The 60,141-nt window shown below is 43.7% G+C and overlaps 4 protein-coding genes across 9 annotated transcripts in view; 3 read left to right on the top strand and 1 right to left on the bottom strand.

The window, feature by feature from the left end:
- cfap96 (cilia and flagella associated protein 96) overlaps positions 1–964 on the bottom strand; it is a gene marked incomplete at both ends in the record, with an annotated part of 8,059 nt that extends 7,095 nt beyond the window's left edge. The window contains 2 exon segments of the mRNA XM_083786355.1: positions 189–408; positions 874–964. Coding sequence (XP_083642481.1) covers positions 189–408; positions 874–964 — 311 coding nt within the window.
- A 14,179-nt stretch (positions 965–15,143) lies between these two features.
- Positions 15,144–19,853, top strand: LOC310873803 (caspase-3-like; the record flags this gene model as incomplete). Its single annotated transcript, XM_083786354.1, has 5 exons — positions 15,144–15,240; positions 16,018–16,146; positions 16,879–17,054; positions 18,311–18,446; positions 19,594–19,853. Exons 1-5 carry the CDS (start codon positions 15,177–15,179, stop codon positions 19,851–19,853), a joined length of 765 nt encoding a protein of 254 aa, XP_083642480.1. The 5' UTR covers positions 15,144–15,176.
- Positions 19,854–25,261: 5,408 nt separating this feature from the next.
- On the top strand, positions 25,262–33,639 carry LOC310873968 (caspase-3-like). Its single transcript, XM_083786588.1, has 7 exons — positions 25,262–25,312; positions 27,387–27,491; positions 28,523–28,755; positions 29,492–29,620; positions 30,042–30,217; positions 30,643–30,778; positions 32,308–33,639. Exons 2-7 carry the CDS (start codon positions 27,412–27,414, stop codon positions 32,538–32,540), a joined length of 987 nt encoding a protein of 328 aa, XP_083642714.1. The 5' UTR covers positions 25,262–25,312; positions 27,387–27,411; the 3' UTR covers positions 32,541–33,639.
- A 1,392-nt stretch (positions 33,640–35,031) lies between these two features.
- Positions 35,032–42,989, top strand: slbp (stem-loop histone mRNA binding protein). Of its 6 annotated transcripts, none has more exons than XM_083785126.1 (10): positions 35,032–35,205; positions 37,429–37,550; positions 37,587–37,635; positions 37,960–38,010; positions 38,509–38,661; positions 38,986–39,048; positions 39,158–39,295; positions 40,151–40,321; positions 41,539–41,629; positions 42,525–42,989. In XM_083785126.1, exons 1-10 carry the CDS (start codon positions 35,141–35,143, stop codon positions 42,582–42,584), a joined length of 963 nt encoding a protein of 320 aa, XP_083641252.1. In that variant the 5' UTR covers positions 35,032–35,140; the 3' UTR covers positions 42,585–42,989. The 6 variants fall into 6 exon arrangements, with proteins under 6 accessions (XP_083641252.1, XP_083641253.1, XP_083641256.1 ...); XM_083785127.1 differs by having other exon boundaries at positions 37,429–37,570; positions 37,607–37,635; XM_083785130.1 differs by lacking the exon at positions 37,960–38,010.
- Positions 42,990–60,141: the final 17,152 nt, after the last annotated feature.

The raw sequence follows: 60,141 nt of genomic DNA, 5'->3' as shown, positions 1-60,141 counted from the left end.
GCGTGCGTGCGTGCGTGTGTGTGTGGGTGCGTACGTGGTTGCGTGCATGTGTGCGTGCATGTGTGCGTGTGACCCCGGCCTCACGGTCTCTTGTCGCTGATGCGGTGTGTGTGTGTGCGTGCATGCGTGCGTGTTCATGCATGTTCATGTATGTATGTGTGCGTGCGTGCGTGTGACCCCGGCCTCACGGTCTCTTGGCTGCGCTGCAGGGCAGGAAGGCCTTGCTGAGTATCTTCTTGCCCTGTGTGAGGCGCTCCAGGCGGGCCCGTCTCACGGGGTCCGTCAGCGCCTCGCGCTCAAAGATCCGCCGGTACTCCGTTTGGAAGTAGCCGCTCTGCAGCGCGCACGCCCCCCTGGACACGCCCCCCTGCATCTGGCGGTTTTTATAGGCCGCCTCGTTGAACGGACCTGGCGGGCGGGGGACAACAACCAAGTGTTGATTTTGACGCCACACAGTTTTAGTCATTGTCTTTAGAATATAGAATTGTTCAGAACCAATGTTTGGTTCTCACAAGCTGGTCCAGCCGGCTTCATTCACTGACATGTATATTGAACTTCCGGTGGGAGATTTGCCTCCCATGACAGTGTCCATGAAAGTGTCAGTCACGTGACCATGACCTTTCCTTCTCTAAGCTTCCTTGCCCAGAAGCATGGATAGTTGTTTCTAAAATGGCTGCTGTGCATGTGTAGCAGAGTGGCTCAGAGCCTCGCCTGATGGCCTCAAAAGTCTAATATCTCCCCCAGTCCAGAGGGCTATCCCTTTGGTCCAGTGGTTAAGATGTTGGACTTTCACGCCGGAGGCCCGAGTTTGAATCCCGGGCGTTACACATGCATAGATAGAGCCTATTTGGTTTAGATGAAAGTGTAACTCACGATAAGTTGACGAGACGTACTTGTCCCCGATGGACACGTATCCCATCTCCTTGAACACCCCCAGGCGCTCCATGTCACTCTTGTTACTCATCTTAACGCAGGACGTCCCAAAGCTGTCCACTGCAGGGACCCAAAGGTAAAAACATTATAAATGTAACCACTTTTTAATTTTTTTTAATTGTGAAAGTAGACGATCTACATTCTCACAAACATGTGGCATTGGCAATTTTTCACTCATTGTCATTCATTGATTGAATACTTTTTCCCATTGTGGTCATAATTATGTATTCCAAGTCATCAAGACATATAAAGACATTCGACAGTCACACTATACAAGAAGAAATTATCAATGGCAATACATTTACAAAAAAACATCCGTGGTTGAGCACCATGGAAAAGGGTCTAAAAACGCACGCACGCATACACGAGCAGCAGCAGTGGACGACAGAGTGGAGAACCAACTTTATGACTGAAAGGTCACTGGATGGAGTCTCTGCACGTAATTCAATCCATTCACCCTTAAATTAGCCCCCCTGAAGATATTAGTATTCAATCCATTCACCCTTAAATTAGCCCCCCTGAAGATATTAGTATTCAATCCATTCACCCTTAAATTAGCCCCCCTGAAGATATTAGTATTCAATCCATTCACCCTTAAATTAGCCCCCCTGAAGATATTAGTATTCAATCCATTCACCCTTAAATTAGCCCCCCTGAAGATATTAGTATTCAATCCATTCACCCTTAAATTAGCCCCCCTGAAGATATTAGTATTCAATCCATTCACCCTTAAATTAGCCCCCCTGAAGATATTAGTATTAAATTAGCCCCCCTGAAGATATTAGTATTAAATTAGCCCCCCTGAAGATATTAGTATTAAATTAGCTCCCCTGAAGATATTAGTATTAAATTAGCCCCCCTGAAGATATTAGTATTAAATTAGCCCCCCTGAAGATATTAGTATTAAATTAGCCCCCCTGAAGATATTAGTATTCATAGGAAATGTGACTTAAGACGATCTGCCAGCTTAGCACTCTGAAATGAATATGCCAGATAGATGCCTGTCAAATGCCTGTCTATCAATAACCGGTCTGTCAATCATTCAATCAATCAATCAATCAATCAATCAATCAAAAACCTACCTTTTTAGGAATGTGTTTTCTTAGTTGTATCTTTTATTTCATATGCCTTGATTTGACTTAGTTTAGCTTCTTACCCCAGTAGGGTCTTGTGGTGCCATCTATCTGCATGTATAGGCTATAGATACAGTACAGTATGTCCCTGATCTATCTGCATGTATAGGCTATAGATACAGTACAGTATGTCCCTGATCTATCTGCATGTATAGGCTATAGATACAGTACAGTATGTCCCTGATCTATCTGCATGTATAGGCTATAGATACAGTACAGTATGTCCCTGATCTATCTGCATGTATAGGCTATAGATACAGTAGGCCTACAGTATGTCCCTGATCTATCTGCATGTAGGCTATAGAAGTATAGATACAGTATAGATGTCCCTGAGGGAGATGTTTGTGTACAGTGGTAACCTAGGCGACACAAGTAGAGGAAGTAGAGAGGTGAGTGGATGGAAGCAGCCAGTCACAACACGCACACACGCACGCACGCACGCACGCATGCACGCACGTATACATTACATCATAAATAAATTAGCCTGGTACACACATTACTATAGGCCTGTCACAATTATCACATAATTGCCTAATCACAATAATTAGGAGATAATCGCAATAATTATTTGCATAATCACCATAATCATTTCCCTGTAGCAAGAAGCTTGCAGATCTGCAAGCTCAAAACAAATCACAATATGATGTTTTTTTACTTTTAAAGTTATTAAATTGTGTAAGTTATTAAAGTGTAATTAATATAAGTAAAAATGTGAGCAACAATGTGTGTGTGTGTGTGTGTGTGTTTGTGTGTGTGTGTGTGTGTGTGTGTGTGTGTGTGTGTGTGTGTGTGTGTGTGTGTGTGTGTGTGTGTGTGTGTGTGTGTGTGTGTGTGTGTGTGTGTGTGTATTGTGGCGTCTCGGGAGAGGTGTAAAATTCCCAGCAGCAGACCTTCTACTGGGGTCAACGGTCAAAAAAGTGCAGTTTCCAGACCAGAGTGGACACTGGACAAAAGACGGCTCCACGAGGCAACTATTGGGACATATGCACGCGTTCAAGGAGATGTCCTCTACCACACCCCACTCTCCGCTAAGCGGGAGAGGTGTAAAATTCCCAGCAGCAGACCTTCTACTGGGGTCAGACGTTCCTTTGTTATCTGCCATGGCTTTGAGCAACTGGTGGGCAGTGTCAACAAAGTGCCGCTTTTCTGGATGTAGAGTTTGTTTGACTAGGACTCTTTGATTGTACGTGGGTTTGTGCGTTGAGGAGTGAGGACAGAGGAACGCACACTCACTGAACACATTTTGCACGTGCAATATAACATATTAATATTATTATTATTATGCTGTCTGACTGGCAGCCTCTGGTGGACAAAACCATGCACAACTCCCCTTCCATCACCACAACTGCACCAATCACCCACAGGTGTCTGCCATCAGCACTCTGGGCTGATTGCCATTGTCAGCTCAGGTGTGCTCCCCTACAAACACTCACACTCACCCCTGACCCCACACACAGTTCACTCACACAGCTCTCCACTCCAGACCCAAGCCATGCGTCAATGACAAAATGTAAGCTCCTGTTTACTGTATTTGTTTTCTATACTATGCTCTGAGTTGCTTTGATGTATGCTTTGATGGTTTTGAGTTAATTGATTATTGCATTTGTCTGATCTACACTGCTAAATGCCAAATATTGTCTTTTTCATGTCAGAACCATGGTTTCTGGAATGATGGAGAAATAAATACAAGTCACAAGTCAATGTCAATTGTCTTTAATTTGAACATTTTGGGTGGTGACAGCAATGTCACCTGAACAACAAACTTTTAAATACTCAGCATGCAGCATTTCCAGGAAGAGAAAGTCTGTAGTTTCTATTTCCACAGCCCACCAATGAGACACAGAAGTGGGCTCTGCTTACAACTTGATCTCAGAGGAGAAATATGTTGTTGTTAAAGCAGTGATGCACCAGAATGAACCTGTGATAACTGTACAAAATATGACAAAGAATGTAATGTGCTGGGCTTTATTCATAGTTTACTATGCATGTGTAGAAGATGTATGGTATACATGGGTGGGTGACGTGACATGGTGTCCCTGGCTGTCCTTAGTGTCACTCATGTATAAATAAGAAATATATTTGTCAAAAACCTTCTGAATATTGTGCAGGACATTATGGTCCATGTGAACATACTCAAGATTAAAACATTTCATTCCTCATTTCTTCAGAATTGTCAACCAAACACAGCAAAACTCATATGGTGCGACTGTCCTGGCCTTGTTTCTCAAAGTAGGAACTTAAATAAAACTAAGGAAAAAAATGCTAAAATTCTTTTAAAAAATCCATAAATATAATATAGATGTCTATTTGTGAGCCTAATCTTTTCAAAGTCCAAGCATAATGTTTTCAGTCATTTCTGATCAAACATATTTTGTCCCCCAAACCAAAATCATATTGTGTGACACCATTTTGGGAAATTTCAACAGGCAATTGTTTACACACCCATTGGGATGGAGAGGTACTTCTTCAGTAAGGCTGTTCAGCACTTGCATTACAATAGCATGAAAGGTGTCTGTGGTGAATTATCATTTTAACATTTTCATAAAATACGATCTTGTTGGAACGCTGACAAATGCGACTCTTCCAAGTGTCTGTGGGTGTGACACCTTTTTAATTAAAAAAGCTTAAGGTATTAGATTTTTTGGTCATAATTACATGTAAATCTCTGTTGCTTTGTTATAGCTAGCATGTTGTTAGCATGCTAATGTGTAGCTAGTAGCCTCAAGGTTATGTTAAGTGCAGAAAACGGAATATGGTGTGACACTTTATCATAATGGTGTGACTGTTTTTCTGTCATGCCATATGACTTTTGTCACACCATATGATACAAACTGTAATTTCCTACAGATATAGCAATAAATAACAAAGTCCCATGTTTCTTTTGTCCATTTAAACATTTGTTTTAAACATTTTCACCTAAAATCTGCAACTATCCACAATAAATTGTGTTTAATTTCGTTTTATTCAGTCATTGCCATGTTATTCAATGTTAAAGCAATTTTCATGTTGCTGTTTTTCCTGAGTAATTGTTTAATCAATCTGTAAAGTTCAGTACTCACTAATAAGTAGGTTAAAACACAGTTTGCTTTGAAAAATGAAGATATGATCATACGGTGTGACACTAAATAATTTGGTGTGACGTTCCAAATAGTGAAAAAATCATACCTTTATTAATGATGAAACCATTAATGTTTATGGATTACATAGCAAATAGTCTAAGGAAGAGTCACAAATATTTGTGTAATTTTAGAGAAAGTTTTGTCACAATAAATGCAAAATATATTGAAAGACCGATAACATGGGCCCCACATTGAGTGTTGATTACGAAAATAATATACAGATTTAATACATTTTCACAAAACTATAGTGGATCACAGGTTAGTTATGATAAAGGACTTTGATAAAGTGAGCAACTTAAGAAAGTTGTAGGCTACTCCATTTTCATTTTATAAACAATTATTGTCATGTCACACCATATGACGATTTTAGGCACAAGTACAACAAAATGCTGAATAAATTCTGATTCCAATAAAATATCTAAAAACAAAATATGTTTCCATAAAGATGAGAGTGAGTAGAACAAAAGTAAATCATTTTTATTCCTGTTATTTAAAGGTTTTAAAAAAACACTTTTTTGGGGGTGTCACGTCACTGACCCACATACAGAAAGTTATCAGTGTATTTTGTGTTGCAGAGCTGGAAACAGATGGTTCACGCTAAACCGATACAACCTCAAGTACTTCAAAGATAAAATGGTAGGTTTGGAAACGTTTTGGAAATGTCATTCCCAAATTAGTGAGTTTCATGGGTTGTTGTTTGTGAATGAACTTCATAGGAAAAGGAATAGCATTTTGAGTATTCCAAAGTATGTAGGCCTACACCGTCTGTCTGTCTGTCGCCAGTCCCATCAGACATACATGTACTGTACCTGTACATGTAATGCAGACAGTCAAACTCTGATAGTTTCAGTTTGTTCACTGGTGGTGTTAAAAAGACAGTTCTGGGTTTTTAGGGTTAGCAGAACCCCAGAACCCCAGATCTGAAACACACACACACAGCCATGAGGTACACAGCCACGGTACACAGAACCCCAGATCTGAAACACACACACAGCCATGAGGTACACAGCCACGGTACACAGAACCCCAGATCTGAAACACACACACAAGGACACAGCCATGAGGTACACAGCCATGGTACGCAGAACCCCAGATCTGAAACACTACACAGCCATGGTACGCAGAACCCCAGATCTGAAACACACACACAAGGACAGCCACACTCTCAGAAAGAATGTGTCAAATCCTTACGCATCTTTTGTGTTAAAATATTAACATTTGTTATGTTACATTTACCAATCTTGTGTTAAAATCCCAGACACACTCATTGTGTTAATAGACACACTCATTGTGTTAATACTACTTTAACACATTATGAGTTATCATCACGTGACTTTAACATAACATGTGTTAGCCACTGTGTGACGCCCCCCTGTTCTGCTCACTGACGTCACTGCATTTTGGGCGCGCAAGCCACAAACCAAACCACAAAGTTGCAGGCAGGCACTCGGTCAGACGGACAGTCGGACGGACACGGGAGAAGCTGCGGTAATATTCCCAAACACGGTAAGCACTATGAAAACGTTTTTATTATTTATTTATTATTATTATTTATTATTGTGTATTGACAGCCCTAGTTTTGTCCCCGTTGAGCCACCGTCGTGTTACTTTGCCGGCAGACCTGTAGTACAGGCTAGCTGAGCAAACTAATGGTGAAGCTAACTAATGGTGAAAATGGTGAAGCTAGCTACAATGGCAATACTAGTCTTTCGTCTCTTTATTATTATCCCAACAAAACTGATAACCAGGTGAGTGCATTCTCACGTTGTTTGTTTTCCGTGGACCGTGGCCGAGTCAGTGTTTGACCAACCGCTGTTTTGCACAGTAGGCTTATTATGGTGCACTGAGGGCAGTCCGTCCCGGTTGACAGTCGCGTCGGTGGCGAGGGGCCCCGTGCGCCGGCCAACGCACGGCCGCAGAGATAAGGCCTATTCATAGTCTGGATTTTCGGTGGTAAGGTGACCACCGCTCCGGTGGTGAGCTGACCACCGGAGCTGAAATAACGTTGAGCGGTGGTGAGTAAAAACAGAGAGAAGGGCTGGAGCGGTGGCGGTGGTTTGCTCTTCACCGCGGCTCGTGACGTCATGTTGTAGTTCGGTGGTCACCCCACCACCGTAAATCCAGACTATGTATGAGCCTATACACGATTCCACGGCCCTGGGAAACGGCGAGGTCGGGGGGTTGGAACCGTGCGTGTTGTGAACTTGTGGGTATATTAAATACTTGTGTATTGTGACAGTTTTGTTTGGTTTGTATGTTTTAATTCGCTGTACATTGAAAGAATAATGAACTGGTTGTGGGACTGCATGTATAAAATGAAAAATACGTTTGGCACGAGATTACCGGAAATGGAATGTGTGCGTGTATGTAGGCTATGTGTACGTAGAAAGGACCGGATACAGTAGGTGGGCTCTAGACCGGATATATATGAATCGCATTAACATTATCCACAACGCTGTAATTCTTAAATAACCTTAAATACGTTGCAAAACAGTGGTTGGTCATTTGTCCTGTTGTATACACTAATGGTATTTATGGAGGAAACCCAATGGCATAATTTGGTGTTATAGTGAAATGTGAAACTGTGAGCTTGTACAGCTATTTCTTTCAACTCTTAATTTTATTTTTTTATAGCAGATTATATCTACAGTGCTTTGTGAGATTACTATCTGTCATGGAGTGAGTGTGTAGGGCTTAAATTGTTAACTTCTGCTTTTCGTTGTGACAAATAAATGTATGTATAGAGTTGCAACATCAGCCATTGACAGCCCATACATCCAAACAGAAAAGTCCTATCTGATTGTAATAAACACCAACTTTGTAGATGTAGTGTTTGATTAAAAAAATCCACCATAGACATGTTATGAGTTACATTCTAATAACACACAATCTCTTGTGCCATCTCCCCAGTGAGACCAGCAGGATAACTGCTCCAGTTGTTGTACTGTCCAGTGACCCTCTGACTAAATACATGTTTTAGCCACAGCCAAGGTGAGTTGCAGGATATACAAAGTGATTAAAGGTACTATTTGTATGAAAAGAAGGGCATGCATTACTGTATGTTATGATTTGATTTGCCTTACTTTACATTGCACGGTCTGATGTGACTATTGCACATAGCGATGATGATGCTGACTATATTTGTGCTCTTTTCCAGCTTTGACAATGGAAGCAAGTGGGCCTACCACACTTGTAAATTGTCTCCTAGATGGCAGGGAGATCTGGAAAAGAGTATTTCGTGTCAACACCACTGCAGACATTCTGGAAACGGCCAAGCTCTCATTGACTTGCACAGCAGATTTAGATCGATTTCTTCATTTTAATACCGCCTTTGGTGACTTTGTTGACACTGACATAGGTGGCAATGTAGAACAATTGGACAAATTCTGTTCAAGTCAATGAAGCCAGACAGGGGCGGAGCTACCGGGGGTGTAGGGGGGGTGGTCACACCCCGGCCCGGACCTCCTGAGGGCCCGGGCTGTCAGATGACCGATTGACGATTTTTTAAAGTCACTCACGAGTCACGACTGATAAAACCAGCGGGCCCCCGCGAATCCCGCAATTAACCAGATACAGAACTTATATAGCCTATATAATAGCCTACACTTTAGCAAAATATCATGTCTGATGGGAATGTACTGTGCTGGACTGTACGGACTGGTGATCCAGTCGCGGTGTGCCGCGGGTTCGACTCCCGGACCCGACACGGCCTTTACCGCATGTCATCCCCCCATCTCTCTCCCGTTTCCTGTCAGCCTACTTTCTGTCCCTTAAAAAAATCAATAAAAGGCGTAAGCCGCAAAAAAATATCTTAAAAAAAAAAAGAAAAGAGAAAGACTCCCGTCAAGGGGAGGGGATACGTTTTAAAGAATTTGATTTTTGTTGTTGTTGCTTCAAGGTTCTTTATTTCAAGGTTCTTTATTATTTGTCTCCCGAGGAAGAAATTTGTCTTAGACAAAGGGCCCGCAGCCCTTATGTCCATGTCGCCGCAGTGCAGCGCCAAATACAGCAGCGCCAAATACAGAAAACAAACATTTCCTGGTCAACAAGGATAACACCATGACAGGGTGACAACACCATAATTCTACATTTAGTTTACTATCTAGGGGTGCAAAGGTTGGATTGATTGAATACTTTATTAACAGTTTGCAAAACGTACAACCATTTTAAAAGTATAACATATAACTAGATAAAGTGCCAATCGGCACAGGTCTCCACCAGGGCAGGTCAGGTTGTGGCCTCCTGGTGGCGCTATAATAGGCCAATGTGAAAAGGGTGCCATTTCTTCTTGCCTTGGATGGCAATTGGTTGATTTGAGGCTGGGGCCAATCCTGCAGACGTTGAAAGCCAATGTTAGCCAATTAGGATGGAAAATGATATATCGGACAGATCCGTCTTGAACACATGACTATAGAGATCATGTGGACCGATTTGCGTGAGATTTGGATGAAATCTGTGCGACTAACATAAGCAATGTGTTTTACAGACATCGGCCTCATGGTGGCGCTATAACCGGCAGAAGTGGAGGGATGCAGGGACAATGTTTTTCCATGGCCTCTAGGGAGTGCGCATACATAAGTTGTATACAGATCCATGCAGTTATAGCTAAAAACAGGAATTGGCCTGTTATAGCGCCACCGTGAGGCTGATTTGGGGGGGAAAATTGTGGCATGTCGTCCTCGGCCTAGTGGAAATGTGCGTGTATAATTTAAGGGAAATTGCACACTGCGTTTGTGATTTGTGGCATTTTTTCGAAACAGACCAATCGTGTGAGCTTTGGAAGCCAATCTTAGCCAATCAGGATGGAAGATGGGAAATGGTGCCGCTCCGTGTTGATCACATGACTATGGAGATAGTGTATACCGAATTATGTGATGTATGGATACAATGTGTACGAGTAATCTACAGAAATGGTTTTTGCCTAAATGGGCCTCCTGGTGGCGCTATAAAGAGCAGATGTGAAAAATTCCAGGCAAAGGTTTTTCCTTGGCCTCTAGGGAGTTGGCATACAAAGTTATCCACAGATCCGTGCAGTTAGAGGTAAAAACACTTTTCGGCCAGTTATAACGCCACCTTGAGGCTGAGTTGAAATTGTTCATGTGGCATTTCGTCCTCGGCCTAGTGGGAATGTGGGTGCACAATTTCACGGAAATCACGCGATGTGTTCATGATTTGCAGCATTTTGTTTGAACTGAGCACTCCTGTGAACTTTGGAAGCCAATCTTAACCAATCAGGATGGAGTCTGAGAAATCTGAAAGACCCGTTTCGTTGAATGGCTCTAGAGAGACTGTCTAGCAATTTGCGTGATGTTTGGACAAAATCTGTAGGTGTACTGTGCAAAAACTTGTTTTGCACAAAGCGGCCTCCTGGTGGCGCTATAACAGGCCGTTCTGGAAAGTTTGGGGCAGAGGTTCATCGTTGGCATCCAGGGAGTGTGTGTGCAAAATTTGGCATCGACCGGGTTAACGGTGGCCGAGATTAGCTGCTAACGGACGGACGGACGGACGGACACACGGACGGACGCAGTGCAAAACATACTCTCCCCCCATGCCTTCGGCCTGGTGGAGACAAAAAGCCATGTTTGTGGGCGTTTCTCACTCTTTTCAGGTAGTTTGACAGGTGCGTGGGTGCTGGTCCCTCCAGCATCCTGAAGACCAGACTCTTTTCAGGTAGTTTGACAGGTGCGTGGGTGCTGGTCCCTCCAGCATCCTGAAGACCAGACTCTTTTCAGGTAGTTTGACAGGTGCGTGGGTGCTGGTCCCTCCAGCATCCTGAAGACCAGACTCTTTTCAGGTAGTTTGACAGGTGCGTGGGTGCTGCTCCCTCCAGCATCCTGAAGACCAGGCCCATTGTCCTCTTACCCCAGTGGTCCTTGAGGGGTTTCCAGGTGGTCCCCACCCAGCTAAATGATGGAGAGTTGGTAACCAAATGGACCCTGGTAGATCTTTAACTCTTGAGAGCGTAAAATGAAACCAAATGGACCCATAAAGGGTCTATTTTGTTTCATTTTACGCTCTCAAGAGTTGAATTATTGTTAAACATCTGCATTACTTAATTTACAAGTCTACACTATTAGAGTTTTGATTGATTGATTGACCGTTTGCAGAATTAAAGTACATTTCAATCACAACTCAATACAAAAGAAATGTTGTACGACCAATAAAGCACTAGCCTTGTTTACAAGAGGGTCCACCTTGTAGAAGAATGTAGAAGAATTGTTATTTTGATCAACGTTTGCCTGTTATCTCTCGGCACCACATCAATTCAGCATGGAATTGTGGACTAAATCTATCCAACAACAATTTGGATAGATTTTAGCTGTTTTTGACAGTGGGGCGGGGGCATTCGAGCATGTGGCTAAATATGTTTTTTTTTTACAAAATGTTATAGCAATTCTTGTTTTATTATTTACTATGGTCCTACTAGATGTCTAGACCCCACGGTCTACTGGGGGGTAGCCACACTGTTGTGTGTCATAGGCTCAATGTCTGTTTGACACATTCAGTAGATTCCGTGAACTTTTGTGGCCAGATGTAATTTATTGGGGTCTAGTAGGACTATAGTAAAGAATTAAAAAAAAGAAATCGCTATACATTTTTGTAAAGAAATACATTTTTAGTCCCATGCTCGAATGACCCCGCCCCCCTGTCAAAAACAGCTAAAATCCCTAAAGCAAATGAAAGCAGCAAATGAAAAAATAATTATACTCACCTTTTACTTTCTCTATAACAACCTAAAACATGAACCTTGGTTGAAAAAAACTGAAGTTGTCCTTTAAGACTATTAGCCTATAACTTTGGTACTGTAATGCCAATAATACTTTTGTACTTTTTACTCAAAGTAAAACAGCTAGTGAACACAGGCCTTTTACCTCTTGTAACAGAGAGTATTCTTTTACACAGATTTCGCAGCTGGCGAAACCTGTAGTTTCACTCTAAATATCAATCCGAGTACTTCTCCACCCCACCTCAACTCACCCCCAACTCACCCACCCACCCCTGCCCTGTCCAAAGGTTAAGGTCACACAGGTTCCACAGGTTGATACCGGTTTAACACCCCCCCCGCCACCTCCCTGTTTCCATGATGACTTTGTTTCCAGGTATGCCAACAACTGGCCAATCACAGCTAAGATGCAAGTAGTAGTAGTCCTAGTAGTAGTCCTAGTAGTAGTCAGAGGAACTTTATTATCTCTGCTGTCCCAGTCAACAACTCGTCAACAACAACGGTAGGTTGGTTTTTCCCTCATAAGTTCTTAAAGTATTTCTAGTTAAATCAATGCCAGTTGCTGCACGACAGTAAATGTATATTTTGTAATGTTTTATTTTCTTTATACTTTGTGGATGAATGTTACCATGGACGCATGTGTGATTGCTATAACCATAACTAACTACTTCTAGGAAGTAGGAAGAGGAAAACTTCCACACTTTACGCCCTTAACACGAAAAGAGCCGATCTACAAGCTCACAACGCTTGTATATCGGCTCTTTTCAGTGCGAGCGACACCAACTCCGGTCCGGGGCGCAACAGCAATGTATAGAATATTTACAATGAGGCTGACATGGGTTTTATATCATGCTTTAAATTAATCTGTCATTGTTGTAGTGAAGTGGTGTCTTTTTTCTTTTCTTTTTTTAAGATATATTTCTTTAAAGATAACAAAAACAAATGTTTATTGAACATTACATTTCCAACATAATGGCAGTGTATAATTGTGGCTGCTTATTTAGCCAAACAAAAATAAGTTTTACTGTACCTGTACACAAGAAGTAACATGCTACAACCTTGAACCTACAACTGGAATATCAAGATCTTCTGTATACATGTGTTACATAACAAAATAAGATTGGCCTACAACTTGTAGGTATATCATCCTATTTGGTCATGTAATCAATGTAAAAGTCCCTAAAATGTCTCACAAATTTGATAATTTGTATGTAGTAATAATAATACATTTGTATTTAATATCTCAGCCATGCTAGGGCTAGATATTAGCCTAACTACACGTCATGCATGATGCATAGCCTATACAGAGGGGAGTCAGACACATGTACTGCACAGTATGTTGATATTATCTCGGTTTACTTGCACTTTCAGTTGAGCTATTCTTCAAAGTATTTGTTCAGCATGGGCTACTATAGGGTACAGTTCATTGTAGAGATGCACCAATATGGAAATTCTTGGCCGATACACCAATGTTTAAAATAACAGTTTTGCCTATAGCTGATACTGATACCGATATATAATGTTTATATCATTTTTGTTTTTATTTCCCACTTTTGTGCCACAAATACGTATATATATCTTCAATACAAGAAATTAATGTTCAGAATCTACAGCTTGGGAGGCTGCAGATAACCAACATAGCCAACGCAAAATGTCTGCTTATCAACAACAGATGAATAAGGCTCAGCCTGTCATTGTTTTAACCGCCGGCCATGTTTACATTTCCTCCACAGTTCATTGGCAGAGCGTCGTACGTAGGATCGTCATGTCGTCTGACTGTGACGCAGATACAGGAAACAACGGGGATGAAGTCGACGCCTTAGGATTCTCAAAGTGGTTTAAGAGGTACAGTGGCCATCTTGGAATCCAGGATCAATTCCTGGCTCCTCCTGGCAAAATGTCAAAGTGTCCTTGAGCAAGACTCTGTCTGAACCCCTAAGACTCTGTCTGAACCCCTAAAGACTCTGTCTGAACCCCTAAGACTCTGTCTGAACCCCTAAGCCAAATTCCAATACCCAAAATCTCGGTCACTCACACTCGATCACTCGAGCATGGCAGTGTTATGGTGTAATTGGTGACCTGCCGAAATATGTGACCATCTTGTGGCCTTCACACAACTATTCTCTTTAAATACGCGGCCTGAATACCACCAGGTTGAAGTCTGTAGTTTTAGCAGGTCACCAATTTCAGTGTGAGTGAGTAAGTGGCCAAGATTTTGGGTATTGGAATATGTCTCTTAAGCAGGTTGGTGCCTTGCCCGTCGGTGTCCTCCACCGTCGGTGTGTGGATGTGATGTATATTGTAATGTACAGCACTACACACACACACACACACACACACACACAATTACTGTATACAGGTATAGCTGTACTGGCTAGAGTAGCTAGAATATACTTACTTACTAGTATTAGTAAGAAATGTGAACAGCACGTGGTACAGTCAGTCTTTAAGGCTAAAAGGATATCAACACTGTTTCAAGATTTAACAAGAATAGTTTCTAGTTATCACTGAATAACAGATTATTCAACAATGATCACCTACTTTAGAATTTCAATGCTGCAAACAAACAATCAACAATCAATTCAACAGATGCACTTATTTGTTGAGGTTATTATTATTGTTTATTATTATTATTATCCACTACCTCAAAACCTAGATACCAGCCCTATGCTACACCAGTCATGGTGTCACACCATTGCATGTTGGTATGTTGCTAGATAGGTAGGGGGGGGAGTATGCAGGAACTGTAATTAGGCAGGTATTTTAAGTCCTGTCCTGTCTCTCTCCATTATTGAGGGTAAAACTATGCATGTGACATCTCACATCATCACCATACCCGGAAGTTAGTGCCTACTGAGTGTCACAAAACTATAAAACTTTATGGCCTTGACAGCCCATAAACAACCTTAAAGTCACTTTGAAACTGGCTTTGCCACTCACTTTATGCATGCCAATACCCTCCATTGGCAGAGAGAGACTCACTTTATGCATGCCAATACCCTCCATTGGCAGAGAGAGACGTTGTTACTTTATATCCATGGAGTACCTGAGTGACATGCCTATTGTGTCATGACACAGACATATATTAAATGTACAACTGTACATTTAATATTTAGGTCAGTCTGTGCTCTCCTACTGTATATGTGGACATGAATAAATGGTTAAAACTTGTGTCACAGGGATAAGGACCCCCAGCCACGCAAGGCCGGTACGGGCAGCAACACGACAGCTGCTGCTGCCGTGTCCTCAGAGCCGTACCGCTACAACATGGACTACCCCAGCATGGGCACCTGCATCATCATCAACAACAAGAACTTCCACAGGAACACGGGTAATAATTATGTCAACTAAATGACACAACTAAAACATTTAGTTTTAGTTTAGTTTTTAGTTTTATTTTTTGTTATTGGTTTCAAAATTGGTTGTCAGTTCTAGACTCGACACGTTACACTCTTGTATGATGACATAGGGCATCGGTTTACGGTAAACAAAACCATAAAAAGTGCCATATAAAACATATACAATATGCAGCAATATGCCCTGGCTGTCATAGTCGTGGCTGAAGGCTGAAACTAAAGGCATTTTATATGTGCGAACACACAGTCTTATTATTATTATATTATATAGTTATATACTTGGATAATGAAACAAGTCCTTTATATTAGGGATAGGCAACCTCAGGCCAACATTGGCACAGGGGAGGGTGATCACTGACACACTGGCAAGTGTGAGAGATAGTTTTCTAAACAATTTAGTAATTTACAGCCAAATTACATCCTGCACATAACTTGACATTCATTCAAACTGATAAGTGACCGGGGAGGGAGTCTGGGAGATAGGTGGGTTATTGCTCTGAGTAGTCTAATGATAATTAGGCTACAATAAGGTTATGTATAGCCGAAGCCTATGGACAGACAACATCAGTTGAAATATGTAATTTTTAAGTGTTTATAGCTCTGTCATTCTTCATTACTTCATGTCAGAATGCTTTATTGTGTGTGTGTGTGTGTGTGTGTGTGTGTGTGTGTGTGTGTGTGTGTGTGTGTGTGTGTGTGTGTGTGTGTGTGTGTGTGTGTGTGTGTGTGTCTGTGTGTCTGCATGCGTACAGGGATGATGGTCCGTAACGGCACAGAGGTTGACGCGGCCGCTGCCTTTAAGACCTTCGCTGGGCTCGGCTACAAGACCAAAGTGGCCAACGACCAGACTGTACTCCAGATGCAAGACCTCTTATACAAAAGTATGTTGTTTACTATTATTACATATTTAACAGACGGTGCAAGCTGCCCTGCCCGTAATTTGTAGGCCCATAATCACAGTTTCACAGATAAGAAACCCTCTTCCATGGGTCTTCAACAGGTGGTCCTCAGAGTTACTACAGGAGGCCTGTAGGAACTTATTCTTTCTCCTTACATCAACCACTTAAAAGCACTTGGAAACTAAAAACATTAGGGAAATTGCACACAGTCACACGTTTAAGCAATACAAGCAAAACCAGTTCTGCCATATTGTATGTGTATTGTATAGTATTGTCCCATTTTCCCACCAACTAATAGAAAAGTATAATCTTTTAGTGGTATTTAATAAAGACTTGGGGTTGATACAAATTTAGCCTAACAATCCCTAGTAAATTGTCTACCCCAAGACCAGTCTAAAATATAGCTGGAAATCAAAGGTCTGGACGTTAAAGGTATATTCAGTGATTTCACTTAATTACAAATATCACTTATTTTTTTGCTTTGTTGTGATAATCCTCTCTACTATAGAGTGTGCTGACCATATAAGGAGTTCCTCCCTGTCCCCAGTTAGCCCCTGGGGGTCAAAAAACCTTAGGTTTCGTTTTTGGCTCTCTATCCTGATTGGATGAAAGGCTTAGGTCCCAGCCAAAAACGAAACCTAAGGTTTTTTGAGTGAAATCACTGAATATACCTTTAAACAATGTCTGTGTCTCCTCCGTTCCTCTCCTCCACAGTATCCCAGGAGGACCACAGTCGCTGTGCGTCGTTTGTGTGCGTGATGCTGAGCCACGGAGAAGAGGAGAAGATCTACGGAACGGATAACTACGTAGAGCTGAAAACACTGACGGAAATGTTCAGAGGAGACCGCTGTCCGAGTCTGGTGGGGAAACCCAAGCTCTTCTTCATACAGGTCAGTCACACATATGGACGCACGCACATGTAGCAGAGTGGCTCAGAGCCTCTGCCTGATGGCCTCAAAAGTCTAATATCTCCGCCGGTCCAGAGGGATATCCCTTTGGTCTAGTGGTTAAGATGTTCACCCGGTAGGCCCGAGTTCAAATCCCGGGTTACATTGGTGCCGTGACCCGGATCGGGTTTCCCCGTGGGAGGAGGTCAAAAAGGAGGTGAGGGAAGCAGAGCCCCTCAGAGTCTAGTGGTTAAGATGTTGGACTTTCACGCGGGAGGCTCGAGTTTGAATCCCGGGTGTTACACACAGTTTTACAAACAGCATATGATGTTATTATTCCCTGAGCCAAGCTTGCGCCTAACCGCATACCTGAATGGGACTGGGTGTTACAATCCGTTTATACCATCAGAAACAAAAGGCAATGTCTACCAGTAAGTGCAGCGAATCACCGGCCCGGCACATGTGGCACCCGAGCCTGTCATTAGCGTGACAATGAACAAAGTTCATCCAAGACTCCATGACATCTCTGGGGTCCACCATACCAAACCAGCAACCCGCCGCATCCACCGGCAGGGGCATTGATTGATTGATTAACAGTTTGCAGAATTACATTACATTTCAAGCACAACTCAATACAAAAACTGTTCGAGTGGACAACACTATAGAGGGTATGCGTGTGACATCATCATCAAACCAGGAAGTTATGCAGGAACGCCTACTGAGTGGCAAAAAACTACTTCCTGGCCTCGACAGCCCATAAATCCAAACAGAAAAGTCCTGTCTGATTGAATTAAACAACGTTAAATGATGTTAAACTCACTTTGCATGTTGCTTTGCCACTCGATTTGCCACTCGATGTGCCATACACTTTAAGCATGTGCATATACCCTCTATAACGGCATTACACTTGTTTACAATAGGGCCCATCGTCCTATCGCTCAATTCATCAATACATTCAGAGACACTGAGCCAAGCCTGGTGGTGAAGCAGCTTTCTGCTTCTACGGGCCGACGGCGTGGAAAAAACTCCCACTGTAGCCTGCCTTCGACAGGCAGCCTCTGTAGACATTTTTAAAGCACAGCTCAAGACCCACTTCTACACCCTTGCTTTTAATTGATCTTTAAATTTGTTTTATGCCTTGCTTTTCTTTTCTTTCTTTCTCCATTGCTCTGTAAAGCACTTTGAGCTGCATTTCATGTCATGAAAGGTGCTATACAAATAAAGTTGTATTTATTATTTATTATATATGTCTGTACCAGGCGGAACGTGGTACAGACCTGGACCCTGGCATTGAGACAGACAGTTGCATTGAGACAGACATTGCCCCAGTCCAGTCAGAACAATGCAGGATTCCCGTGGAGGCGGACTTCCTGTACGCTTACTGTACTGCACCAGGTAAGTCATGTGACAATAGGAGGTCACCTTATCACCTAATACTGGGGTATGAATGAATAGGAGGTCACCGTATCACCTAATACTGGGATATGAATGAATAGGAGGTCACCGTATCACCTAATACTGGGGTATGAACGAATAGGAGGTCACCTTATCACCTAATACTGGGGTATGAATGAATAGGAGGTCACCGTATCACCTAATACTGGGGTATGAATGAATAGGAGGTCACCTTATCACCTAATACTGGGGTATGAATGAATAGGAGGTCACCGTATCACCTAATACTGGGGTATGAATGAATAGGAGGTCACCTTATCACCTAATACTGGGGTATGAACGAATAGGGACGTCACCTTATCACCTAATACTGGCGTATGAATGAATAGGAGGTCACCTTATCACCTAATACTGGGGTATGAACGAATAGGAGGTCACCTTATCACCTAATACTGGGGTATGAATGAATAGGAGGTCACCTTATCACCTAATACTGGGGTATGAATGAATAGGAGGTCACCTTATCACCTAATACTGGGGTATGAATGAATAGGAGGTCACCGTATCACCTAATACTGGGGTATGAACGAATAGGTCACCTTATCACCTAATACTAGGGTATGAACGAATAGGCCTTTCCTCCGTCAACCAAAAGCCACAGTGTTCTGAACAGTGTTAGATTTTAGTCATAGTCTCTTGAATAGTTTTCATTTAGTTCCAGTCACATTTTAGTCACCTGGAATGTTTAGTCTAGTTTTAGTCGACTAAATATCATAAGATTTCAGTCGACTAAATCTACAGTTGATTTAGTCGAACAAAATGTATTTTGGCAGGCCCTGATGCTGAAAATAGCTGATCTAGCGCAACGTGTTGTGATATTGTAGATCGGCTATTTTCAGCACGCAACTAATTGTAAAATGACTTACACTGGATTTCTTGTCCACTAGTCCCTTCCTAACATTTTCGTCTAGTTTTTATTTGTTGATGGAATTGTCAGTATATTTAGTCTTAGTTTTAGTCATCATAGCTTAGTTTCCATTTAGTTTCCGTCAGTGAAAAAAAGGTCGCCAAACATTTTTCATCTTAGTTTTAGTCGACGAAATCAACACTGCTTCTGAAGCCGTACACGTTTCATTCCACCCTCCAGGCTACTACTCGTGGAGGAACATGGCGTGCGGCTCGTGGTTCATGCAGGCTCTGTGCGAGATGCTCCAGCGCCACAGCAAGGAGCTGGAGCTGATGCGGATCATGATCCGGGTCAACAGCAAGGTCGCGCTGGACTTCGAGTCCAACTCCACCCTGCCGGGCTACAATGGCCAGAAGCAGATGCCGTGCATCGTCTGCATGCTGACCAAGGAGCTCTACTTTCCCTCCCAGTACCTCCAGGACCCCCAAGATCAACCCTAGTACCCCCAGGACCCCCAAGCTCAGCCCCAGGACCCCGAAGCTCAACCCCAGTACCTTCAGGACCCCCAAGCTCAACCCCAGTACCTCCAGGACCACCAAGATCAACCCCAGTACCCCCAGGACCCCTAAGCTATAACTAGATGTTTAATGTACTGCTGCTGCTCTTTTCCTTTTATTGATACGATACCTGTGTCTGACATAATGACTACCTTAATGTGTTGTGTATATGGATTGCAAATGAATTGCTCTTTGCGGAGATCAATAAAGTTGTTTGAATCTGAATAGGAGAGATGACCATGATACTGACCACGATGTGGTAATTCCACAAACATCTGTGCTGTCGACACTTTCACAAGACATCATAAGTGGATCTACAGAGAACAATGGTCACCAAGTTCAGCTATAAGAAACTTTTTTTCTTCATTTATTTACTTTTATTTAATTTACTGGAAGCCCCCATAGGTCCCATGTTAGACCCAGACCAAACCTTTGATTAAAATGTCATCTACAGGCTTAGCAGATGAGATTAAGCTTGGTTGCTAAGAGTTGCATGTTGAGCAATTTGAGTAATTAGCATAATATGTGATCAAACCATTAACAACCTATGCAAATCAAAATGTCCCTTTGACTTTGTGACTAGTGTCCACTCTCCCACAACAGCATATCTGCAAGACATTGACCATAATTATCGGTTTACCATGCGGTTAATGATACTAATGAAGGCTCTGTTCCATTCTGGTCAAACGGAGTCATTAATGATACTAATGAAGCCTCTGTTCCATTCTGGTCAAACAGAGTCATTAATGATACTAATGAAGGCTCTGTTCCATTATGGTCAAACAGAGTCATTAATGATACTAATGAAGGCTCTGTTCCATTCTGGTCAAACAGAGTCATTAATGATACTAATGAAGGCTCTGTTCCATTCTGGTCAAACAGTCATTAATGATACTAATGAAGGCTCTGTTCCATTCTGGTCAAACAGAGTCATTAATGATACTAATGAAGGCTCTGTTCCATTCTGGTCAAACAGAGTCATTAATGATACTAATGAAGGCTCTGTTCCATTCTGGTCAAACAGAGTCATTAATGATACTAATGAAGGCTCTGTTCCATTCTGGTCAAACAGAGTCATTAATGATACTAATGAAGGCTCTGTTCCATTCTGGTCAAACAGAGTCATTAATGATACTAATGAAGGCTCTGTTCCATTCTGGTCAAACAGAGTCATTAATGATACTAATGAAGGCTCTGTTCCATTCTGGTCAAACAGTCATTAATGATACTAATGAAGGCTCTGTTCCATTCTGGTCAAACAGAGTCATTAATGATACTAATGAAGGCTCTGTTCCATTCTGGTCAAACAGAGTCAGTGGCCGTGGTTACTGTACATGCAGGCTGATCATTCCGAATAAATACTTCGGAATAAAATACTTCGGAAGTAATGTTTTTTGCTGCGAGTTCCCATGGGAAATGGTCATTCTGAATGAGTGTTTACATGGACGGTGTCGTTGATAAAGTAAACGGTGCCAAATGGTACAGTACATTAAAATGGCCTGTTGGGGGCAATGGATCTCCAGAGAGACATTTCCAAATTCCATCTCTCTCCCACTTTGCAACAACACACACACACACACACACACACACACACACACACACACACACACACGCCCGACACTCATTCCTTACATGACAATCTCTTCTTGTTTCATAGTTTCAATACATACTATAGTTATACTATGCAGATGTACAGTGTTATTCTTTTTTTTTAGTTGGTCGGCATCTCAAAAGGGGGGCCTGTGGAAGGTCACAACCCGTAATATTGTTTTAAAATGATAGCTAAACATGTAAAGAAAAAAAGAAAGCTCCGGGGGGGGGGGGGGGGGGGGGGGGGGGCAGGGGCCCATAATTTCTAGATCCGCCGATGCCCTGGGACCCATCTAAAAGACCACCCCTGGGTCCCGGGGCCCATTACATTATGGAGTGCCATATTGTAATAACATTACAGATCTGCATATAGCATGTGACCATGTGGCTGGTGGCTCAGCTTTTGTTGACCTTTGACCTTGGCTGTCGATCTCTCTAGATTAGGAGACAAAGCGGAGGAGGGCAAAGGAAAACAACAGTAAACATTAAAATCATTAATAGAACATCATTTGTAAACAACGAAATATGAATATATTGAATTTGCAAATAACATAATTGAAATACCTGATTATGTACACCTGATTAATTATCCATGACAAGATTACTGATAATAATTAGCTAACATATAATTGACATATCATATTTTACAGGATGTCAAATCCATAGTGCAACAAAGAAAACAGGGATTGGACAAAAATGAACAATAAGTCACTGTTAATGTAAACCAAGTCTGCATTCTAGATTGCTTACAGCTGAAACAGAGCAGTATAATTGCATGGCAAGTTGTTTGGCTTTGCTCTTTGTCATGCCAGCTATATAATATAGGCCACTCAGTTTATGTACATGGCCCAGGCTTCCAAATAATCAGCATCAGAGTTCAAATCTGACTCCCATCTTGTTTCCTGCCTCTGGTGCAGGCCTACTACATTCCAATGTTATTTCAGTTTATCTACTATCAACTATCAACTAACTATCCATCTATCTATCTAAGTGTGTGAGTTTCTTCACCTGCTATGAAGGATGTAGAAACAGCTTGGATGAACTTCAAAAGTCGTGAACAATGTTGAATGAGATGATGGCTCCATAAGGTAAATAATAATAATAACAATAATAATAAAGCTTTATTTGTATAGCACCTTTTAAGAACCAGTCACAAAGTGCTTTAACAGAGAAACATATGTAAAGAGTAAGACATAGCAAGGAGGCACACAATAGAATAAAATACATTATTATACATATTATACATAATGCACAAAATCACAACAACAACAATCAATAAAAGATCACAGATCACATGGGTAGGGGGTTGAATGCAGCTTTGTAAAAATGAGTCTTAAGGAGTGATTTAAAACGGGGCACAGGCTCGGCAAGCCTGATCTCTGGGGCAGGGCATTCCAGAGAGACGGTCAATCAATCAATCAATCAATCAATCAATCAATCAATCAAAAACGTACCTTTTTAGGAATTTGTTTTCTTAGTTGTATCTTTTATTTCATATGCCTTGATTTGACTTAGTTTAGCTTCTTACCCCAGTAGGGTCTTGTGGTGCCATCTATCTGCATGTATAGGCTATAGATACAGTACAGTATGTCCCTGATCTATCTGCATGTATAGGCTATAGATACAGTACAGTATGTCCCTGATCTATCTGCATGTATAGGCTATAGATACAGTACAGTATGTCCCTGATCTATCTGCATGTATAGGCTATAGATACAGTACAGTATGTCCCTGATCTATCTGCATGTATAGGCTATAGATACAGTACAGTATGTCCCTGATCTATCTGCATGTATAGGCTATAGATACAGTACAGTATGTCCCTGATCTATCTGCATGTATAGGCTATAGATACAGTACAGTATGTCCCTGATCTATCTGCATGTATAGGCTATAGATACAGTACAGTATGTCCCTGATCTATCTGCATGTATAGGCTATAGATACAGTACAGTATGTCCCTGATCTATCTGCATGTATAGGCTATAGATACAGTAGGCCTACAGTATGTCCCTGATCTATCTGCATGTATAGGCTATAGATACAGTAGGCCTACAGTATGTCCCTGATCTATCTGCATGTATAGGCTATAGATACAGTACAGTATGTCCCTGATCTATCTGCATGTATAGGCTATAGATACAGTACAGTATGTCCCTGATCTATCTGCATGTATAGGCTATAGATACAGTACAGTATGTCCCTGATCTATCTGCATGTATAGGCTATAGATACAGTAGGCCTACAGTATGTCCCTGATCTATCTGCATGTATAGGCTATAGAAGTATAGATACAGTATAGATGTCCCTGAGGGAGATGTTTGTGTACAGTGGTAACCTAGGCGACACAAGTAGAGGAAGTAGAGAGGTGAGTGGATGGAAGCAGCCAGTCACAACATGCACACACGCACGCACGCAGGCACACACGCACGCAGGCACGCACGCACGCACATATACATTACATCATAAATAAATTAGCCTGGTACACACATTACTATAGGCCTGTCACAATTATCACATAATTGCCTAATCACAATAATTAGCAGATAATCGCAATAATTATTTGCATAATCACCATAATCATTTCCCTGTAGAAAGAACTTCCTATATATTTTCAAACATTTTCAAACAATATTGGAAATAGCAGATCTGATGTTTTTTTTACTTTTAAAGTTATTCAATTGTGTAAGTTATTAAAGTGTAATTAATATAAGTAAAAATGTGAGCAACAATGAATCCAAGTGATAAATTGTTATTTTGATCAACATTTGATTAACAGTCAACATTTTGATCAACAGTTATCTCTCAGCACCACATCAATTCAGCATGGAATTGTGGACATACAATTATAGTAGACCAAATGGTCTACAATAAATTAAAATGTGCATCTAACTGAAAGTAAACTAACTATTGAAAACTAAAAGTAAAAAGACTTATAGGAATACAAACTATAATTTAACATAAATAAACATCAATTATGATGGATTCATACCTGCAGTGTTCTCCACTTGTGTTCTTCTAACTTTGCAGATTTGATTATTAATGCAAGATATTAGCCTACATTAACCATGTAATGGTTAATAATGTCCTTTCCATACTTTTGGAAAACCTTTTTTGACATTTTTTAAAAACTTAAGACTACTATTAGCCTATAACTTTGGTACTGTAATGCAATACTTTTCTACTTTTTGCTCAAAGTAAAACAGTGAACACAGGCTTTTTACTTGTAAGTTGTAACAGAGAGTATTTCTTACACAGATTTCGCAGCTGGCGAAACCTGTAGTTTCACTCCTATATCAATCCGAGTACTTCTCCACCCCACCTCAACTCACCCACCCACCCCTGCCCTGTCCAAAGGTTAAGGTCAACAATGTGGACCCTGTTGTAAACAAGTGTAATGCTTAATTGGGTCGTCCACTCACAGTTGACAGTCTTTGTATTGAGTTTGTGCTTAAAATGTACTGTAAATTCTACAAACTGTTAATAAATATTTCAATCAATCAATCAAAAGTCACACAGGTTCCACAGGTTGATACCGGTTTAACACCCCCCCCCCCACACACACACACACACACACACACACACACACACACACACACACACACACACACTTCCCTGTCTCCATGACGACTGGGTGTTCCAGGTATGCCAACAACTGGCCAATCACAGCTCGTCCCTCCGGCCTATGGGATATGATATATCCTCACAATGAATCCCCCCAATGCATTTCCTTATAGTAGTAGTAGTAGTCAGAGGAACTTTATTATCTCTGCTGTCCCAGTCAACAACACGTCAACAACAACGGTAGGTTGGTTTTTCCCTCAAAAGTTCTTAAACTATTTCTAGATAAATCAATGCCAGTTGCTGCACGACAGTAAATGTATATTTTGTAATGTTTTATTTTCTGTACTTTGTGAATGAACATATGGACGCATGTGATTGCTATAACTACTTCTAGGAAGTAGGAAACGTACACACTTTACGCCCTTAACACGAAAAGAGCCGTAGGCTACAAGGCTCCAGATTTCCCAAAACAAACTGCATGGTCGGGCTCCTATACTTGGTCTCACCACTTAACCTCTGCCCACTTTGACAGGCTGGAATGGCTTTTAGGGTCGATGACAGTACAGCATCTTGCAATGATCGATCTGGTGATTCTGGTCCACAAGATTCGATACACCACCAAGATACCCATGTATACTTCCTTAATGTTAACGAAGTCCACTCCACACCCACAACAAAACCATGTGCAACCCAGATTCGACACAAACAATCAAGGGACTTGAATTATTTTCGCTCCTATGCCACCAAAATGTGGAACGCCCTACCAACAGTCATTAAGACATGCGCCGCGACGCGTTGTGAGCTTGTAGATCGGCTCTTTTCGGTGCGCGCGGCGCGACACCAACTCCGCGGTCCGGGGCGCAACAGCAATGTATAGAATATTTACAATGAGGCTGACATAGATTTTGTATCATGCTTTAAATGAATCTGTCATTGTTGTAGTGAAATGAGCAGGGCCTGGCTGTAAACAAGTTATTGAGCTTTATTTAAAGTCCATGCAGTTACCCTGGGTAAACAACTAAACATAGTAACTTTCCTTTCCTTTTAAATGGTGTCTTGTTTAAAAGAGACTACAAAAACAAATGTTTATTGAACATATTACATTTCCAACATAATGGCAGTGTTAGCCACTCTCGAGACCCCCTGGGTCAGCTCATTCTATCGTGGCCACCCATGAAATCTTAAAAATGTCAGAAACCTTACTACCATTTCTGGCTCGCGGGGCAGTGTATAATTGTGGCTGCTTGCTACTCCTGTTGTGTAGCTACAATTAAAATATACAGAAATAATAGGATATTACAGTCAGTTGTAGGTATTAAACCTCTTGCTAACTCTTTGATAGCTCTTTATTCTTTATTCTCTGCCTTTGTTTGCTGTGCTTGCTGTGTTTTTGTTATCTGTGAATGTCATGTTATCCGTACTGCTGAATTGTCTGAAGCAAGCCAAACAAAAATAGGTTTTACTGTACCTACAACAACCTTGAACCTACAACTGTAATATCAAGATCTTCTGCATACATGTGTTACATAACAAAATAAGATTGGCCTACAACTTGTAGGTATATCATCATATTTGGTCATGTAATCAATGTAAAAGTCCCTAAAATGTCTCTGATATTTCATACATTTGATAATTTGTATGTAGTAATAATAATACATTGTATTTAATATCTCAGCCATGCTAGGGCTAGAGATTAGCCTAACTACACGTCATGCATGATGTCAGACACATGTACTCACTGCAATGTATGTTGATATTATCTCGGTTTACTTTCAGTTGAGCTATTCTTCAAAGTATTTGTTCAGCATGGGCTACTATATATGTATATATATATATATGTATAGGGTACAGTTCATTGTAGAGATGCATCAATATGGAAATTCTTGGCCGATACACCAATGTTTAAAATAACAGTTTTGCCTATAGCTAAAACTGATACCGATATTATATATATATATATAATGTTTGTTTCATTTTTGTTTTTATTTCCCACTTTTGTGCCACAAATACGTGTATATATCTTCAATAGAAGAAATAAATGTTCAGAATCTACAGCTTGGGAGGCTGCAGATAACCAACATAGCCAACAAAACCGAATTCATCCTAGTGTACGACGGAGGACACTAGGATGTCCTCCGTCAATACTGTTATTGAGAGCGTTTAATTATTTTTTTGTCCCATCATTAATCTTAATCAGGAGGAATACTAGTATTGAGTAATTTGTCCAGAAATGTATTTATTCACTGTCTCCATTCTTCAAGGCTCAGCCTGTCATTGTTTTAACCGCCGGCCATGTTTACATTTCCTCCACAGTTTTTTTAGGCATAGCGTCGTACGTAGGATCGTCATGTCGTCCGACTGTGACGCCGATACAGGAAACAACGGGGATGATGTCGACGCCTTAGGATTCTCAAAGTGGTTTAAGAGGTACAGTGGCCATCTTGGAATCCAGGATCAATTCCTGGCTCCTCCTGGCAAAATGTCAAAGTGTCCTTGAGCAAGACTCTGTCTGAACCCCTAAGACCCTGTCTGAACCCCTAAAGACTCTGTCTGAACCCCTAAGCCAAGACTCTGCCTGAACCCCTAAGACCCTGTCTGAACCCCTAAAGACTCTGTCTGAACCCCTAAAGACTCTGTCTGAACCCCTAAGCCAAGACTCTGCCTGAACCCCTAAGACTCTGTCTGAACCCCTAAGACCCTGTCTGAACCCCTAAAGACTCTGTCTGAACCCCTAAGCCAAGACTCTGTCTGAACCCCTAAGACTCTGTCTGAACCCCTAAGCCAAATTCCAATACCCAAAGTCTCGGTCACTCACACTCGATCACTCCAGCATGGCAGTGTTATGGTGTAATTGGTGACCTGCCGAAATATGCGACCATCTTGTGGCCTTCACACAACTATTCTCTTTAAATACGCGGCCTGAATACCACCACTATAGTTTTAGCTGGTCACCAATTTGGAGTGAGTGAGTGAGTGAGTTAGTCAGTGGCCAAGATTTTGGGTATTGGAATTTGGCTCTAACTGCTCCAGATGAGCAGGTTGGTGCCTTGCAGGGTTTCCTCCACCGTCGTCGGTGTGTGAATGTGATGTACATTGTAATGTACAGCGTTTTGGAGAAAAGCACTTTATAAATGCAGTCCACACACACACACACACACACACACACACACACACACACACACACACACACACACACACACACACAGTTACAGTACAGTATACAGGTATAGCTGTACTGGCTAGAATATTTTTGATTGATTAAATACCTTAGTATTAGTAAGAAATGTGAACAGCACGTGGTACAGTCAGACGTTAAGGCTAAAAGGATATCAACACTGTTTGAAGATTTAACAAGCATGATGTTTTGAATGTACAACTGTACATTTAATATTTAGGGCCGTGTGTGCTCTCCTACTGTATATGTGGACATGAATAAATGGTTAAAATGTGTGTCACAGGGATAAGGACCCCCAGCCACCCAAGGACGGTACGGGCAGCAACACGACAGATGTCGATGAGGCTGCTGCTGCTACTGCTGCTACTGCTGCGGTGTCCTCAGTACCAGTACCGTCCTCAGTACCAGTACCGTCCTCAGTACCAGTACCGCTTGACCAGTACCGCTACAACATGGACTACCCCAGCATGGGCACCTGCATCATCATCAACAACAAGAACTTCCACAGGAGCACGGGTAATAATAATAATGTCAACTAAAATGACAAACTAAAACATTTAGTTTTATTTTCGTTTTTTGATTCATTATTATTCAAGGTTCAAGGGCATCGATTTACGGGAAACGAAACCAGTGCCATATAAACCATATAACAATATGCAGCAATGCCCTGGCTGTCATAGTATAAACTGACAAAGACTGAAACTAAAGACATTTTATATACCGGGTATGCGTTTTGAACAGCACAGTCTTTGAGTTATATACTTGGATAATGAAACAAGTCCTTTATATTAGGGATAGGCAACCTCAGGCCAACATTGGCACAGGGGAGGGTGATCACTGACACACTGGCAAGTGTGAGAGATAGTTTTCTAAACAATTTAGTAAATTTACAACCAAATTACATCCTGCACATAATTTTGACATTCGTTCAAACTGATAAGTGACCGGGGAGGGAGTCTGGGAGCTAGGTGGGTCTAATGATAATTAGGCTACATCCTGATGGGGAAAAAATAAAATATAAGGTTATGTATATCCTAAGCCTATGGACAGACAACATCAGTTGAAATATGTCATTTTTAAGTGTTGTCGTATTCAAACTTCATGTTGATATGGCATACTGACCATCAAGAAAATGGAAACGTCATTCTTCAGCACTTCATTTCAAAATGGTTTATTGTGTGTGTGTGTGTGTGTGTGTGTGTGTGTGTGTGTGTGTGTGTGTGTGTGTGTGTGTGTGTCTGCGTGCGTACAGGGATGAATGTCCGTAACGGCACAGATGTTGACGCGGCCGCTGCCTTTAAGACCTTCGCTGGGCTCGGCTACAAGACCAAAGTGGCCAACGACCAGACTGTACGCCAGATGCAAGACCTCTTATACAGAAGTATGTTGTTTACTATTATTACATATTTAACAGACGGTGCAAGCTGCCCTGCTCGTAATTTGCAGGCACTGATGAAATTAGGGCCCATAATCACAGATAAGAAACCCTCTTCCATGGGTCTTCAACAGGTGGTCCTCAGAGTTACTACAGGAGGCCTGTAGGAACTTATTTTTTCTCCTTACATCAACCACTTAAAATCACTTTTAAAACCATTGCATTCTGTTCAACAGTCCCACGTTTAAGCAATACAAGCAAAACCAGTCCTGCCAAGAATTTAGTATTGTCCCATTTTCCCACCAAGAAAAGCATAATCTTTAGTGGTCTTTAATAAGGACTAGTCTAAAATATTGCTGGAAATAATAATAATAATAATAAGGTCTGGACACAATGTCTTTGTCTCCTCCGTTCCTCTCCTCCACAGTATCCCAGGAGAACCACAGTCAGCGTGCGTCGTTTGTGTGCGTGATGCTGAGCCACGGAGAAGAGGGGATGATCTACGGAACGGATAACCACGTAGAGCTGAAAACACTGACGGAAATGTTCAGAGGAGACCTCTGTCGGAGTCTGGTGGGGAAACCCAAGCTCTTCTTCATACAGGTCAGTCACGCGTATGGACGCATGGACGACGCACACAATCCTCGCATGCATGGACGCACGCACAGATCTAGCTCTGGATTGATGCTAATGTTAAGAATTTGTGATGCCACTTGTCGTAATTATTTGATATGCATATTCATTATAATCATTTCCATGTTGAAAAAACGTATATTATTTTTTTCCTGAAATAGCAGATAGCTCAAAATGTTACAACTTATGTAAGTTATTTGTCATAAATATGCCCTGAGCGCCCTTTTTTTAAAGGCCAAAAGTAAACTTTTATTCACAATATTCCAATGTCCAACGACGGAAACGCAATTAATTGAATCATCAATCATAGTTATTTAAGCGATCTATGTAATGGTCAAGTTGGATTTCATAATGGTGACACTGACGGCTGTAGCATGTGCCTGTGTGTTTTCCAGGCGTGTCGTGGTACAGGCCTGGACCCTGGCATTGAGACAGACAGTTGCATTGAGACAGACAGTGTGGTGGACCAGTCAGAACAATGCAGGATTCCCGTGGAGGCGGACTTCCTGTACGCTTACTCCACTGCACCAGGTAAGTCATGACAACAGATGCTATTCAAAGATTATTATTTTTTTTGTCAAGTTTTTTAATGATTTTTCAATAAAGCATACAAAATTCACATGCATTCACACCATAGACTGTAAAAAATATGGACAAAGCGTTCGCCGGGTCTAACATGGACGTAAAATGAAGCCTGTTATTCCTGCACTGTAAGTCGCCATCTTTCTAGATCCGTTTGGTACCAGCTGGCCATTGGCTGGCTCCGTTTTGGACCAGCTGGCCATTGGCTGCCCAGACAACGAGGCGGGACTTCCCCCCTTCTTCTCCATTGGTTTTTATTTTGACTCGAGTGGGAGGGGAATCCCGATCATAGAATGTAACGGTAGCCACGCCCCTCAGAACATACGCGATGTTTTTTTTTCTTTATGGTCATTTTTTTAATTAATGGGACCATAATTTTCCAAAAAGAATATTATGACATTAGAAATGAGACTTTAAACTAGTGACTGGAAGAAGAAAGTATTCATGACCATGTTTATTAAGGTAATACAGTCTAGGTGAAGTTGGGCCAAAATACATGGGCCTCTATGGAGCTATGGGGCTTTTTGGGTCCAGTCCAGCGCCACAACAGGCCATTATATGAACTACCGATTTCAAATGAGGCTTCACGAAATATCTGGCTGACTGCCCCCCTGATTCACACACAAAAGAAAAAGACAAGAAAAAACAAACAAAAAACAAAACACAACTAGCAGTAAAAAAAAAAAGAAAACCCCTGGACAACACCCCTCCACACCCCTTGACACTTGTGATTATGTCATATGTAATGTATAAATACAAAATGTTACTGCAACAATCCTTTGATATATAAATAAAAGTAGTCTCATATCTCATGGAACTTCCCTTTGACGTTGTTCCTCCTGGCAATTGAGTATTCAAAGGATGCAGTTTCAGTCATAAGTTGGGTCCAGTCTGTGATCTCTGGCGTAGCAGAGCTCTTCCAGTTTCTCAGTATCAACCTAGCTGCAGTAGTAAGACGTGCAGTCACCAATGCATGTTGTGCCTTGGTGACCCCCTGTGGCATCACCGTGCGATCTCCCAAGAGACATAACCTTGGGCATTCTAATGATATTCAAAGATAAGATTTGCACAACTCTTCATTATTTTTTTACAAATATAGAAGATCTACAAGCTTGTATCGCTATGAGCTCGTTTTTGAATTTCCAAACTCAATCATGCTTTTTTGTTAAAAATCTAAAAATGACGCCAATGCTTTCCCGGTCTTAATGGGGTTTACAGTTTACAAAACAAGATGCTACTGCCAGTGCATTAAGGCCTATTCATACTCCAGTTTTAGGTTGATAAACTAAAAACAAATAAACTACGTCACTGAGCCGCAGTGGTCACCGCTCAACACAAGCACGTTTCTTTTTTTTACAAACCACCGTTTCGGAGGTCACCTTATCACCTAAAACTTGGGTATGAATGAATAGGCCTTTACTCCGCCAACCAAAAGCCACAGTGTTCTGAAGCCGTACTCGTTTCATTCCACCCTCCAGGCTACTACTCGTGGAGGAACATGGCGTGCGGCTCGTGGTTCATGCAGGCTCTGTGCGAGATGCTCCAGCGCTACAGCAAGGAGCTGGAGCTGATGCGGATCATGATCCGGGTCAACAGCAAGGTGGCGCTGGACTTCGAGTCCAGCAACGACATGCCGGGCTACGACGCCAAGAAGCAGATCCCGTGCATTGTCTCCATGCTGACCAAGGAGCTCTACTTTCCCTCCCACTAGATCCACCGTTCTCCCAACGGTTTCGTGCCAAGTATTTGTGAGTGACGTGCTGCGAGCTTGTCGATCTGCTATTTTTGAGTAGCCAATGTATACATGGATAAATGATTGTGATGGCATGTTAAATACTTCAACTGGGGACCTCCTGGAACCCACCCGAGGACCCCTGGGGGGTCACGTAAATTAGCCCATAATTATGGTTTTAATATCATCTTGGAATACAGTATGTGTTTTATACTATACTTTTATCCAGAGCTAGTGAGAAAGAAGATAAAAATGGAATTGAATCCCATGAGAATTGGTTTGAAATCGACAGAGCCAGTGTTGTCACTTTGCTTTTACCACTTTACTGCCAAGAAAAGAAGGGGAAAAAAACATTCCTATGATGTTCTCTGTTTTCTGAAGTTTTTATTCAGTTTTCTAATCTCAGTTTAACACTCCATGTACATGTTAAATTGTGCATTTTTATAGCGCCTTTATCCAAGGCGCTTTACATAGATTGTGTATTACATTCACCCATTCACACACACATTCATACACCAATGGCTGCGAAAACCATGCAAGGCACCAACCTGCTCATTGGGAGCAAATAGGAATTCAGCATTTTGCTCAAGGACACTTCTGGGAGAGCCTGGGATCGAACTGGGAACCATCCGCCAGTTCCCAAGCGTCCACTCTACCACTAAGCCACTGTCTGCCTATGTCCGCTGTACAACATCATTATTGAGTTTATAAGAAACACTTTGCACTTTCTGTCTGAGGACAAAAGGGAAATCTGCTGAGCCAATCAGAACATAGTTGTTGTTTTTTTTTAATTGCTAGAGGACCAAATCATTTTGTTCAGAATATTCGTAGTACATTTTTATTTTATCTTTCAAAGGTGTTGGAACATTGAAATACTAACGAGTGTCATCCGGAATCTGCAGTTTTGTCATTATATGATTCTTCTGCTTCTAAAGGAATGTTGAAATGGAGATGTATGAAATGGAATGACGCCTATTTCACATATAAGGGAAATTGTGGAGGGATCTGTATTTTGTCTTTCTAAGATGAAATTAAGTAATTGCATGCCTGCATATGAATAAAAGTCTGCTTTAATGATTATTGACTCCATTATTTTATGTAAGTACATGGTGGTGCAAACTGCAAAGAGGTTGGGTGGCAGGAGCTTTTCAATTTTATTTTTATTAACACATCATCACACTATACTAAATAATAATAATAATAACTTGTCTTTATTTATATAGCCCCTTTCTAGACATGAGCCACAAAGTGATGCACAACATGGACTGGATAATAAAAACAAAATCACAAGAAAAATAAGATGATCTATCATAATAAACAAGAAATAACCATACATTCAAGCAAAAGAAATACAACAACATAAGCAAAAAGGGGCGAATGAGGTGGATGCATTCCAGAGCTTCGGAGCTCAGATGGCGAAGGCCCGATCACCCTTCGTTTGCCGTACGGACTTTAACCCATTCTGGACAGGAACCTACGAGCTGCGAGCTTGTAGATCTGCTATTTTTGGAAAATCGTGAAAATGTGTCACGAATCATTGAATATATATTCTTTCAGAGCGAACGTTTTTAACATATTTTCAGTTTGGGGTCTGCGGCCAATTACATATATTTTTGGGGGTCCTTCTGACATTTGAGAACAGCTGACATAGAAGAAACATGGGGTTTTTCAGAAAACTGTCAGATTTTAGAAGACATTAAATGTCTTCTAAATTCTACACATTTTGTATAATCGTCCTCAGGCCTGCGGACCTCAAATTGCGAGGAGGGTCATGATTGAGGGGGCAGGAGGTCAGCGATGTAATGAGGGCCAAGAGGAGGTCACTATGGAGGGCACTACTTTTTTAAAATTTTTATATTTTGATTATTATTTTTGAATATGGCTTGATGGCTCAGTTATTTCCTCACAATAAGAAGGCTGTAGGTTGGAAGCCGCGTGGAGTTTGCATGTTCTTCTCTAGATACCCCCCTGGCACGTGCACACATCAAAGGGGGATTCAGCCCCTGCCCTTGGCTTTCACCCGTCCATCTGTAAAAACCTTTACTATGGTAAAAGAAACACACACACTTCTCGTACAGAAGATACCCAAAATAAAAGGCAAAAGGTAAACCGTCCCGACCACATGATAATTTTAAGCATTTAAAAATGCAATGCAATTGTTTAAATTGTTTAAATTGGCTATACGGTAATACATAATCCACTCCTGTTTAAACTGCACACTAGAGCTGATGTATGTTTGACAGACAGAGACTAGCATATTTATAATAGATGGGAACTATGCACTAAAAATCACCCACTTTTATTTATACTTGTAAAACTGATGTGAGTCAGTCAGACACTAGTCGGCGCCAAAGGTTCTTATACTAGGAACATAAACCTTCTCCATGGTGACAGCCACAGGAAGAAGACCGCCCCTTCCGGTCACATGGTCTTTGTTGTACAGTTTTGTTTCCAGTCAGTTGGCGCGGGTTTGAGCAGCAGAGAGAGACAGAGAGGAGCTGAGAGAAAGAGACACAGAAAGGCTGTATTTAGTTCTCTCGTCTATCATTTTAAACTGTGATCATCTTCTTCATTCGAGCATGTCTCAACACCGATACAGACGGCGAGAAGATGTACAACACGACACCAACAAGCAGGAGTACAGGTGAGAGAGAAGCTTACCTTTGCATTCCTTTTACATTTCAACTGCAAGTGCCACATACCATATACAAATGGAACCAAATGCACATACGGGTCAGTTTGATTCCATTTGTACACACAGGTTACACACAGACCTTGTGAGGGTTTCATTTGTAGTTGGAAATCAACTTTGAACTGAAGTTGATTTCAAACTACTCGTATTTCCCATTTATGCAGTGGTTTACAGATTCTCATGTCAAAATGTAAACTGCTAAAATCAACTGCATAATCAAACTACAGTGCAGTCTCATTTGAATTAAATGACTAGCTGAATGTTACTTTTGATTTAAAAAAAAAAAGGAGACTCATTTCCCGCGCCAACACAAAAGTAAAAAGTGTATAAAAGTGTAGCATAATCTGGCGCCACTCTTCTCCCGCGAAACGATCGAACCCAGTTCAGTTGGCTGACAGTCGTACATTGTAATCCAATTAAAAATCCAAATGAGCTACCAAATGTACGTTCATTTTCCTGACAAACGACGCACGGCGTCTCCTTTGATCTCTTTGAGCCATTTTTTGGACAGAATATTTGCCCCCAAAACCTGCATTTAGCCCAATTACCCGGCAAACCTGGCTAGTCTGAATGAAAACAGTGCTGCTGCTGCTGCTACGCCAGCATTGGTGACCTATCGAATTTTGTAATTTATGATTTAGATAGTAAGTGGGGAATTAAGGTTTGTTTCATTGTGGTTTTCCATTTTGTAATTACTAATGGGTTGTAATCCAAACCAGTAATTTAAGATTCTTAACCTTTAAAATAAACCATGGAGGACCTTCTGGTCGCAGAATTCGCAGGGTCACTTATTTGGGTGTAACAGCAGCTTTACATACAAAATGCTGACTAATCAACGTTAGCTTGTTGGATTGTTGTGGCTTTTTATTAGTTACGTTACTTTTGCATACACGAGGTTAACATTACATACATTACATAAACCTTAACGTTCTGTCCCTGAAATTACATGACTGACTGAATCCTCTGTTAGCCTGTTAGCTTAGCAAAAGGGAAAGGAAAGCTACTGTGTTGGTTAGCTTTGTTGCTACGAGGATAAACTTGCTCTTTCCTTGGTTAACGAGGCACTGTTTTTAATTTAACTGCGGTTTAATTTGTACCATCTCTGAGTTAACAAATTAATGTTTAAAAAGAAACATGGAGTTGGCAATGTTGGTCATTGAAAACGGACAGGTTTGTTTATACACACTTTGAACGTGTTCTTGTCCTAATGACAAGTGTTATTTCTTTAATTACATTTTTAATATAATCTTCATTAATACATAGAGTGTGAATATTAAGCAGCACTAAAATGTAAAACTGTCCTACTCCCATGGATTGAAGTTGTCAGTTCCCACAACTGATTTCAGTATTTGTTTTATGGGTGAAACTAGCAGTAGGCCTATTGTAAATTGTTTTTTCCAGTATCATCTACCATAAAACCCCAAAGGTCCCCTCTGATGATATTTCATAAATGCTTGATGCCTCAATCTAGAACAGGGTTTTAGAATGGCAATAATGCCTAAACATAATTCCACTTTGTTGTGATTGTGCTGATTGCACACTTTGTTTCATGAACCACTGAGTATTGAGACTGTGGCACAGTCATCATCATTGCCATCTAGTGGCTGTAAATCATAGCACATGTCACAGCCCTATCCAACCCTTGATGCTGAGTGCCAAGCAGTGAAGCATTGGGCCCCATGTTTAGAGTCTTATCATGGATATAAATAAATACCTAGACTAAGATGCCTCATTGGCCACTGCAGATCATTGGAGCCATGATGCCGCTGCGTCACTGCCACTCTAGTGACGATTGGCCAATCACAGCGCGTCTTTTCCGGGACTTTAATCAATTCAATCCATAGGAGCTTTATTGGCATGAGAAAACAAACGTTTACATTGCCTCTGATTGACCTAACAAACTTCCCTTTATGTGACGCACGCTTAAGCTTGGCAAGCTTCCGCGTGCGTCACAGAATCTTGCCGCTCCAGAGCTGAAGGAGGCGTCTAGCCGTCTACCTTTCTATGTCTACGTTTGGTATGACCCGGCCGGGGAATGAACCCGACCTCCAAATCCCAGGGCGAACACTCTAACAATGAGGCCGCTGTCCTGAGCTGTCTCTCGATCCCTCCATAAACCCGGTTCCTCCATAAAGATCATGTGTTCTCCCTCTCTCTCTGTATGTGTGTATGTAGGACCAACGGTCCGTCGCGGTGGTCCAACTGTAGGAAGAGGGGTGTTGACGGCAGCCTGAGGTCTGATGACGCAACCTCCCACAGCCCAGATGAGAAGCAGCACCACAGAGACAACAGAGACCGAGACCACCACAGAGACCAAGACCACCACAGAGACCAAGACCACCACAGAGACCAATACTACCAGTCTGACAACAGACATGCCAAGTAAGTAGCACTGCAACAGTCGATATCAAAAGGTAGGTGTGTGTTCAATAGCTCTCTCTATTCTGATTGCCATATCTTACATAGTTTATGCCAACAGCATAAACAAGTGAAATCGGAAGTGATGATGCAAATAAATGATTTGAGACAATTGGAACTCTTAACACTATAAATGGGTACTGTACTCTCCTGATTTGGTGGAACATTTTCAACCCTGATCTGAAAATGTATTTGCCGTTTATCAAAGAGCTGGAGAGACAGAAAGCTAGGCTGGGTCTTCAGTTGTGGTTTGGTTCATGAACATTGGTGCCTGATCTTCCGTTGCAGAAAGGCCAAAAGAGGATCCTTAGTGGTCAGCCATGATGCGCCCACACCAAGGTTATTATTATAGTTTTGACATTTTCCATTCGCTTGCTACTTATCGCATTGCGTTGTGAGCCAAGCTAGAAGATCTGCTATTTTTGTATTAATTAACAAGACCGTGTGACTTGAGTACTAAACAACTACATTGGCTGTTGGCTCCATTGTAACGTAGGTCATTTTTGACCCCTTTTCCTGAAAAGTAACAGTTTCCACCCTAGCGACAACGTCAGCATATCTTCTTAACCCATTCTGAACGGGCACCCGTTTTGGTGTCGGCATCATGTTATGCTTTAGCTATTGAAAAATAGCAGATCTACAAGCTCATATCGCGCCACCGAGTGGCGCGATACGAGCTTGTAGGTCTGCTATTTTTGAAAAATCGAAGAGCGACTGACATTTTTAGAATCTGATCTCAGGTCAGAATGGGTTCATCAGACCAGTGTGTGTCCGGCGGAAACCTCGTATGAATCTGATCTCAGGTCAGAATGGGTTAACTCCTTCCTTTCCCTGCAGTTTCACCACTCCAGAGAGCGAAGGGCCCGCGTCTCGCCGGGACAGGCGCAGAGAGGCGGACAGAGAGACGGACGGGGACGGAGAGACGGACACTATGGACAGAGACTGGGCCAGACAGGTGGAGAGCACCGAGATAAAGAGGGACGCTCAGCGGTAATATATATATAAATATTGTTCTATGTACTGTGCTCAAATTCATTCTTTGGCTTTCCTCCTTCTCAATGCTTCAAACCGCTCAAGCCTAGGGCTGTCAACGATTACACATTTAAGTTTTCTTTTTTTTTTGCATTTTCTGTTTCTGTTTTCGGCTTCATAATCACAAATTGCACAGGGCAGATAACTTCGATGAAATCACGGACTATTTAACGATTAATTAAAATCTGCACGATACGATTTATTGTGAGCTTTTTTTTTTTAGCTGATCTTCTTTGGTGATTCTAACTTTGTGTGTGTGTGTGTGTGTGTGTGTGTGTGTAGTTACAGGAGGAGAATACTGGCTCCAGAGTACACTAAGAGAGAGAGGAAGAACTCTTCTGGAAGGTAAGACATGCATCTAGTCTCACTCATCTGTCTGGTTGACCTCATGAAGATCTAGGAAAAAACACAGAAGACCCCTTATCTAACTATCTTCCTTCCCGTGTGTGTGTAGCTCTGACTCCAGGGAGTCCCCTGTCCCCACGGCAGGAGAGATGGAGACAGACGAGGCGGTGTTGTTCCGCAGACAGAAACAGATCAACTACGGCAAGAACACGCTGGCCTACGACCGATACAGCAAGGAGGTGCCCAGGTGAGTCCCTCCCTCACACACACCTGCTCCCACCGGGGTTGAACCGGCTGAGTTATTTTGTTTTCTCCCCCGCCTAATATTGAACCAGTTCAGGGTGTTTCCACTGAAAATGAATTGGTTCAGAACCCTAAAAGTTGGTTTGGAACTGGAACCAAAATATGTCTGCCATTTCCGAGAAAGCAGCACGGTTCCAAGAATCTTCTAGAACGGAACTGTTTTAGGACCACAGTGGTGTGAGAAGCACTAACATTTATTACCCAACCCATTAAGAACTGAGGTCCATTCTGAATCGGTAGTTTCCGCACTTTTTTGATTGATGCAACCACTCCTATAGACGGCTATGTGTAGCTCTGTCCCTGGCTGTGTCAGAGCACGAAAATAGCGTTATAGTGTTTGTTCACCACCAAGTGCCACTGTTGCACAGCCTAACACACAAACATACACAGGCCAGGGAGGAGGGCTTGTACGTACAGAACAAGTACAGTATTGCACCACTCACTTCAGACAGGTCAGATTGTTTTGGATTCAAAATGATACATAGTGCTGCTTTAAGTTAAAAGTACATTCTTAATATAAAAGGGGAAACTGCATTTAAAAAGATCAATGCAGGGCAAATAGACAGTATCAAAGCGTGCTTAATTGGTTCATGTATGTTTTTGTAATAATAATCTATATCTACGTTAGAAAACGAATAAACTTGTTATACCTTTTGTGTCCGGGAGCTACCTCTGTCTCATTAGTTGTAGCTATACATGTAGCAACATAAATTTATTATATTTTTTTAAATGATTGAATAAGAATAAAAATGCAAATTAATGGAGAAGTTCAAAGCTGATCTCTCTTTTTGTCCCCCAGACACACGCGGGAGCCAGGAGTTCACCCCAAAACCCCCAACAAGTTCAAGAAGTACAGCCGGCGGTCCTGGGACCAGCAGATCAAGCTGTGGAAGGTGAAGCTCCATGCCGGCTGGGACCCCGTGCCCAAGAAGGACGGACAGGAGAAGGATGGCGAGGAGGAGGAGGACGGGTAAATGACAGGACAGAATCAATCAGATGCGGGCAGCCGGGGTGCCTGATGTAGGGGAAAGGAACTAGTTGGAATAACGTGTTCCTTCCACACGCTACGTCCAACCAGGGAAACTCCCCCCAGTCAGGTGTAAAGGAGCAACTTGGACACTCCGGCATGAAGGAAGCATGAGTTCCGTTGCTCTCCCCTTGTCCCCCATATATGGGGACTAGGTTGGTGGAGGGTGTGTAGAGCCCAGGATCACATTAGATGATTGACACGGGGGTGAAAAATAGGTTACAAAATTGTGGGATAAAAAAAATATATATATAAAGAAAATAATCAATCAGATGCGCAGACTGCAAATATTCACTACAGTCAAGCCAAGGCAAAAACACCCCATGGGAGTGGGGTTACCAAATTATTATACAGTTATATAACTTTGTAACTAGGCATGTGTGTATACATATATATATCGTTAATCGATTCAAATTGGTGACGATTTAAATTATGAAGCGTGATGCAAACGGCAGAGGTAGAGCAAGAGTAAGAAAATACAGGACCTTTGTAAGAGAATAATATTGATTAAAAAAATAGTTTACAGTCATTTGCTACTGTACTGTATTGAAAAAAGAGAGAAAAAATACTGGATTTGTGTAAGAGTATATATATATATATATATATATATACACACACACACACACACACACACACACACACATTTTCGGTCATTTGTCTGGAAAATAATGAGCAACAATTTTCTGAAAGATTTGAGGCACATTTTAAAGATTTTTCAAAAGCTAAAGTTTAACGTAACACGTAAACAGCCCACCCATAGAGACCCATAGAGTCCTGACGTCACTCGCTCATCCCCTGGTTCCAAGGGGTTCGCTATGGAGAATAACATCTTAAAATCTGCGATATTGTCGGGGAGATGTCTCTGTCGTTTACGACAGTCAGTCAGTCAGTCATATTTGATCGGTTTCTAGTGAAAATGTAACTAGTTTGGCAGCAGTAACATTAGTGTTTTCTCTTAGTCAGTTGATTCTGCATATCCATATGAGTGAAACGGCCTGGACTATTTGTTCATCTTTCAAGCACAGTTCTTATATGAGCCCTATGGGGATTACAATGCAAATAAAAAAGTACACAAGCGTGAGTGAGCGTTTGAATTGTCTGCCTGAACTAGCTCCGCAGGCTCAATAATCATTTAATTTTATTCTTTCTGTTTCTATTAGTGAGCAGCTGGGAATTGAGGACATCATGGACATTGAGGAGGACTCCCAGAATTCAACAGGCTCGTCCAATGGACTTCCAGTGTTGCTGGAGGTGAGTTTCTCCGTCCGTCCGTCCGTCCGTCCGTCGTAGATGTTTGGGATTTTTCCAGACCCACAGTTAGACCTGAGGACACATCTGTCACCTTTATAGCTTTTAGCCATTATTTAGCTCTGTTGAAAAATAGCAGATCTTCAAGCTCATATGAGATTGTTGAAAATGTGTGCAAATCTTTGAATAAATATTCTTTCACGGTCAATGATTTTAACTCAAATCTTTGCTTCTGGGGGGTGGGGGGGGGGGCAATATTTTCAGATGGGGGCCAAATACAGATAATTCTGGGTGTCATGAAAAAGTTTGAGAACCACTGACATAGAACCATGAGGTTTTTCACTGATTTAGAAGACATTCGTAGAATCTGGTCTCAGGTCTCAATGGGGGCCTACCTTTTTTGCAGAGCCTGGGTTTCGATGGGCCCTGATGGGATGTTTGTTTTCCTGTGCCGACTACTGTTATAGGACCTCACAAAAACTACGCCTCACCCCAGTAAAAATATGGCTAACCCTAACCTGTAAAACAAGCGCCCCCCTCAGCGACCATCGACTCCCAGGCTTTGCAAAAAAGACTGTCCCGGTCTAGCCCTTTCCACACCTAAGCGCAAAACGGTTTTGCGCCGCGGACAGGGGAAGCTGTGCGGCGTGTGCGACTGTGCGCAGCAGGTTTTTAGACAGCTGGTGGATGGGAATTAAGCTCCACCTCCGCGGACGATTGACGCGGAGGAGAGCCCTTCCGGAAATCTGGCCGTCGCGCAAGTCGTCCGCGGAAGTGGAGCTTCTTTTCCATCCCACCAGCTGTCTTAAAAACTGCGCAGCCGAGAACGTGCGCGGCTCTTTAGATAGTGTGGCAGCACCTTCTCAGTGGGCTAACCTCTTCTTCTGTGGTCCTCCAGGATGATGACTACATGGGAACTCCTGTGAAGATGAAGAAGACTGAGCCAGACATGGCATAGCGCCCCCTACTGCCGCTGCTCTTATATAACCTCTTAAGCCCTAGCACCCCATGTTGTTTTGTTCTGTTATGGCAATTTACGGGTGACTTATTTGTATAGATTTAATTTGGAAATGTAAGAATGAATGTTTCATTCATTCCACAGTGTGCATGTGGAGAGAAAAGAAAAGTTGTTCTATATTTGTTTTGGTTGCTTTATTTTGTTTTAAGAGTTATTTTTGGAAAATGGACGTGCAGTTGTAATTAATGTGTTCTATCGGTTGCTTGTTTTTGTTTTAAGAGTTCTTTGGGAATAGATTATATGCTGTTGTAATTTACCTTTTTTTGTTTGTAAAGTGTTTTGTTAGGCACATTGAGCGATTTTATATTGAGCATTTTTGAAATAATAAAAAAAAAGGAACCATAACATTTTGTAGATTATGACCAATCATTTTACTTTCGTGACTTGTGCCTTTTGTGTGACTACGTTTGGCTGACGGTGGTAGATTTGGTTGTCGAGCAGAACGCTTTTATCTAATCTCCATATTGTAAATGGTGCATTTCATTTATATAGCGACTTTTATCCACGGTGCTTTACAGAGATTGTGCATTCACACACCGATGACAGAGGAAACCATGCAAGGCACCAACCTGCACATCGGGAGTAATTAGGGGTTCAGAGTCCTATTTAATAGTATTTCTATCTCTGGGACCCCCAATTTATATTGTACAATCAATGCTAATTTAACTCTGAGGGCGTACAAATGGACCCGTTAGGTTCCATTTGTACACTGAGTTACAGACCCATAAGGGTCCATTTGGTTACAAACTATCATCTAGCTGGGTCCCCCCTGGACCCCACTTTGGGAACCACTGGTCTAGTGATCATGTGTACACTGCTGGTTCTCAAGACTTCATTCCAAGGACCCAGTTTGATATCGATGAGAACCCCCCCCCCCCCCATTTGATACTATCAGGCGATGCGAGAGTGTAGTCTAGCCAACTCGGTGAGTCGGGTCTCCTGAATCACTGCCGTCACTTAACATCAGGTTCTTGAGCTCGGGGGCTCTCAATAATTTGATGACCGGTGCAGGTCTCCTACTGACTAATGCCCTGGTCGTTAAATTATTGGCTTGGGGACTTGGCCTGTTATAACGCTACTATGAGGCTGATTTGAAAGAAATGTCAAGTGGCATTGCTTCTCCAGCCTCGTGGGAATATGCGTGCAGGTTCACTGCACTCGGGCCCTGCGTTCATGATTTGCAGCATTTTGTACAAAACGGGCCATGCCTGGAAAAGATTGGAAGGCAATCTTAGCCAATCAGTGTAGAATCTGAGAAATCCAACAGACTCGTCTTGATCACATGACTACAGAGATCATGTGTCAAATTTGGGGCAGAGGTTCGTCGTTGGCATCCAGGGAGTGTGTGCAAAGTTTGTCATCAACCAGGTTAATGATGCCGGAGATTGGCTGGTAACGGACGGACACACGGACGGAGTGGAAAAACATACTCTCCCCATGCCTTTGGCCTGGTGGAGACAATACGTCTTTATTTAAACATACTCTCCCCATGCCTTTGGCCTGGTGGAGACAATACGTCTGTATTTCAACATACTCTCCCCATGCCTTTGGCCTGGTGCCATGGAGACAATACGTCTGTATTTAAACATACTCTCCCCATGCCTTTGGCCTGGTGGAGACAATATGTCTTTATTTAAACATACTCTCCCCATGCCTTTGGCCTGGTGGAGACAATACATCTTTATTTAAACATACTCTCCCCATGCCTTTGGCCTGGTGGAGACAATACGTCTTTATTTAAACATACTCTCCCCATGCCTTTGGCCTGGTGGAGACAATACGTCTGTATTTCAACATACTCTCCCCATGCCTTTGGCCTGGTGGAGACAATACGTCTTTATTTAAACATACTCTCCCCATGCCTTTGGCCTGGTGGAGACAATACGTCTTTATTTAAACATACTCTCCCCATGCCTTTGGCCTGGTGGAGACAATACGTCTTTATTTAAACATACTCTCCCCATGCCTTTGGCCTGGTGGAGACAATACATCTTTATTTAAACATACTCTCCCCATGCCTTTGGCCTGGTGGAGACAATACGTCTTTATTTAAACATACTCTCCCCATGCCTTTGGCCTGGTGGAGACAATACGTCTTTATTTAAACATACTCTCCCCATGCCTTTGGCCTGGTGGAGACAATACGTCTTTATTTAAACATACTCTCCCCATGCCTTTGGCCTGGTGGAGACAATACGTCTTTATTTAAACATACTCTCCCCATGCCTTTGGCCTGGTGGAGACAATACGTCTTTATTTAAACATACTCTCCCCATGCCTTTGGCCTGGTGGAGACAATACGTCTTTATTTAAACATACTCTCCCCATGCCTTTGGCCTGGTGGAGACAATACATCTTTATTTAAACATACTCTCCCCATGCCTTTGGCCTGGTGGAGACAATACGTCTTTATTTAAACATACTCTCCCCATGCCTTTGGCCTGGTGGAGACAATACGTCTTTATTTTGGTGAACTACTCACCGTGCATCTACGTAGGAAAAAGGATAGACCATCGAGGGCAGCGTCTAGTGAGCTAATTTAAGACTTCCGGTGGACGATCTCTTCAAAATAAGAGTACCCTCTAGACTCTAGAGGGTACTCTTATTTTGAAGAGATCGTCCACCGGCCTGCATGTGCAAATTAAACTTTTTTTCAATACTCTAGAGTCTAGAGTATTGAAAAAAAGTTTAATTTGCACATTAAAACTACAAATTAAGCATTTAAATGATGCTATATGATGCTATAAGACACACATTATGTTTCTGTGTAAGAATAAGTAATTAAATCCTTATAATAATAATAATAAAGTTATCTAAATGGATAAATGCTATTCACTGGAGTGCATGGACTTTATAAAGTGGACACTGGACAAAAGACGGCTCCGCAAGGCAACTATCTGGACATACCCACGCGTTCGGGGAGATGTCCTATACCACACCCCACTCTCCGCTAAGCGGGAGAGGTGTAAAATTCACAGCAGCAGACCTTCTACTGGGGTCAAGGCTGACAAAAAGTACCGTTTCCGGACCCAGAATGGACACTGGACAAAAGACGGCTCCGCGAGGCAACTATCTGGACATACCCACGCGTTCGGGGAGATGTCCTGTACCACACCCCACTCTCCGCTAAGCGGGAGAGGTGTAAAATTCACAGCAGCAGACCTTCTACTGTGGTCAACGCTGAAAAAAGTACCGTTTCCGGACCCAGAATGGACACTGGACAAAGAGGCCTCCGCGAGGCAACTATCTGGACATACCCACACGTTCGGGGAGATGTCCTCTACCACACCACACTCTCCGCTAAGCGGGAGAGGTGTAAAATTCACAGCAGCAGACCTTCTACTGGGGTCAATGCTGACAAAAAGTACCGTTTCCGGACCCAGAATGGACACTGGACAAAGAGGCCTCCGCGAGGCAACTATCTGGACATACCCACACGTTCGGGGAGATGTCCTCTACCACACCACACTCTCCGCTAAGCGGGAGAGGTGTAAAATTCACAGCAGTAGACCTTCTACTGGGGTCAAGGCTGACAAAAAGTACCGTTTCCGGACCCAGAATGGACACTGGACAAAAGACGGCTCCGCGAGGCAACTATCTGGACATACCCACGCGTTCAGGGAGATGTCCTATACCACACCCCACTCTCCGCTAAGCGGGAGAGGTGTAAAATTCACAGCAGCAGACCTTCTACTGGGGTCAAGGCTGACAAAAAGTACCGTTTCCGGACCCAGAATGGACACTGGACAAAAGACGGCTCCGCGAGGCAACTATCTGGACATACCCACGCGTTCGGGGAGATGTCCTGTACCACACCCCACTCTCCGCTAAGCGGGAGAGGTGTAAAATTCACAGCAGCAGACCTTCTACTGTGGTCAACGCTGAAAAAAGTACCGTTTCCGGACCCAGAATGGACACTGGACAAAGAGGCCTCCGCGAGGCAACTATCTGGACATACCCACACGTTCGGGGAGATGTCCTCTACCACACCACACTCTCCGCTAAGCGGGAGAGGTGTAAAATTCACAGCAGCAGACCTTCTACTGGGGTCAATGCTGACAAAAAGTACCGTTTCCGGACCCAGAATGGACACTGGACAAAGAGGCCTCCGCGAGGCAACTATCTGGACATACCCACACGTTCGGGGAGATGTCCTCTACCACAGCACACTCTCCGCTAAGCGGGAGAGGTGTAAAATTCACAGCAGCAGACCTTCTACTGGGGTCAAGGCTGACAAAAAGTACCGTTTCCGGACCCAGAATGGACACTGGACAAAAGACGGCTCCGCGAGGCAACTATCTGGACATACCCACGCGTTCAGGGAGATGTCCTGTACCACACCCCACTCTCCGCTAAGCGGGAGAGGTGTAAAATTCACAGCAGCAGACCTTCTACTGGGGTCAATGCTGACAAAAAGTACCGTTTCCGGACCCAGAATGGACACTGGACAAAGAGGCCTCCGCGAGGCAACTATCTGGACATACCCACACGTTCGGGGAGATGTCCTCTACCACACCACACTCTCCGCTAAGCGGGAGAGGTGTAAAATTCACAGCAGCAGACCTTCTACTGGGGTCAAGGCTGACAAAAAGTACCGTTTCCGGACCCAGAATGGACACTGGACAAAAGACGGCTCCGCGAGGCAACTATCTGGACATACCCACGCGTTCGGGGAGATGTCCTGTACCACACCCCACTCTCCGCTAAGCGGGAGAGGTGTAAAATTCACAGCAGCAGACCTTCTACTTTGGTCAACGCTGAAAAAAGTACCGTTTCCGGACCCAGAATGGACACTGGACAAAGAGGCCTCCGCGAGGCAACTATCTGGACATACCCACGCGTTCGGGGAGATGTCCTGTACCACACCCCACTCTCCGCTAAGTGGGAGAGGTGTAAAATTCACGGCAGCAGACCTTCTACTGAGGTCAACGCTCAAAAAAGTGCTGTGCCTTGGGGCATTGACAATTATTTAATTAACAAATTAAATAACCTTATTTTATTCTGAAGGCAACCGGATGTCTTAAATTAGCTAGCTCTCAGACAGGAAATTCTAAATTAGCTCATAAGACGGAGCCAAATATCTGTCTGAGAGTGGAGCCTGCCTGGCAAATGACATGGGGGGTCCTTTTTGTGGGCTTGGCCGAAAGTGGGCGTTACCAAAAGGTGGGCGTGGCCATGGCCACCAGAAGTCTGTCAGATTTTGACAGCTTCAAATTAGTGTTAAACATAATATAACCCAATTGACTCCAGTCCTCTCTGTTTAATATATCTATAATGAAACTATATAAACTATGCATATACCATGAAGTGCTATGACTACTAGCTCTGGTCCATAGCTTTAATGCGTTTCATTTAGAGCTATGTTACTCTAAACTTCCCCGCTCGCATGAATGCAGACCAGCCTCTACTCTTTGGCGTAAATAAAAAGAACGTTTTTGCTACACATAAAAACAAAGGCGAGTTGTGTCATTAGAAAGCCTACTTTGGTAATTGGTTCTAGTTCTAGTGAACAGAAATAATAAATAAATAGACTTGGTAACCTAACTGTAGGGAGTGCAAACACATTAAAGAACCTGGGGGTTATCATCTATGAAAAGGCAACACAATGAGCAGAAAATAAAAATGAACCATGTAAATACAACAAATTGAGCAGAGCACTGCAGGGAGTTGAACCCCATTCCGGTAAACCAGAAGTACCACAACCAGTGCCTTGGTTTTTGTTTTGTTTTACGAGGTCCATTCGTTGAAATGTAAATTTTGCATTGCAACGGTAAAGTAATTTCACAATTGACATTGTAGGCAATAATTAATAACGGTATGGCACCAGGCCAAAGCCATGGGGATAGAGTATGTTTTGCACTCTGAGTGAGTGTGTGTGTGTGTGTGTGTGTGTCCGTCAGTTTGTTAACAGCTAATCTCCAGCACCATTAACCCGGTCGATGCCAAATTTTGCACACACACTCCCTGGATGCCAACGATGAACCTCTGTCCCAAATTTTCCAGAACGGCCTGTATAGCACCACACATTTTTGTATGCCCTCCGAGACTATGGACTATAGCCTTTCGCTTTTCCGCGATTTAACCTTTTTTCAAATCGTGAACAATGATGAAGAATCGCGCACTATAGCATGCCACTTAATGACCTTGGGGTCATCAAGGTCATTGATATTGATCAATAACCTTGAGCAGTATAAATGACCTTCAATAAGACTGACCAGTATAAATTACCTTCATGAGACTAGTAAATGACATTGACCAGTATAAATGACCTTTAGAAGACTAGTAAATGATCTTCACCAGTATAAATGACCTTGACCAGTATGCGGTCCGTGACCATGGACTATAGCCTTTTGCTTTTCCTTGATTTTCACCTTTAAAAAATCCTCAACAATGATGAAGAATCGCACACTATAGCGTGCCGCTCAATGACCTGAGACCATGGACCAATGAATGAAATACAACACATTGAGCAGGGCACTGCAGGGAGTTGAACCCCGTTCCGGTAAACCAGAAGTCCGACACCAGTGCCTTAGTTTTTGTGTTGTTGTTCATTTAAAGGTCCAGGTGTGCATACGCATGTGCCCCTGTGTGTGTAGGTGCATGTGTGCATGTGTGTGCACGCTTCAATGACCACTGTTGGACCCAATGGCGATCAAGGACCTCAGGGAGCCACCCATAATTCACAACGGTCACAGCGAACTCTGTTGCATCACAACTGGTGGCCAACAGTCGTAACCAACACCGCCACGACCCACAGGAGAATACCATCGCACAGTGGTATCAGACCAACCACAATCAGCCAGCCCTCAAACCAAACCCTTCGACCTAGAAGAACTCAAAACTGCAATGGGAAAGTTGAAACCCGGAAAAGCAGCAGGGATTGATGACATACTGGCAGAAATTATACAGCACCTGGAACCTAACGCAAAGACCTGGCTCGTGGGGATGCTGAACACATGCATGGCACAGAAAACCATCCCTTCTGTCTGGAGAAAAGCCAAAGTGGTTGCAATCCCCAAACCTGGCAAAGACCCATCATCCTCAAAGAGCTACCGACCCATTTCCCTCCTCTGCATCACCTACAAGAGAGGCTGCTACTCCAACGCCTCATACCACTCATAGACACCAAGCTGACTAAAGACCAAGCTGGTTTCCGTCCCGTCCTGTGCTGGACAGAGCTCAACCTCACCCAACACATTGAGGATGGGTTTGAGGGAAAACAAATAACTGGAGCAGCAACTGGAGGGCGAAGCAAGCACGCAGGCAGCTTGTGCCTGCCTGCGTGCCTGCCTGCCTTCCTCATGTGGAAGCTGCATAGTTGAGTTTGTGTGTGTGTTTCTTTTTCTGTCTTTCTTTCTTAGGACGAAGATCAAGGTAGACGCCGTTGGAAGGCTCAACACAAGCCGATGCCCCTAGAGATCCATCCCAAAGCTTCCCTCAGGGAGTCCAGCAAGCCAGCTAGCCAGCAAGCCCGCCCAGTCAGCCAACGCAGCCAGCCAGCTCCGCCAGTCAGCCAGTGTAGAAAGTCAGGCTGCCAAGCCAGCGCACATCAGCCCTTGCAGTCAACCATTGTAGCCATACCAGCCTTGCTCAGTCAGCTCAGCCAGGCCTCTCTCGAGGCCTGGCTCTCTGTCTGCCTGGCCCGGTCTGCCCCGCCCTGCCTTGCAGCAACAGAACCAGCCTTGCTGGCAAGCCAGCCAGCTCAGAATACGAGCTCAGCAAGCCAGCGCAGCTGGCAAGCACGCAGTTAGTCTAAACCAGTTTCAGACTGGCAGGCCAAGGCAGACAGACAGGAAGACCGAGGCGCCTAGGCAGGCAGACAGGCCAGGAAGGCAACAAAGTGCAGGCAGGGGGACTGTCCGGCCTAAGGCTGCGCTGCAAGGGTTGGAGCCTGGCCAGCTCCTGCTGGTCTAGACTGAGTGGCTGTGGCTGCACAGTAAGGCTGCGGTAACCTAGTCTGGGCTTGCTGCTGCACTGGCTTGCTCAGCTCGCATTCTGAGCTGGCTGGCTTTCCAGAAAGGCTGGTTCTGTTGCTGCAAGGCAGGGCAGGGCAGACCGGGCCAGGCAGACAGAGAGCCAGGCCTCAAGAGAGGCCTGGCTGAGCTGACTGAGCAAGGCTGGTATGGCTGCAATGGCTGACTGCAAGGGCTGATATGCTCTGGCTTGGCAGCCTGACTTTCTACACTGGCTGACTGGCGGAGCTGACTGGCTGCGTTGGCTGACTGGGCAGGCTTGCTGGCTAGCTGGCTTGCTGTGCTCCCTGAGGGAAGCTTTGGGATGGATCTCTAGGGGCATCGGCTAGTGTTGAGCCTTCCTATGGCGTCTACCTTGATCTCCGTCCTAAGAAAGAAAGACAGAAAAAGAAAGACACACAAACCCAACTATGCAGCTTCCACCTGAGGAACCGAGACGCGAGAAAAGAACTGAGCGTCACTTGGGATGGTCACAAACTCTCCAACCATACCCACCCCATGTATCTTGGAGTTACACTGGACAGGCCACTCTTCTTCAAAAAAACACCTGGAGAACACAAAAGCCACGGTCAACACCCACAATAACATCCTGTGAAAACTAGTGAACTCCCAAGTGGGGCGCAGACCCACAAACAATCCGTGCAACTGCCATGGCCCTGTCTTTCTCTACAGCAGAGTATTCCTGCTCAAGCTGGAGCCGATCACGTCACACCAAATTGGTCGACACAGCCCTAAATGACACCTGTCGCATCATCACGGGATGGGTCAAGAAAACACCTGTCCCGTCCGTGCCTTTATGCGCTAGCCGGCACCTCCCCCCGCACATCAGACGACTGTGTAACGCTCAAGATGAATGGAAAACACAGGAGATAGACAGTGAAGTCTGGAATGAAATGATAGAGAACACCTCACACACACAGTTTCCTTTCGTGGCTGTTTACATTCGAGGGTCGCCGGTCCTCTCAAACGGAACAGTTTAACGTCATGCCCAGGACGAAAAGATATAGAGAACACCATAATGACAAATGACAAATAACAGCAGGAAGGCATGGGCCACAATCCACCGTCTTGGCAAAGACCACACCACCCATAATTCACAACGGTCACAGCAAATTCTGTTGCATCACAACTAGTGTAGGTATTGGATGGAGCCCGCACACCACAGGTATAAGAAAGACGTGATGCAGAGGAGGGAAATGGGTCGGTAGCTCTTCGGGGATAATGGGTCTTTGCCAGGTTTAGGGATTGCAACCACTTTGGCCTTTTTCCAGACAGAAGGGGTGGTTTTCTGTGCTGTGCATGTGTTCAGCATCCCCACAAGCCAGGGCCTTGAGTTAGGTCCCAGGTGCTGTATCATTTCTGCCAGTAGGTCATCAATCCCTGCTGCTTTTCCGGGTTTCAACTTTCCCATTGCAGTTTCAAGTTCTTCTAGGTCGAAGGGTTTGGTTTGAGTGATGGCTGATTATGGTTGGTCTGATACCACTGTGCGATGGTATTCTATGTGGGTCGGTGGCGGTGTTGGTTACAACTGTTGGCCACCAGTTGTGACCAAGACCGCCACCAACCCACAGGAGAATACCATCGCACAGTGGTATCAGACCAACCACAATCAGCCAGCCTTCAAACCAAACCCTTCGACCTAGAAGAACGTGAAACTGCAATGGGAAAGTTGAAACCCGGAAAAGCAGCAGGGATTGATGACCTACTAGCAGAAATGATACAGCACCTGGGACCTAACGGAAAGACCTGTCTTGTGGGGATGCTGAACACATGCATAGCACAGAAAACCATCCCTTCTGTCTGGAAAAAGGCCAAAGTGGTTGCAATCCCTAAACCTGGCAAAGACCCATTATCCCCAAAGAGCTACCGACCCATTTCCCTCCTCTGCATCACCTACAAGCCTATCCCGTCACACCAAATTGGTCGACACAGCCCTAAATGACACCTGTGGCATCATCATAGGATGCATCAAGACAACACCTGACCCTGTCCCAACACCTGTTTACATTCGAGGGTCGCCGGTCCTCTCGAACGGAACAGTTTAACGTCATGCCCAGGACGAAAAGATATAGAGAACACCAACATGACAAATAACAGCAGGAAGGCATGGGCCACAATCCACCGTCTTGGCAAAGACCACACCACCCATAATTCACAACGGTCACAGCAAACTCTATTGCATCACAACTGGTGTAGTTATTGGATGGAGCCCGCACACCACCAAAAAAAAGAAAAACAACATACTATAGTATGCCCTCCGTGACCATGGACTTTAGCCTTTCGCTTTTCTGCAATTTAACCTTTTTTCAAATCCTCAACAATGATGAAGAATCGCGCACTATAGCGTGCCACTTAATGACCTTGACCAATATCAATGACCTTGAGCAGTATAAATTACCTTCAATAAGACTAGTAAATGACCTTGACCAGTATAAATGACCTTGACAAGTACAAATGACCTTGACCAGTATAAATGACCTTCACCAGTAGAAATGACCGTGACCAGTATATGACTGTGACCAGTATAAATTACCTTCATGAGACTAGTAATTGACCTTGACCAGTATAAATGACCTTTAGAAGACTAGTAAATGATCTTCACCAGTATAAATGACCTGTAGAAGACTAGTAAATGATCTTCACCAGTATAAATGACCTTGACCAGTATGCGGTCCGTGACCATGGACTATAGCCTTTTGCTTTTCCTTGATTTTCACCTTTAAAAAATCCTCAACAATGATGAAGAATCGCACACTATAGCGCGCCGCTCAATGACCTGAGACCATGGACCAATGAATGAAATACAACACATTGAGCAGGGCACTGCAGGGAGTTGAACCCCGTTCCGGTAAACCAGAAGTCCGACACCAGTGCCTTAGTTTTTGTGTTGTTGTTCATTTAAAGGTCCAGGTGTGCATACGCATGTGCCCCTGTGTGTGTAGGTGCATGTGTGCATGTGTGTGCACGCTTCAATGACCACTGTTGGACCCAATGGCGATCAAGGACCTCAGGGAGCCACCCATAATTCACAACGGTCACAGCGAACTCTGTTGCATCACAACTGGTGGCCAACAGTCGTAACCAACACCGCCACGACCCACAGGAGAATACCATCGCACAGTGGTATCAGACCAACCACAATCAGCCAGCCCTCAAACCAAACCCTTCGACCTAGAAGAACTCAAAACTGCAATGGGAAAGTTGAAACCCGGAAAAGCAGCAGGGATTGATGACATACTGGCAGAAATTATACAGCACCTGGAACCTAACGCAAAGACCTGGCTCGTGGGGATGCTGAACACATGCATGGCACAGAAAACCATCCCTTCTGTCTGGAGAAAAGCCAAAGTGGTTGCAATCCCCAAACCTGGCAAAGACCCATCATCCTCAAAGAGCTACCGACCCATTTCCCTCCTCTGCATCACCTACAAGAGAGGCTGCTACTCCAACGCCTCATACCACTCATAGACACCAAGCTGACTAAAGACCAAGCTGGTTTCCGTCCCGTCCTGTGCTGGACAGAGCTCAACCTCACCCAACACATTGAGGATGGGTTTGAGGGAAAACAAATAACTGGAGCAGCAACTGGAGGGCGAAGCAAGCACGCAGGCAGCTTGTGCCTGCCTGCGTGCCTGCCTGCCTGCCTTCCTCATGTGGAAGCTGCATAGTTGAGTTTGTGTGTGTGTTTCTTTTTCTGTCTTTCTTTCTTAGGACGAAGATCAAGGTAGACGCCGTTGGAAGGCTCAACACAAGCCGATGCCCCTAGAGATCCATCCCAAAGCTTCCCTCAGGGAGTCCAGCAAGCCAGCTAGCCAGCAAGCCCGCCCAGTCAGCCAACGCAGCCAGCCAGCTCCGCCAGTCAGCCAGTGTAGAAAGTCAGGCTGCCAAGCCAGCGCACATCAGCCCTTGCAGTCAACCATTGTAGCCATACCAGCCTTGCTCAGTCAGCTCAGCCAGGCCTCTCTCGAGGCCTGGCTCTCTGTCTGCCTGGCCCGGTCTGCCCCGCCCTGCCTTGCAGCAACAGAACCAGCCTTGCTGGCAAGCCAGCCAGCTCAGAATACGAGCTCAGCAAGCCAGCGCAGCTGGCAAGCACGCAGTTAGTCTAAACCAGTTTCAGACTGGCAGGCCAAGGCAGACAGACAGGAAGACCGAGGCGCCTAGGCAGGCAGACAGGCCAGGAAGGCAACAAAGTGCAGGCAGGGGGACTGTCCGGCCTAAGGCTGCGCTGCAAGGGTTGGAGCCTGGCCAGCTCCTGCTGGTCTAGACTGAGTGGCTGTGGCTGCACAGTAAGGCTGCGGTAACCTAGTCTGGGCTTGCTGCTGCACTGGCTTGCTCAGCTCGCATTCTGAGCTGGCTGGCTTTCCAGAAAGGCTGGTTCTGTTGCTGCAAGGCAGGGCAGGGCAGACCGGGCCAGGCAGACAGAGAGCCAGGCCGCAAGAGAGGCCTGGCTGAGCTGACTGAGCAAGGCTGGTATGGCTGCAATGGCTGACTGCAAGGGCTGATATGCTCTGGCTTGGCAGCCTGACTTTCTACACTGGCTGACTGGCGGAGCTGACTGGCTGCGTTGGCTGACTGGGCAGGCTTGCTGGCTAGCTGGCTTGCTGTGCTCCCTGAGGGAAGCTTTGGGATGGATCTCTAGGGGCATCGGCTAGTGTTGAGCCTTCCTATGGCGTCTACCTTGATCTCCGTCCTAAGAAAGAAAGACAGAAAAAGAAAGACACACAAACCCAACTATGCAGCTTCCACCTGAGGAACCGAGACGCGAGAAAAGAACTGAGCGTCACTTGGGATGGTCACAAACTCTCCAACCATACCCACCCCATGTATCTTGGAGTTACACTGGACAGGACACTCTTCTTCAAAAAAACACCTGGAGAACACAAAAGCCACGGTCAACACCCACAATAACATCCTGTGAAAACTAGTGAACTCCCAAGTGGGGCGCAGACCCACAAACAATCCGTGCAACTGCCATGGCCCTGTCTTTCTCTACAGCAGAGTATGCCTGCTCAAGCTGGAGCCGATCACGTCACACCAAATTGGTCGACACAGCCCTAAATGACACCTGTCGCATCATCACGGGATGGGTCAAGACAACACCTGTCCCGTCCGTGCCTTTATGCGCTAGCCGGCACCTCCCCCAGACAGTGAAGTCTGGAATGAAATGATAGAGAACACCTCACACACAGTTTCCTTTCGTGGCCGTTTACATTCGAGGGTCGCCGGTCCTCTCGAACGGAACAGTTTAACGTCATGCCCAGGACGAAAAGATATAGAGAACACCATAATGACAAATAACAGCAGGAAGGCATGGGCCACAATCCACCGTCTTGGCAAAGACCACACCACCCATAATTCACAACGGTCACAGCAAACTCTGTTGCATCACAACTGGTGTAGGTATTGGATGGAGCCCGCACACCACAGGTATAAGAAAGACGTGATGCAGAGGAGGGAAATGGGTCGGTAGCTCTTCGGGGATAATGGGTCTTTGCCAGGTTTAGGGATTGCAACTACTCCAGCCTTTTTCCAAACAGAAGGGATGGTTTTCTGTGCTATGCATGTGTTCAGCATCCCCACAAGCCAGGTCCTTGCGATAGGTCCCAGGTGCTGTATCATTTCTGCCAGTATGCCATCAATCCCTGCTGCTTTTCCGGGTTTCAACTTTCCCATTGCAGTTTCACGTTCTTCTAAGTCGAAGGGTTTGGTTTGAGGGCTGGCTGATTGTGGTTGGTCTGATACCACTGTGCGATGGTATTCTATGTGGGTCGGTGGCGGTGTTGGTTACAACTGTTGGCCACCAGTTGTGACCAAGACCGCCACCGACCCACAGGAGAATACCATCGCACAGTGGTATCAGACCAACCACAATCAGCCAGCCCTCAAACCAAACCCTTCGACCTAGAAGAACTTGAAACTGCAATGGGAAAGTTGAAACCCGGAAAAGCAGCAGGGATTGATGACCTACTGGCAGAAATGTTACAGCACCTGGGACCCAACGCAAAGACCTGGCTTGTGGGGATGCTGAACACATGCATAGCACAGAAAACCATCCCTTCTGTCTGGGAAAAGGCCAAAGTGGTTGCAATCCCTAAACCTGGCAAAGACCCATTATCCACAAAGAGCTACCGACCCATTTCCCTCTGCATCACCTACAAGGCTATATGAGAAGCTGCTACTCCAACGCCTTGTTGCCACTCATAGATACCAAGCTGACTAAAGACCAAGCTGGTTTCCGTCCCAGCCGCTCCTGTGCTGGACAGAGCTCAACCTCACCCAACACATTGAGGATGGGTTTGAGGGGAAACAAATAACTGGAGCAGCATTCAGAGATCTCTCTGCTGCCTACGACACTGTCCAACACCGCACAATGGTCAGGAAAAGCCTCCTCAACAACAGGCGCTTCTATGTCCAGTTAAATGACCAGAGGAGTAAATGGAAAGCCCAAAAGAACGGCCTCCAACAAGGTAGCGTGCTCGCCCCCCTCCTTTTCAATATCTACACAAACGACCAGCCACTACCCAATGCCTAATGCCAGCGTTTCATCTACGCCGACAACCTCTGCATTACGACCCAACAAGCAGACTTCCAGAAGATTGAGTCTGTCCTTGAAAGTGCCCTCCAAGAAATGTCAAGCTACTACAATACAACCACCTGAAACCCAACCTATAGAGAACACCTCACACACACATAATTTCCTTTCGTGGCCGTTTACATTCGAGGGTCGCTGGTCCTCTCGAACGGAACAGTTTAACGTCATGCCCAGGACGAAAAGATATAGAGAACACCAACATGTCAAATAACAGCAGGAAGGCATGGGCCACAATCCACCGTCTTGGCAAAAACCACACCACCCATAATTCACAACGGTCACAGCAAACTCTGTTGCATCACAACTGGTGTAGGTATTGGATGGAGCCCGCACACCACAGGTATAAGAAAGACGTTCTTTGTTGAAATACTGACAGCGTTTCGATCCATTTGATCTTCATCAGGTCATGTGTACACAAAACATACACTTTTATACTAAGGGAGTGCCCCCATTAAACAATCAAAATACCACATTTTGGTGCCCCTCCCATCACTGCAGGTGTGACACGTCAACCCTGAGTGAGTAGGTGGGGACCCAGACATATTGATGTAAATATAGTCTGTTCAGAAATTGTAGTGCCTCTCATAGAGCTTGTAGGTGATGCAGAGGAGGGAAATGGGTCGGTAGCTCTTCGGGGATAATGGGTCTTTGCCAGGTTTAGGGATTGCAACTACTCCAGCCTTTTTCCAAACAGAAGGGATGGTTTTCTGTGCTATGCATGTGTTCAGCATCCCCACAAGCCAGGTCCTTGCGATAGGTCCCAGGTGCTGTATCATTTCTGCCAGTATGCCATCAATCCCTGCTGCTTTTCCGGGTTTCAACTTTCCCATTGCAGTTTCACGTTCTTCTAAGTCGAAGGGTTTGGTTTGAGGGCTGGCTGATTGTGGTTGGTCTGATACCACTGTGCGATGGTATTCTATGTGGGTCGGTGGCGGTGTTGGTTACAACTGTTGGCCACCAGTTGTGACCAAGACCGCCACCGACCCACAGGAGAATACCATCGCACAGTGGTATCAGACCAACCACAATCAGCCAGCCCTCAAACCAAACCCTTCGACCTAGAAGAACTTGAAACTGCAATGGGAAAGTTGAAACCCGGAAAAGCAGCAGGGATTGATGACCTACTGGCAGAAATGTTACAGCACCTGGGACCCAACGCAAAGACCTGGCTTGTGGGGATGCTGAACACATGCATAGCACAGAAAACCATCCCTTCTGTCTGGGAAAAGGCCAACGTGGTTGCAATCCCTAAACCTGGCATAGACCCATTATCCACAAAGAGCTACCGACCCATTTCCCTCTGCATCACCTACAAGGCTATATGAGAAGCTGCTACTCCAACGCCTTGTTGCCACTCATAGATACCAAGCTGACTAAAGACCAAGCTGGTTTCCGTCCCAGCCGCTCCTGTGCTGGACAGAGCTCAACCTCACCCAACACATTGAGGATGGGTTTGAGGGGAAACAAATAACTGGAGCAGCATTCAGAGATCTCTCTGCTGCCTACGACACTGTCCAACACCGCACAATGGTCAGGAAAAGCCTCCTCAACAACAGGCGCTTCTATGTTCAGTTAAATGACCAGAGGAGTAAATGGAAAGCCGAAAAGAACGGCCTCCCACAAGGTAGCGCGCTCGCCCCCCTCCTTTTCAATATCTAAACAAACGACCAGCCACTTGAAACCCAACCCATCAAAAACCCAACTATGCAGCTTCCACCTGAGGAACCGAGACGCAAAAAAAGAACTGAGCATCACAAACTCTCAAACCATACCCACCCCATGTAACTTGGAGTTACACTGGACAGTTTAACGTCATGCCCAGGACGAAAAGTTATAGAGAACACCAACATGACAAACCCTACACTTAAACCCTCTATATTTAATAAAAAACAATTCTGGACAGGAATCCTGTATTGCAGGGGTGCCCAAAAGGTACATCGTGATCTACCAGTAATCACAAAGGCTGTGCAGGTAGACCATATGGCATGCCCCTGTATATAATCTATCACTTGAATTAAGGTGACTTGACACCAGCTCAAATGTTGCACACAAATATCAGTAGCAAAAGTACAAAGTTATTGTGACAGTAATAATTGCTATAGTGTGTGTTCAGTAACAGGAATATTCCTGTCTCTCCAGCTCTTTAATAAATAGAAAAGGGTTTAATCAGGAGTTGTAGTAGCCACAGGATAATCTAAGCGGTGGATATTGCTCTTTTCTTCATGTCTTTATGTATGTAAATTGTCTTGTTGTTTGTGTTATGTCAAATGCGTGTATATGTGTTCTGCATATACTTGGCTTCTGTGTTGCAAGTTACTGAACACACACTATAGCAATGATTACTGTCACACTATAGAGCTATTTAACACTGTTACTGAACACACACTATAGCAATGATTACTGTCACAATATAGAGCTATTTAACACTGTTACTGAACACACACACTATAGCAATGATTACTGTCACAATATAGAGCTATTTAACACTGTTACTGAACACACACACACTATAGCAATGATTACTGTCACAATATAGAGCTATTTAACACTGTTACTGAACACACACTATAGCAATGATTACTGTCACACTATAGAGCTATTTAACACTGTTACTGAACACACACTATAGCAATGATTACTGTCACAATACAGAGCAATTTAATTTAGGTAACCAAATTGACCCCAATAGTAGATCTTTACACTCTCAATAGTTCAATTGTTGTTAAGCATCTGCTTAATTTCCAAAAAAACTACACAATTAGAGAATGTAGAAGATTGCTACTTTTGATCCTTTGATTATATAATGCTGATTGTAGCATAGTGGTTAGTGACTGAGCTTTGTTAACATGAGTGCCCGGGATCGTTTCCCACCAATTTCAAAGAATGTTTGTTGCTTCGTGCCAATTTTCACAGAATGTTTGTCCTTTTACCT

The sequence above is a fragment of the Protomyctophum parallelum genome, assembly GCF_964188405.1.
Source record: "Protomyctophum parallelum genome assembly, chromosome: 16".
Taxonomy (NCBI): Eukaryota; Metazoa; Chordata; class Actinopteri; order Myctophiformes; family Myctophidae; genus Protomyctophum; species Protomyctophum parallelum.
Note: the sequence above shows the minus strand (reverse complement) of the source record. Positions and strands in the feature narration are given on the sequence as shown.

What these genes read in the sequence shown, in the direction of transcription:
- LOC310873968 (XM_083786588.1), top strand. Translation starts at nt 27,412, where the DNA reads ATGTCGTCCGACTGTGACGCCGATACAGGAAACAACGGGGATGATGTC. An exon ending in TTCTCAAAGTGGTTTAAGAG is followed by an intron (nt 27,492 to 28,522) that starts GTACAGTGGCCA and finishes TGTGTGTCACAG; the next exon opens with GGATAAGGACCCCCAGCCAC. An exon ending in GAACTTCCACAGGAGCACGG is followed by an intron (nt 28,756 to 29,491) that starts GTAATAATAATA and finishes GCGTGCGTACAG; the next exon opens with GGATGAATGTCCGTAACGGC.
- slbp (XM_083785125.1), top strand. Translation starts at nt 35,141, where the DNA reads ATGTCTCAACACCGATACAGACGGCGAGAAGATGTACAACACGACACC. An exon ending in AGGAAGAACTCTTCTGGAAG is followed by an intron (nt 39,049 to 39,157) that starts GTAAGACATGCA and finishes GTGTGTGTGTAG; the next exon opens with CTCTGACTCCAGGGAGTCCC. An exon ending in GGCGAGGAGGAGGAGGACGG is followed by an intron (nt 40,322 to 41,538) that starts GTAAATGACAGG and finishes TGTTTCTATTAG; the next exon opens with TGAGCAGCTGGGAATTGAGG.